Raw genomic sequence first — 72089 nt, forward strand, 5'->3', positions numbered from 1 at the left:
CTGAATATTATTTATTGGCTCCATGCCATCTCTATTTCTGAGTCTGAACTAATAAAAACTTCAGAAACGATCTAACAAGTGTTCTCTCGGCTCTATTCCAACCCAATTTCTAAAAGTTAACTAACAGGCATCCTAGAAGACTTTTAGCAAGTCCTCCATTGGCTCTGTCTGAGACCCATTCCTTGTTTTAGCAGAATGGAATAGAATAGAATAGAAAATATGAATAGAATAGAATAGAAAATATGGAATGGAATAGAATAGAATAGAATAGAACGGAATGGAATAGAAAATATGGAATGGAATAGAATGGAATAGAATAGAATAGAAATTATGGAATGGAATGGCATTAGGAATAGGATAGGACAGGACAGGCCAGAATTAGGAATAGGAATAGGAATAGAATAGAAAATATGGAATGGAATGGAATAGAATAGAATAGAAAATATGGAATGGAATGGAATAAAATAGAATAGAAAATATGGAATTGAATGGAGTAGAATAGAATAAAAACTATGAATAGAATAGAATAGAAAATATGGAATGGAAGGGAATGGAAGGGAATGGAACGGAATGGAATAGAATGGAATGGAATGGAACGGAACGGAACGGAACGGAACAGAATAGAATAGAAAATATGGAATGGAAGGGAAGGGAATAGAATAGAGTAGAATAGAATAGAAAATATGGAATGGAATGGAAGGGAATGGAATAGAGTAGAATAGAATAGAAAATATGGAATGGAATGGAAGGGAAGGGAAGGGAAGGGAAGGGAATAGAATAGAATAGAATAGAATAGAATAGAATAGAATAGAATAGAATAGTCCCGTGCCCCGTTCTAGGCCTCCTGCATCAACCTGGAAGGCAAAAATGGGTGAGGAGGGCGGTGCGCACACTGGGCAGCGGGGGGGTTGTGCGTGCATTGCATTATGGGTGTGACCATGTGCGCGCACTGATGCACATTTGCACTTTCAACATGTAATGGCAAAAATGTTAGCTATCACTGCTTTATACATTTCAGACAAATGGCTATCCAACATTTTCTTAAAAACTTCCAGTGTTGGAGCATTTACAACTTCTGGAGGCAGGTTGTTCCACTGATTAATTGTTCTAACTGTCAGGAAATTTCTCCTTAGTTCTAAGTTGCTTCTCTCCTTGATTAGTTTCCATCCACTGCTTCTTGTTCAGGTGCCTTGGAGAATAGCTTGACTCCCTCTTCTTTTTGGCAGCCCCTGAGATATTGGGACAATGCTATCATGTCTCTCCTAGTCCTTCTTTCTATTAAACTAGACATACCCAGTTCCTGCAACCGTTCTTCACATGTTTTAGACTCCAGTCCCCTAATCATCTTTGTTGCTCTTCTCTGCATTCTTTCTAGAGTCTCCACATCTTTTCTACATCGTGGCGACCAAAACTGTTTGCCGTATTCCAAGAGTGACCTTACCAAGGCATTGCTGTGCCAGACAGTCTTGTTTTCTATACTGAAAGGGGCCCCACTTGTCCACACTCCCTTTTCTTTTATCTTTGTTTGGCATGCCTTGCAAACACACATCTCCCTCCCTCCCTTCTGAGTTTATGCCATAATCTTGCTACCTGTAGTATGAATAACGCTCTTTTAATGAATGGGAACACTTTTGTTGCTTTCCCCAAAGGGAAGATTTCAACGGGGGCTCTTTGCTGTTCTCCCAAGGGTCGCAGAAAAACACAAACAAGGAAGGCTGACTGTTATCTTCCTTTCTTCACGAATCTCCTGGTTCACCGCCAACTTAGCCGGTATCTTTTCAGTGTAACTGCGCTGTTTCAAATAGCCACGACTGGAGACCATAAACATTGGTGCTTCATAAAGAAGAACATAGCAAAGGACATCATGATGGCATTCAAAGTTGGAAGTCCGTCAGCTTCTAGCTTTAGATCAATCCCTCGATCAGGGATGGCTAAACATTTTGTCCTCGGGTGCCCACACCCATAATGCAATGCGCACATGACACCCCCTGTGTCCCTCCCCCGTGCATGCCCCCCACCCCATTTTGGGTCTAGCAGGCCTCCCTGCAGCCTCCTAGGACCAGAAATTAACCACGGGGAGTTCACCCTCCCCCCCGCAGCCTGTTTTGGACCTATCGGTCCTCCCTGAAGCCCCCTGGGACAAAAAACAGGCCGGGGGGGGGTATGCACTCCCCCCACATGCATGTGTGACCCCCCCACCCCCGCACATGCATGCATGTCTCCCGTATGCACAGTAGAGACCCAAAAATCAGCTGGGAGGCTCATGCATGTGCAGTGCAGCTGAGCTGGGATAATGGCTCACATCGTCTATTCTATTCTATTGAAAGAGAGGGCTCCATGTGCCACCTATGGCATGCATGCCATAGGTTTGCCATCACTTCCCTAGATATTTCAGTCATCCCAAATATGGAGAAGTTTCCAAAAATGGGAATCACAAAAACCATGAAAGAAGACAATGTAAAGCAAACTACCAATATAGTTGAGTAGCAATTGACCTCTTCGTTCTATGCTTATCCTCCAGGTTTTGCCATCACTGGAGGTTTTCAAGATGGGACTGGACTGAGTCCTTGGTCAAGAATGGTATGGGGTTCACCTGCTTGAGCAGGGGGTTGGACTGGAAGACCTCCAAGGTCCCTTCCAACCCTATTATTCTACGTTTCCTGGTTGAACAGAGAGAAGCTCAACTGAACTTCATTGGATTTCTCCCGAATAAGACTAGAGATGATTGCACTGAATAATTGAAATTTTTGAATACCGATAGATGGCTAGACAGTTGATTCTGTAATGCTTGAGTATTACAATAGAAGAAGAGGGAGGACAAATTTACAAAAGAAATTTACCGAAAGATCCATAACGAATTTATTATATCTCCAGTTCGCCCTCTTGTGGTTACTGCAATTTCACTGACAGGAAAGAAGAGTGCTTATACGTTCTTAAAGGACACCTAAGGATGCTACACTTTATGTATCTTGTTCTTAAATATTAACTATATTTAGGCAGAAATAACAGAACGAGTTTCTATTTTGTGAATGTCTCAAAAGTGGTTTTCTAGCCTATTACTCAATAAAGATGGATGTGGTTCCTCATGTCCAGATTACAGATTCAGAGTTGGAAGAGACCTTGTAGGTCATCTAGTCCAACCCTCTGCCCAAGCAGGAGACCCTACCATTTCAGACAGATGGCAGTCCAGTCTCTTCTTGAAAGCCTCCAGGGATGAAGCTCACACAACTTCTGAAGGCAATCTCTGCTCCATGGGTTGATGGCTCTCACTGTCAGAAAATTCCTCCTTATTTCCAGGTTGAATCTCTCCTTGTTCAGTTTCCCAAAATAATTTTGTTCTCAAAAAGTTTCTGTGGCATCAGAGAGATGTCGCCAGGATGAATGGCATAGAACTTTAAAGTAATTACATGAGAGGCATACTATAGATGGCAACCAATGTAATAAAGAAAATATTTAAAGATTGGAAAGAAAGCCAGTGAGAAATTAATTGATAGGAAGAGAGGAGAGGCTTCTGTAGCACAAGGAGAACAAATCTGACATGTGAAAAGTTTGTCATTGGAAGCTTTTTTTTAAATGGCTAATACCCTAGAATACTTTTATCTTGTTCCAAAAAATTCTCATTTTTAAATTACTCATTTGTGAGTGAAAAAGCTCATGAATTTTTATAAAGCACTTAAAAAGAGCTGCCAGCTCACCTGGAATATGGAGTGAATCACTATTATTATTCTCCAGTTTCATTAATCTGGAACAGCTAATGCTAGTCAGGTTTTGTATTCATGTTTTGATCTTGATTAAAAAGGCTTTGAATCATAAAAATAGCATCAAATTATATATGAGGTGCTCAACAATGTTCCCCCCCCCCAACAGGACTACTCATAATTTGTTTCAAATTTTTGCAGCCAATATTTTTTCTAAATGTTCATGGCCATCCAATTTAAACACTGATGTAGTCATTAAGGCACCAAGCTAGAAACCAGGAGACTGTGAGTTCTAGTGCTGTTTTAGGCATGAAAGTTAGTTGAGGGACTCTGAGTCAATCACCAGGAGACTGTGAGTTCTAGTCTTGCTTTAGGCATGAAAGACAGCTGGGGAATTTTGAGTCAATCACCAGGAGACTGTGAATTCTAGTCCTGCCTTAGGCATGAATCCCCAGCTGGGGGATTTTGAGTCAATCATCAAGAGACTGAAACACCACATAGAGCAAACAAAGAGTACAGTCACCATGTGTTTTACTGCTCAACTATACTACTGTAACAGGAAACAGGAAACTGTACTCAGAACAAAAGAGCATAGAGTATGTATCATTACAAACCTGTAAATACTGCCATCTACTGGCTGAATACTATGTAGTTGTTGCATAGAAATACATTCCAACAATGAATTCCAACACTTAACAACTGCCTTGCTTGGCCATTGAAATGTTGGGCTCAAATGTGGTTGCAAGTGAAGGACTACCTATATGATACATTGGATACCTTGGCAGTACCTGTGATAATGGCCAATGACCCCTCTGGAAGGGAACACTGGATGACAAATCATTAAGCTAAGAAAGAGCAAAGCTCTTCTAGAAGTAGTTAAAGGTCTGCTGAGCAGCTGGAGCATCGCGGGTGGTAAGTATGTAGGCGCATGCTACGTGCATGTGCAAGCACGCTGCGTGCGTTCATGTGGTGGATGCCTAGCCCCGTTGCACCGTACCAGTTGCACCAGGATCCGGAACCCACCACTGGCATGTACACATAAATTTGGGCATAATCTCTGTTGCAGATTTTCAATGCAAGATTCTGCATCATTAAAAACATCTGAACCCAAAGAAAAATGTACAGCTAAAATTAAAAACAAAAGAAAACATCTGAACCTATCAGAGAAGAATTCAGACCATTCAAAATGTAGCTGTGAACTCAGAAAGCACGTTTATTTACTGATGTTAAGGTTGACAAGATACCACCAAAGACAACAGTTCACCTAAACGAGACGTGAATGTGAAAGACTCAGATTTAGAGACGAGAGCATTCTAAATCCACTGGACTGTTTTCAAAAATGGTTTTCTTCTTCCACCAGCATCCTTGAGTTTGGATTCCTCAACCCTACTTTGAATTCTACCTCTCCTTCTCCTTGGTCATTAAAGCAATGTGTCCTTGGCAGACTGAAAGAGCCATATGCACACCTTCTGACCTTCCCAGGGTGACCGAGAAAGCCTCCCAACCATTCCTAAATATTGAACATTTGGAGGCTCTCCCAATTCCCACTGAAGAGCAAAACCACGTTTCAGTCAAGAAGTTCCCAAGTCCCACCTTCAGGATCAAACTTGACATTCTTTTTCTTCAACTGTCTAGGTATCCATTCTTCTTGACCGGATCCTCATCTGTTGAAGGTCCACCACATCATACTTGTTCTTCAGACTTGCTCCGTTCTGGCCTCCTTAACGGCACCACCTGGAAGGATTTACAACATCCGGTGCAGATGTACTTCAAAAAACATAAGTAGGCGCTTCCGGAAATGATCACAGTGACAATAATGATCACCGTGGCACTAAAGGCTGGCGAGACCGTCCCTTCCAGGACCGAGTGAAATCCTCCGGTGGCTGAGAAAGTTGGTAATTCGGTGTTCTCTCCTAAGGACAAGAAAAACACAATTTTGTCAGTGTAGATATATTCATGAACTGGAATAGGGCTTAGTAACAAGGTTAGCCAATGGGAACTGAAACAGTTTGGAGCCTGGGCGTGGCTTAGCTCTTTAGCTCTGAGTCTGTGCTGAACTCTAAAGTAGCATGCTGCTCTGAATTAAAACTGTTCTCTCCTCTACCTGTGTTTGTACCTACTTACAATCTCTTCACTCTACTACATTGGAGGAACCAGCATGGGTATTGTATATATGCCTTATGCGTTATTACAGGTTTTTTCGGCGTACAAGATGCACCTTTCCTTCCCTAAAAGAGAGTGAAAATTTGGGTGTGTCTTATAGCTGAATGTAGCCCCACCCTCTCACTGGCCCCAACCGTTTGGCCTCTGCCTCCCAGCAATTTACCTCTTTGCAGCAAACAGGGGTTTGTGGAGGCTTCAATAAACTATAGCAATCCCTGCAGCCTGCAACAGCTGATGATCAGGAGAAACTGAAAGTGAAACTTGCTGTTTGCTCCAGGTGACAAATTGCTGGGAGGCAGATTTTTTTTTCTTATGCTAATCAGGCTGTTTGCTGCAAGAAGATAAGTCAACAACTATAAATGCCTATAGAATGTTTAAATTATTAGACTTATTTTAATAATAAAGGCTACTTTATTATCATTCTAGAAAACTTAACAAAATGAAGAAGGTTTTTAAAATAAACGCTTGATCTGAAGAGGCCCAGTGCTTTGGTTTTAAAAAGTGCTATTCTTTTAAATAGCAAATAATAACTATACTTCCAGAAGGCGCATCAATTTTAACAGCATCTGTACAAGTATAGTCTGAAATATAACACTACAAACAGTGTATATTGTCTGTACTGTTTGTTGCAAGGAGGCAAATTGCTGGGAGGCAGAGGCAGATATTTTTCCCTTTTTTTCCTCCCCAAAATCTAGGTGAGTCTTATACTTCAGAGCGTCTTATACTCTGAAAAATACGCTGTGTGTGTATATAAAGAAGTTTGGAATCCTGCTGAATTGTCTGATTGTACGTGCTGCAACAAACTCTGTATGAGAGAGGTGACATGATAGCAGGGTTCCAACAGCTGAGGGGCTGCCATAAAGAAGAGGGGGGGGTCAACCTATTCCCCAAAGCACAAAAAGGCAAGACAAGAAGCAATGGATGGAAACTAATCAACCAACCTAGAACTTTTAAAAATCGTCACAAATTTCCTGACAGTGAGAACAGATCCGCTTGGGACTCTTTGATTTATAGCAGCCCTTGTAGGACTTGCCATTTCTCATTGGCCCTCTGCATTCATATGTTAATGCAGTGTATTATTGCTATTATGTCTTTTATATCTATTCGTTTCTAATGTTCCAAATTATTAGAAACAATAAACCTCTGATCTTAAAGTAAGCATTTTTGCTTGGGTTGCTGCCTTTGTTTCCTATTGGAATTTTCCTATGACAAAAGGTATGCTTCATTTCGGAAGCAAATGTATCTGACGATCAGAGCTACAGTTTGCAAAAGCTTACACCTTTTAATAAAACCTCTTCGCTGAACAGCTGCTCCCGGACTCTTCCTGTTTTTTTTTTTGACCAGGACAAATCACTATGGTTATCTGGGCTTTAATAGGCTCCCTGCATGAAGCAGCAACTTCCATTACTTTCACATCTGGGGTTGCTTTTAAATAAGAAAAAAGGAAAAAAAACACCCAATTTGTCCTGAATTTTCGCAACTCCAGGGTGTTGCTAACCCCCGGACTGTTTTCAAATGCGGCCTCAGATCTGAATGGACCTTGGTCCTCACTGAGCTTGGTTGTTTTCTTGTTCCATGATCCAACTTGATACAGGGTGTCCTTATGACCACAATCGAGCCTAGCATTTCTGTTGGTAAGTGAGACATTTATTAACAGCAAGAGCACTTAGACAGATATATGCTCTGACTTAGGCTTTCCCAGCAGCACAAAGCCAAGTCCTCATCCCGATAAAATTCTTTTATTTAATGTACAGTGAATTCCTCTCCAGCAAAGTCTTTCCTCTCCCACAGTCTTTCAAAATACTTCACAATTACTGACCTTTATCAGGCCTGGAGAGTGGCCAGGCCGATATCTTTCAGATGCCGCAATACTTGGCAAGAATGCAGGAATGAACTCATTGTCTCCTGCAAACTCCACTCCCCTTTCGCTCCTCTTTTATTCCCTATGGGAGGGGCCACTCACCATCCACCTGTGGCCTTACTCCCAAGTCGACCTCTGTTCTTTAGCTGTTCCCTTCGTCTGGCAACTCTGCACATGCGCACACTGGGAACAGGCTCCAGCTGTTTGCCTCACTGATGTCTGACTCTGAAGGCAGCTGATAACTGTCAGACGGCCCTGGCCTCCTCTCTGCCTCTGACACAGAGCCCTCATCAGAGCCTTCCCCAGACTCCAGGAATGGTCTATGTTCCTCCCCAACCTCCTCACTGTCCGAATCTGCTGTCACTCCACTGGCCTCTGCCAGGCCACAACAGTGCTTTTACAGCCCTCTCTAAGCGGTCTACAGAGTCAGCTTATTAAATGAATCTGGCTTCCCCCGAAGTTTGCAAAAGGGGATCACATGAACCCCACCCCCCCAGGACACTTGCAACAGTCATAAATACGAGTCAGTTACCAAACATCTGAATTTTGTTCATCTGACCGTGGGGATATTGCAACGGTTGTTAGTGTGAAAAATGGTCATAAGTCTTTTTTTTTTCAGGGGTGTCACTAAATGAACTGTTGTAAGTCAAGGGGCTACCTGTAACATCACCCGTGTTGGTTGGTTGATATTACCTAATGTGGATAATGAAACGTCTGTAAGAAAACAACCAAGCTCAGTGTTGTGGCCCACCAGCAGCCAGCGGAGTTGACAGCAGAGTCAGACAGTGAGGAGGTTGGGGAGGAACATGGGCCAGTCCTGGAGGCTGGGGAAGGCTCTGATGAGGGCTCTGCATTGGAGGCAGAGTGGAGGCCAGGGCCGTCTGACAGTTATCAGTTGCCTTTGGAGTCAGAGATCAGTGGGGCAGAAGAACAGCTGAAGCCTGTTCCCGATGAGCTGTCAGGAGAAAGGAACACCTAAGGAACAAGGGTCAATTTGGGAGTAAGGCCACAGGTGGACAGTGAATGGCCCCTCCTATAGGGAATAAAAGAGGAGCAAAAGGGGAGTGGAGGTTGCAGGAGACAATTAGTTCATTCCTGCATTCTTGCCAAGTATTGCGGCATCTGAAAGGACGGACGAGGGCTCTGCGTTGGAGGCAGAGACAGGGCCAAGGCCGTCTGGCAGTAATCAGGTGCCTACGGAGTTAGACAGCAGTGAGGCAGAGGAACAGCTGGAGCCTGTCCCCAGTGTGCGTATGCGCAAAGCTGCCAGAAGACAAGAACTCGGGGTCGACACGGGAGTAAAGCCACAGGCGGATGATGATTGGCCCCTCTCATAGGAAATAAAAGAGGAGCGAAAAGGGAGTGGGGTTTTGCAGGAAACTGTTTGTTCATTTCAGGAGTGTGAAGATCTGTCCGTGAATCTCAGAGACTCTGTGCCCAGTCTTTCCTCGCACAGCACTGCGCTTGGAAAATATTTACATGGCAGCTTTCCAAGCTAGATAAGGTCTGTGGTTATAACTTCACCTTTGGAAGACTGCTTGCCAGGGCTTTGCTGAATGGGAATGAGAGGAATTCACATTTGTTTAATAAAAGGGGTTTTGTCAGGACCAGGAATCTTCTTTGTGCTTTTTGGGGAAGACTAAGTCAGAACATTCAGAGACCACCAAAAAACCCTCATTTCAGCCCTGAGCTACAAATATTCTCCTTTATTAGGCTCAGATCTTTCCACCAGTCAATTTCTTCTCCTGATCCCCCCTTCCATTCCTGCTGTGTGTCAGATTCCTCCCAGGAGTTCTTTCCAACTGTGCCTAGATTCACAAAGTATTTACTTTGTCTCCGGCACACAACACATCCACTTTTCTTTATATAGATTTTCACCAGAAGGCCACTGTGGCTGTTATCTCTGGTGTCCTAATTAGGTACGATATTTCTTGATGTCTTTGTAACCTTTTGCATGGAATTTGCAAATAGACAAAAAATACCAACAACAACCTAACTCTGATCTTGAGAACAGTGTCCTTTATTGACTAGCTGATAAGCCAGCATTGCCTGGGTATTTATTTATCCTAATCCTGTGTTAGACAGGAAAAGCTCTGATTTCAGTGTCAATTAAATTAGTTACAAATGTGCCCCCGGAAGCATCAAGAAAAGTGATACCACCTTGTTGTTTTGCTAGCTGATCCGTGATCATTGGGTATGCTTTTTTTCTGATCTTGATTTTGATGTGGCTTCTTGTCATTGATATTTGAACTACATTGTTCGATGTTGTAATTCTTTTCTGGTATGTAATCTGCGTGAAGTCCTTCGTGTCGGTCTTGTAGTGATGTAGGCAGGCCAAGTTGCAGTAATGTTTTATTGATCATGGCCATACATTTGTCCTCAAAAGGAATCATAGCCTTGTTGAAAATGTCTGGACCAAATGTAATTTCTAATGTTGGATTTTCCCCGTTACCAGAAGGTGGTCCTTGTGGAGGACTGTGAAGCTGTTACCATGGCAAGTCCACTGCGCTGTACAGTATAAGCCATTTTATGGGAGTATGGTAGAAGCCATTTGAAGGCACAACAGGCTGTATCTTAACAGAACACACACACACACAGAGAAAGAGAGTGAGAGAGAGAGAGAGAGAGAGAGAGAAAGAGAGAGAGAGCGCCATACAAACACACACACACACACACACACACATTCAAAAAGCAATCCATTGAATTTGTTTCTCAAAATTCACTTTTGTCCTTCATTTTTGGTCATTTCACTTTTACTGTGCAAATGATATATTTCTTAATGCACAGACTGGTGGCAGAAATACTTTTTAATACTTGCTTATTTCTCGTGGGGTTTTATGCTTTTTTAAAGATACTTTTATTAGAACCCTTTTTGTAAAGTTTTTCTGTGTTCTGTTCTTGGCTTTTTCTTGGCAAAACAAAGTAAGTTTTTTTAATCTTTATGGACCTCTTGAAGATTTGCTCTCCTTTTAAAGTTTGTCCTTTATTTTTTTTCCCCCAAGAAAACATGGTCATAATAATTTTGGAGCTTGAGACAAATTGGCTGCATCCATAGCATGTTAAGCCTCTTGTCTGTGCTCAAACCCAAGAGCAGGAAATTCGTTCAATCATCTCGCTGTAATTACTGGTAGTCCTTGGTTTACAACCGCAATTGAACTCAAAACCTCCATTGCTAAGCAAGACCGTTGTTAAGTGAGTTTTGCCCCATTTTACAATCTCGCTTGCCACACTTAAACAAATCACTGCAATTGTTAACTTAGTTAACAAAGTTGTTAAGTCAGTCTGGCTTCCCCACTGACTTTGCTTCACAGGGAGAAGAATTGGCCAGAAAACCAGAGATGGTATTCAGCCGGTTCGAACTGGTTCACCTGAACCGGTAGTGGAAATTGGGGATGGGCCAGCCCACCTAACCCAGGCTCTATGCCGTTCTATTTAGGCACATTTTCAAGCTGTGTGCCTGCATGCAAGCCGAGTGCGTGATCAAAGTGCATGTGCAGAAGGCCGAGCGCATGCATGGATGGGGCGCATGCGCTCACATTTATGAACCATTAGGGAAAGTAAGTGAATACAACCCCTGCAGAAAACAGTGATCCAATTGTTTCTATTCACTATGGTCCATATCTCAGAGGCAGTATATAGTATCTAACCTGCTGATATAGTACAAAGAGATAAGTAATAATTAAGATCACATGGATGGGTTTATCAAAAGCATTCCAATTGTCAAGCTGCTCTTTCCATCCTCAAGCACTCTGAAGAATAGAGAAATTGTACTGTCTGCTTTTTTCTAACAATGGTCTCTCCATGCTTCAGCCAAACTTTGTGGTGGACAAAGCACAACAAATGAGTCTTCACACTCAGGAGGGAAAGAATAGTAGAAACATTTTTTTTTAAAAAGGATAGAAGAGCTTAAGAGAGAGAGATAAAAGGTTGAAATAAAAGATGGAATTCTAGAAATATTAAGAGATGATAGATAATGAGAAAATATATTAATAAAATGGGAAAATACCACAATCCCAATAAGTGCAGATTAGTACAGTGGATGGTAATCTAAGATTAGGCAATGTAATTGTATTATTAACATTAATAGTGTGTTAAAATATATTGTACTCCCCTAACGGATCGAATATTGTTAATAATTGGTATTATTAGTAATCCCACACATTTGGGACATTGAAGCTGGGGTGGAATAATGAGGGATTTTTCATAATATTGAAGGACAATACTTAGGAAGGGATAACAAATATAGGGCACAAAGAAATGTTATTTAGGTTTAAATGAATAAATGGGGTAAAAGAAATACAATATGAGGTAAATATTGTCGAAGTTGGAAGATAAGGATTTCACAAAGCACTTGTATTATTATTGTTAATGCTGTCCAAAAAAGATTTGACCCAGTCAATGCAATGTCCACAAATTATGTATGTTTATTATTGGAAAAAAAAACTTTATGCAACTCCCCCCCCCCCCCCAACAGATGAGTCTTCTCTAACATCTGGAACCCTGGAATGCTTCATCTATTGGATTTTGGCCCGATTCTGAAGAAATAAGGATTCATATAGCAAGAATGCAGAGAAGAGCAACAAAGAGGATGAGGGGACTGGAGGCTAAAACCTATGAAGAACGGTTGCAGGAACTGGGTATGTCTAGTTTAATGAAAAGAAGGACTAGGGGAGACATGATAGCAGTCTTCCAATATCTCAGGGGTTGCCACAAAGAAGAGGGAGTCAAACTATTCTCCAAGGCACCTGAGGGTAGAACAAGAAGCAATGGGTGGAAACTAATCAAGGAGAGAAGCAACTTAGAACTGAGGAGAAATCTCCTGACAGTTAGAACAATTAATCAGTGGAACAGAAGTTGCCTCCAGAGGTTGTGAATGCCCCAACACTGGAAGTCTTTAAGAAGATGTTGGATAACCATTTGTCTGAAACGGTATAAGGTTTCCTGCCTAGACAGGGGGTTGGACTAAAAGATCTCCAAGGTCCCTTCCAAGTGTTATTGTATTCTATATTATATTCATGCTGACTCAGAATCCTGGAAATTGGAACCCACGTCACTTAGAAGGTTCTGGATCTGGAGAGCTGATTTATAAGCAAGGCCCTTTTAGACAGGTTGGAGGGCAATGCCCACAATTGTGGTGGGAGAGAAGCCAAGTTAGGAAACTCTAATATAACTCAGTAACAGAACTTGGGGGGCAGGGGGGTGTTATTTACCATGGCAACCAGTTGACACCCTTGGGAAGCTTCCGAGGTCTACACAGAGAATTTAGCTGCACATTTAAAAAAAAATCAGTAACTTTTTTTTTTTTAAAGACTAACACTTCATGTCACATTTTTTTCCAGTACGCAGCCCGTGTTAGATCAAGAGTAGCTTTCAGCTGATTAAATTAGAAACCCTTTTATGGTAGAAAAGCTTTTTATAGCTTCGTTTGTTCAATTTATTCCAGGTTTGGTGCCTTTTAATTTTCTTCTTTTCCTTTTGAAAGGTAGAAGTCAAAACCTTGATTGCTTCCAAAATGTGCTTTCTTAGTCAATTTCCTCTTCCTACTCTCTGCCTCCTGCTTCTTTCATCTTTTTCTATTATTGATTTCTAGAGAACTGTACCAAATTTTGTCTAGGCATCTCATTGCCCTGGGCTTTTATTTTATTACTTACTTATTTATTCTTTCCTCCCTGTGGGTTTTCATTGGCAGATGTGCCTTAAAACCAATGTTTACTTTAAGAGCAAGCCACAAAAAATACCGAACGCTAGTAAACGCAGAGAAATGTCACCCTAGAAATGTATATTTTGACAGTTTTTACCTCATCGGTTCTCCCCATCATCGATATGTTTTAAAACCACCTGTGCTCTATAACCTATCAGCCAGGTGCTTAATTATCGTTAGATCAGAGGTTGTTTCCTCCCCTTTTCTGTACATAAAAATAAACCTCTTTGTAAATTGAAGAAGTGTGCTTTGGTCAGTCACTGAACAGTGTCATAGCAAAAACAGGGCCTTTTCTGTGGTGGCCCCATCTTTTTACATTTTCTGGTAGATTTGGGTTTTTTTTAAAAAAAATCTGTCCATGTTGTCAGGGTTCCAAGACATCCATAGCAAACAGAACTACGAGGCAGGTAGATTCCTCAAAGAAGAGTTTTACTGGATATATCATATTGGCACAGGCTGGTGTTTTCACCTAATTAAAAGTAAACACTTTTTTTCCCTTCCCCAAACAATCACATGGTCCAATCGAGGTGCCGTCCAGTTGCCTGGTAACTTCACTCCTCCTTCCTCTGGCCAGGTGTGAGGATGTCCTTGGTTCCCAGGAGAAAGCATTTTGTTTCGGCTACAAAACCCCAGCTATCTCTATTCCCCCCCACCTCCCAATCCCTCAGCTGCAGTGTGGCAACACTCAAGCTTCAAAATGGCCATGATTAGGTCAGCTTCAGGGTTGACCCATGTAGCTGCTGGATATATGAAAGCGTTGGACCGTAAAAAAAGCAAGCAAATGGACTCATTTGAGCTATGATGCTAGAGAAGACTCTTGAGTATTCCTTGGATAGCAAAGCAAGCACTGGAGCGCATAACAGCACGACACTAGAAAGCAAAATCACAAAACCGCATCTCACTTACTTTGGCCGTATCTCATGGGGGAATTCACTGGAGAAAGCAATTATGTTTGGAAGAGTTAACAGTAAAAAGAAACCAGGCCACCAAAGAACACAGTGGATGGACACTATCAGAAGTGGTATTCAGACGGTTTGGACTGATTCGACTGAACCGTACGTAGCGGAAATCGTGGGTGGGCCAGCCTACCTACCCCGGTTCTATGCCATCGTATTTAGCCACTTCTTTGAGGCCGGGCGCGTGCACAGAATGTGCACACATGAGCCAAGTGCATGTGCGAAAGTCTGGTGGTTCATTTTTCATCCATTATCCTCTTTCATGTTTTTGTGATTCCCATTTTGGAAACTTCACCATATTTAGAATGACTGGAATATCTAGGGATTATTCCAAAGCTAGAAACTGATAGGCTGCCAATTTTGGATTTCAACATTATGGCCACTGCTATGCTGTTATTTACGAAGAATGGATGTTTATTGTCTCCAATAAAACAGCATAATTATATTATGGAAAGACATCAGCTAGTTGGCAATGAACCAGAAGAGGATTCAGGAATGGGGGGGGGGGGGGGAATAACAGACCAACTTGCTTGTTTGTGTATTTCTGCAACAATTGGCAGAACAGCAAAGAACTCCCGCTGGAATCCTACCATTTAAAAAAACAACACATTCATTAAATGAGCACAATTCATATTGTGCTGATCTCAAAACAACCAAACTTCCCAAGGTGATTTTTCGAGTTACATTTCAGCTACAAGTCCAAAATGTGGAATTAACAAGGCCATCTGTAGGCCATCAAGTTCGATAAATATTATCTCAAGGCCATGATCTTACTAAACAGATAATAATTGTGTAATTTGGTGGATATGTGTTTGCTTAGTATCTTGGCAGTTTATTTTATTTTTCGAGAATTATTGCTTTTACAATTTTTATTGTGTTTTTATTAGGTTCAAAAAACAGTCGGAGGGAGGGAGGGAGGGAGGGAGGAAGGGTCATCTAATACAGGGATATCCAACCTTGGCAACTTTAACACTTGTAGGTTTCAATTCCCAGAATTCCCCAGTCAGCAGAGCAGCATAACTGGCTGGGGGATTCTGGGAGTTGAAGTCTGCATGTCTTAAAGTTCCCAAGGTTGGACAGCCTGATTTAAAACATTAATACTGTCTTTGCCTCCTAATTAATAGCAAGCTTGAAGATTAAAAAAGATTGAAAAATGCAATAAGCCCGAACATTTGGTTCGAGTATTGGATTTTCTGCTACCCTGTCCTTTCAGAGAGTCACATATCCCCAGGAACAATAGAAAACAGTCAAGTAGATTCACGTTAGTACAGGCAAAGTGACAATTTCATTCTAAAAGGCTGAAAAAGTTAGAGAACAATGGCTCAACCGTGACAGGCATGGAACTGTGATTGTGATGGAGACCTGGATGAATAAAAAGATATTTCAAAGTGGTCGTCCCAAAGGCAACTGGACTTTCTTGTTTTTTTCTCTTTTGAAGACATTTCGCTTCTCATCCAAGAAGCTTCTTCAGTTTTCACTGGATGGTGAGGAATGGAAGGATTATATTCCTTGCAGACAGCTGGTCATTTGCACCCTTTTAGAGAGTCGTTGAGGCCACTTGGAGGTTTATCTGTGTCCTCAGGGTCACCACACCCATTTGCACTACTCAAGTGACCCTGAGGACATAGACAAACCTCCAAGTGGCCCAGAGGCGGGTTCCTGCTGGTTCTAACCGGTTCGGTAGAAGAGGTTTGTCAAATCTACCGTACCGGTTAGAAGAGGTTCCACTGGTGGACCCGGAAGTAAGTTCCGGAACGCCTGCCCCAGCCCTGTCGTTCGCTCACCCCACCCGTTCCGTCGCAGCTCGCTCGCTCCCCAGCCCGTCCGCACTAAACTAGCGCAGCCCACCGCTCACTGATTGGCTGGAGTCCAGCCAATCAGTGAGCGGGCTGGAGTCGACCCATCTGCCTCTAACACCCATTTAAAAGCGCAGCGCCAATGGCCAACATTCCTCTTTTGAAAACAGTCTTTCTTGTTCCCGAGCAGCTGTCGCATCGCAGGAGGTTGGACTAGAAGACCTCAAGGGTCCCTTCCAACTCCTATTCTATTCTATTTTATTCTATTCTAAATAATGCAGGGCACAAAGCCAACTGGGTGGTTTGGGGCCAATATTTCTCAGCTTCTTAATTTTCTTTTTAAATAAAAGCCAATCACCTTAGTATATGGTTGATTGGTTATAGTACAGTATGTGCCATCAAGCCAATGTCATGTCTTAGTAACTACACTGATTTTCTCCATGGTGATCTGTCACTAAGCTGGTCTCGCTGCTCTTCCCATGATGCACCCATCACCATTGTAATGTGACCCCCCTCCCTCCCTCCCTCTCTCTTTACCTTTCCTGGTATTAGAACTTAACACATAACAGAATAACAGAGTTGGAAGGGACCTTGGAGGTCTTCTAGTCCAACCCTCTGTTCAAACGGGAAATCCTATACCATTTCAGACAAATGACTATCCGGTCTCTTTTTAAAAGCCTCCAGTAATGCAGCACCCACAACTTCTCAAGGCAAGCTGTTCCATAGAGATTTTTTCCCTTAGTTCTAGGTTGATTCCCTCCTTAGTTTCTAATCCACGTGAGGGTCTTTCTATCTTGCCTCATGATGCTGAGTGTGTATCTTTCCGTGGCTCTTTGCGCCCTCGCCACTATGAAATTTATCACATGACGATGTTTTTATATGGCCAAGGGTATCCAGGAAGTCTAAAAACCAGCTAACTATCAGGAAAAATAATGTATCAAGCTAATCTAACTTTAAAGTTCCTTTTTTTCAGTAATATCAAATTTTTCCACCGCTGCCATACAGGCCCTCCTCAACTTACAACAGTTCCTTTAGTGAGCGTTCAAAGTTACAATGGCACTGAAAAATGTGACTTATGACCGTTTCTCACAGTTACGACCTTTGCAGAATCCCCACGATCATGTGATCAAAATTCAGAAGCTTGGCAACTGTCTCGTATTTATGACGGTTGCTGTGTTCCAAGGACTCCCTCCTCTTTCTCTTTCTCTACCTCCCTCCATAATTCCCCCTCCCTCTCCCTGTTCTTCTCTCTCTCTCTCTTTCCCTTCCTCCCTCCCTCTCTTTCTTTCTCTCTTTTCCTCCCTCCCTCTCTTTTCCTGTCCTTTTCTCTCTTCCTCCCTCCTCCTCTATTTCCCCAGCCGGGCGGTTGATCCATTGACCTAAAAGAATTTTTCCCTTAGTTCTAGGTTGATTCCCTCCTTAGTTTCCATCCATTGCTTCTTGTCTTGCTTTCTGGTCCTTTTGAAAATAGATCAACTCCCTCTTCTTTGTGGCAGCCCCTCAAATAATTAGAATATTGCAAGCGAAGGAGGCAATTTGTTCAGAAGCTGTTGAAATGAAGGGGAAGTGCACTAGATGTTAAAAATACCTGTTCCTTTTCAGAAATCCAAATAAATAAACTTCTCCCTGCTACAAAAGCATTCGGGCTAAAATTAGTGAAGCTCCTAATGAAAGCCACACTTCTGTTATCTGCCTAAAGCAGAAGAAGCGAATGCTCTTTTACGTCTGTAGAGATTCTCAGTCATTCAGGTCATGGTTGTCCCAAAGGTGTTTTTTTTTTCAGGAGGCAACTGGACTTTCTGATTTTTTCTTTTTCTTTTGAAGATGTGTCGCTTCTCATCCAAGAAGCTTCTTCAGCTTTTTCAGGATGGTGGGGAATGGAAGGATTTATATTCCTTGCAGACAGCTGGCCATTTGCATCCTTTTTAGAACAGGGGTTAGCAACCTGCAGCTCCGGAGCCGCTTGTGGCTCTTTCATCCCTCTGCTGCGGTTCCCTGTCGCTGGCTGGCTTGGCTCCACAATTGATAGGGCTTTCGGTTAGGATAGGTAGAGGAAAAAGGACGCCGCGCTAGGAGGAGACTCTATGGTGGGGAAACCAGACAGCCAGTCAGCTCCAGAATTGAACAGGGGGCTTCTGGTTAGGACCTTTGTGGCTCTGAGTGTTTAAGGTTGCCGACTCCTGTTTTAGAGGGTCATTGAAGCACTTGGAGGTTTGTCTGTGTCCTGAAGGTCACCTGAGTGGGGGGGTCCTAGTTCCTGTAGTCTGCCATTTTTCTCGCTGGAAAAATTCTGTTTCCGGAGCAACTCCAATTCCTTTCAATTAGACATAACATCGCCGTGATGCCTTGGTATTTGGTATTTGTACTGCGATCATTACAAGGCACTAATTACCTTGGTCTTTTGGAAGACAACCTTTCTATAGCATGGTCCATTCCAGGAAATTCTTGACTCCATGTATATTTTATTACTTTTTTTAAAAAAAAGATGATAATTCTAGGCTTATGCACATTTGGAACTTATGAAAGGTCTGGAAAATGTTATCAGAAGAAATATGAATTGTGCAAAAGAGCCTCCCCCCCACACACACTGCAATGTACCTTAACTCTTTGTATTTGTTTAGATTCGCGTTGTCACTGGTGAATAAAGCATGCTTGTGATGCAGCTGTTGTGCTTCTTCACTTTGGGTGTCTTCTACTAACTGTGTTTCTTGCTTCTTGCTTCTTGCTTCTTCTCCTTCTCCTTCTTCTTTCCTCCTCCTCCTCCTCCTCCTCCTCCTCCTCCTCCTCCTCCTCCTCCTCCTCCTCCTCCTGCCGTATCCATCATTCGATGTTGGCGATCCTATTTTTATCAACAGCCACACAAAAAAGTGCTGCTGAGTTTTGTCCATATCAGTCCGTTAAGTTTTAAAGCCATGATGTTCTTCTTCTGCCTGGACCTCGTTTGCCTTCAATCTTTCCTTGGAGGATTAAGCGAAGGATGCTGTATTTTTCCGGGTGTCGCATCACATGTCCGAAATATTCTCACTTCCGCTTTTTAATAGTTTGATTATTTTCTTTGGCTTTCCCAGGCTATCCACCTCCTCATTTCTGATTTTTTCTTGCAGTGTTTCTTGCACAGTCACCAGAATTAGTTCTTAACAGAATATCAGAGTTGGAAGGGACCTTGGAAGTCATTTAGTCCAGCCCCCTGCTCAAGCAGAAGACCCCATACCATTCCAGACAAGTGGGTGTCCAGGCTTTTCTTAAAAGTCTCCAGTGACAAAACATCCACAACATCTGAAGGCAAGTCATTCCAATGGTTAATTGTTCTAACTCTCAGGAAATTTTCCCTTAGTTCTAGGTTGCTTCTCTGCTTGATTAGTTTCCATCCATTGCTTCTTGTCCTACCCTCAGGTGCTTTGGAGAATAGCTTGATACCCTCTTCTTTGTGGCAGCCCCTGAGACATCACAAAACTGCTATCATGTCACCACTAGTTCTTCTTGTCATTAAACTACCTTACATTAACTAACTACATTAAGACATATCCAATTCCAGCAACTGTTCTTCATATGTTTTAGCCTCAAGTCCCCTAATCATCTTTGTTGCTCTTCTCTGCACTTTTTCTAGAGTCTCCCCATCTTTTCTACATCGTGGCGACCAAAACTGAATGCAGTATTCCAAGTGTGGCCTTTCCAAGGCCTTATAAAGTGGTATTAACACTTCACGTGATCTTGATTCTATCCCTCTGTTTATGCAGCCTAGAACTCTGTTGACTTTTTTGGCAGCTGCTGCAGACAGCTGGCTCATATTAAAATCATCAACAAGTGAATTGCCGGAGTCATTTTGCAAAGTGTGATGGGAGGGGGAATATAAATTTAATAAATAAATATAAATAAATGAATAAATAGATAAAACTCTTCTTTGTGGCAGCCCCTCACATAGTGGAACATTGTTTTCATGTCACCCCTGTCCTTTTTTTCATTAAACTAGATCAGTGGTAGTCAACCTGGTCAACCTGGTAGGGGTTTGCTGTAACTCTGCTTTGTAAATTTTATAAAGTAAGGTTACTTCCCTCCTTTATAAATCACCATTACTGTGGAACCGGTGGGCGGTTATTTTTTTTTACTACTAACAGAGATACAAAAGTGGGCGGTAGGTATAAAAAGGTTGACTACTCCTGAACTAGTTATACTCCATTCTTCTAAAATTCTAGAATAATTTCTGCAATTCTGCTAGACGTTTTCAAAAAACAAGCAGCATTTTTTGACTCAAAGGTCTTTGTCTGATAAGTTGAAAACACAGTATTGCGCTTAAGCCTGCTATGGAAATTTTTGCTGCACACAGAAACTATAATCCTTCTGGATGGTTGAAAGATCTCTTGAGGCTCTTGATCATACTGGCCTGTGTTTTTTGTGGGAGGTTTTTTTACAGGAAAAACAAACCATCCAAAGAAAGTCAAACACTTCTAAGAAGCCAATATTAATCAATGTTCCTTTAAAAAAATGTTCCGGCAAGCTCTCAAAAAAGCTTTCAAAGAGTGAATTCCATGAAAACGTAAGCAGTAAGGGGGGAAGGAGAAATGAAGCAAAATACGATCAAACCGTAGCAGAAAATAAAATAAATGACAACGGTAAAAATAAGCAAGGTGAAATGCTCAAAGAAATTCAAAGCTTTAAATTTGAATGCTTTAAAGAAATAACCTTCTTTATAGATTAATAAGATAATTCCATAGTGCAGTGTTTCTCAACCTTGGTCCCTTTTAGATGGGTGGACTTCAACTCCCAGAATTCCCAGGCCAGCTATTTGGGTCAAGCAATGACCTCGCGACAATGAAACGGTCATAAATATGAGCCAGTTGTCAAATGCCCAAATTTTGATCATGTGACCGTGGAAATGCTGCAATGATCATGTGACAAATAGTCATAAGCTACTTTTTCAGTGCCGACTTCAAACAATAATAAACAATTGTAAGTCAAGGACTACTTGGAATCATTTCCAAAATTGTGTAGTAAAAGTCTCAATATTCCAAATTCCCTGTACTCTTAATTCAAGTATAACACTCTTACATCCAAGTTTTATTTAACATTTTGTTTTTTATGTACACGTTGACATATTTTTATTTTAACATTCTGAAACTTACGGTTAATTTTTTCTTTTGTTCATGAATGAAAATAAAATTACCGGGTGGCTTTTTAAACTTGTTGTTCTGAAGGTCTCTAATAGTTTTAATATACATTATATTGCCAAAAGTATGCGCTCACTTGCCTTTACTCGCATATGAATTTACTTTAAGTGACATCCCGTTCCTAATCCATAGGGTTCAATATGACGTTGGTCCACCCTTTGCAGCTGTAACAGCTTCAACTCTTCTGGGAAGGCTGTCCACAAGGTTCAGGAGTGTGTTTATGGGGATTTTTGACCATTCCTCCAGAAGCGCATTTGTGAGGTCACACACTGATGTTGGACGAGTTTACGTGGCCTACCACTTCATGGCTGAGTTGCTGTCATTCCCAAACACTTCCACATTCTTATAATACAGCTGACAGTTGAGTGTGGAATATTTAGGAATATTCCACAGTAGATTTGTGGAACCTCTTCTAAATAGAGGTTAGAACTGGCAGGAATCCACTCCTGGTTTTACACCAGAACCATGTGCTCGATGGTTCTGCTCCATTAAACCATCTTTCCAATCAGCCTCCATTTTTCCACGTTTTTCTCCCCACTTGGAACTGAACCAGATCAGAGGTGGTATTCACTTACCGTATTTTTTGGAGTATAAGACACAACGGAGTATAAGACGCAGCAAGGTTTTGAAGAGGAAAAATTAAAAAAAAAGTTTTTGCACTCTGCAAACCTCCCCAAAATGGACCTGTTTTTCGCAAAAACAGCCCCCCCCCCTTTTTTAAAACGGCATGAATAGCCTTTAGAAGGCTTGTAGAGTGCTCCTGGGAGGGGGGGGCAAAAATGAGCAAAAAACGGCCCCTTTTTCACGAAAATGCGCCTTTTTTATTAAAAAAAGGCATGGATAGCCTTTAGGAAGCTTATAGGGTGCTGCTGGGGCTGGGAGGGGAAACAGGCCATTTTCCACTCATTTCTGCCCTCCCCAGCCCCCAGGAACTCTCTGAAAGCCTTGTAAAAGCTATGCATGGCCATTTTGGTGAAGGGGCGGAGTTTCAGGAGGCAAAAAATGCTGCATTAAATGTATAAGACGCACCCATATTTTCAGCCTCTTTTTTGAGGGAAAAAGGTGCATCTTATACTCTGAAAAATACGGTGCTTTCCCTACCGATTCGCAAATGTTCGGAAGAACCGGTCCGAACCGGCTGAATACCACCTCTGAACCAGATGGATATTTCTTCCAACAATAAGTAAATACAAATATGTCGTCCCCCCCCCCCCAACCTTGCTGTTGAAATTTCTTCTAACTAGCGATGCCAGGAATGGAGCTTCAGCTTTTCCCTTCTCTACCAAATGGAACTATAATTCTTTTACTTATCAATTTATCAAATCCGCATCACATACTGTTCACAACACGCTCCAAAACCCTGTGCAAGATAATGGCATTATTGCCTACTGAGAGTCGTTCTTCCGAAAAAGCCTCTGAGTTGAATAAAGGGAAACAGAAAAATAAGCCGGTCCATGCATGAGCGGATTTTTCCAAAAATTGGCCACCCAATTGGCACTGATCCCTCAAATGTTGCAAGTTCAAACATTTAGCAAAACACCGGAAGCTGCAGGTTTTCACCCAAGCTTCTTAGGTAAACTCAAATCTAATCTAAGAAATGGCTGTGCTTTAAAAGCTTAACTCAAAACAAAAAAAACAAAAAACAGGTGGGAGGGGGAAAAACACAAGAAAAATATAAATAACCACAAAGAAAATAGCTTTGGCAAGCTAAAAATTTAACAATCTATGTTTGATAACAACAACAGGGGGAAAAATGATGCTATGAGGAGCCAAGCATATTAGCAATACCACTTAGACTTTTATACCGCTTCACGGTGCTTTTACAGCCCTCTCTAAGCAGTTTACAATAAGCAGTCAACCTATTTCCTCTCCAAAAATCTGGTTCTCATTTTACCCACCTCGGAAGGATGGAAGGCTGAGTCAACCTTGAGCTGGTGAGATTTAAACTGCCGAACTGCAGCTAGCAGTCAGCTGAAGTAGCCTGCAGTGCTGCACTCTTAACTACTGCACCACCTCGGCTCTATATTATCTGTAGATTAGAAAATTGATAATAGGATAAACTCAGTGATAACGAAATCTTATGACAAGAACAGAAAATCAATCTCTTGTTCAACTCAACCAATCTTGTACAGGCCATCATCATCATCATCATTTTAGCCCTTGCCTACCCACTGCAGGATGAAGGCCTCTTCTGCACTTGAGAGATAAAAGAGATAGCTAGCTCTATTCATAAGCAAATTCCCTGCAGCAAGGTCTGAACAAAGGTAGGGTTAGCCCTCAGCCACAAAGGTGGTATTCAGCAGATTCTGACCTGTTCTGGAGAACCAGTAGCAGAAATTTTGAGTAGTTTGGAGAACCCGTAAATACCACCTCTGACTGACCCCGCCCCCATCTAGTCTCCACCTCCCGAGTCCCAGATGATCTGGAGGAAATGGGGATTTTGCAGGAACTTTCCTCTGGAGTGGGGAGAGAATGGAGATTTTACAGCATCCTTCCCCTGCCATGCCCACTAAGCCACGCCCACCAAACCATGCCATGCCCACCAAGCCACGCCGACAGAACTGGTAATAAAAAAATTTGAATCCCACCACTGCTCAGGAATTGCCCAACAAGCCCCTTCATTGCATCAGCCAAGCTTCAACCAAATGTAGCTCAGACAAACTCCTAGATTTGTACGACACCATGGGAGTCTGACAACAGCCAATAGAATACACGCCCTTGCACAGGAACAGGAGGTTCAAGTGCAAAGCCCAAGAGAAGGTTTAAATACCACCCCTCTCAACTCCATAAGTTCAGCTGCACCAGATAACTGTGTGCTTGGTGGTTCAGCTTCATCATTAAACCCTCTTTCCAATCAGCCTCCATGTTTCCAGTCTCTTCCTCCTGGCTTGGAACTAAACCAGATGGATCCGTGCATAATGTGTTCCCAGTGTGCACATGTCAGGGGTGGGTTCCTGCCAGTTCTAACCTCTTCTATAGAAGAGGTTCCACAAATCTACCGCGCCGTTTAGAACTGGTTCCAGCTCCCTCCCACCGCCCATCCGGACATCATCAAGATGAAGAGCGAAAGGAGGAATTCTGGGGGTTGAAGTCCACAAGTCTTAAAGCTGTCAAGTTTGAACACCCCTGAGGTTTTTTTTCTAAAGGGTTAGGAGTGCAAGGGTCTTGTAACTTGACAGCTTTAAGACTTGCGTGCTTCAAATGCCAGAGTTTCTGAGCCAACATTTTGGTTGCTAAGCAAGAGCGTTGTTAAGTGAGTTTCACCACATTTTACAAGTTGGCCATGCCTACCCGGTCACATGGATGGCAAGCCACTCCCACAAAGCAGGCCACACCTACAGAAGAGGTTCTAAAAAAATTTGAAACCCACCACTGGTGCATGCAAAGAGTTGCCAGGTGAAGGGAACCGCTAAAGAACAGCGGTTGACTTGGGAGTAAGGCCAGATGATGAATGGCCCCTCCCAGAGGAAAGAAAAGGGGAGCGAAAGGAGAGGGGAGACAATTAGTTCACTAATTGGTTAGTGACTCTCAGAGATTTTGCAGATATCGGCCTTTTGCAGCTCTCCAAGCCAGATAAGGTCTGTGACTGTAAATCCTCCCTTGAAAAACTTTGCCGGCTGTGAATGAGCAGAATTCACAGTCAATAAATAAAAGGGTTTTTTGTCGGGACCAGGAGTTTGCTTCATGCTCTTGGGAAGCCTCGGTCAGAACACTCTCTACCCCATCGAGAGTTGCTAAAGTGAGTATTTTAAACCCTGAGGTTCCAATCCAAGATCTTTCTCTGAAAGATGGACCAAAAGCAATTTACCTATTTCTTCAGTAAATAAATAAAAATGCCATGGAAACACAAACACTGTGGATCTGGAAATTCTCCTCAGCTGGCCTTTTCTCTGTCCCTTTTCAAAAGAAAGACCTACACAGTCCACTTGCAAAAAGTGAATAAAGGAAATTAACAATTTAGCATTCTGAATACCCAGAAACATCTTAGTATTGTGGTTTTTCTTCACAGAAGACATAATGACTCCAGATTAAGGAGAAAATATTGAAGCGGTTTATTATGCTAGCAACCAGACGTGTGAAAGGTTAAATCACTGTGTTATAAAGGCCTAAAAAGCAGCATTTTATTTATGCTTAAAATAAATATCTTATTTTAAGCAGCAGAAAAGTTGGAAGAACGGAGACGCAGCTAACAGTCGATAGAAGGAAAAGAAGAAAAGGAGATAAACATTGAACTGGGGGGGAAAGGAATAGAATAGAATAGAATAGAATAGAATAGAATAGAATAGAATAGAATAGAATAGAATAGAATAGAGAATGGAATGGGATAGGATGGGATGGGATGGGATGGGATGGAATAGAATAGAATAGAGAATGGAATGGAATGGAATGGAATGGAATGGAATAGAATAGAATAGAATAGAATAGAATAGAATAGAATAGAATAGAATAGAATAGAATAGAATAGAATAGAATAGGAAATAATAGGAAATAATAGAAAATAATAGAATAGGAAATAATAGAATAGAATAGAATAGAATAGAATGGGATGGGATGGGATGGGATGGGATGGGATGGGATGGGATGGAATGGAATAGAATAGAATAGAGCAGAGAAAAACACTTTATTCAATGCTGCTGTAACTTCAAAAGGTCAATAAATGAACTGTTATAAATCAAGGACCTTTCTGATCGACAAGCTCAGCATCTTTGCCACTGAGCCACCATGTCCCCTGAAGTCTGATTAATAAATGCCAAAAGCAATTTGAACAGATTGTTTCTTATGAACATCTAGACCGTAAACATTCCTGGAGGATATCTCAGCAGAAGGTGGGATATCAGGTTTTAAACAGAGAAGGTACTGGAAGCTTTGTCGGGCATGGATTGTTAAGGAAACATTTAATTTCCATCTTTTTAATATGGAGAGCCATCCAAGCATCCCTGCAAACCCTTCAGTCTGGAGATTAATGCTTATTCTAAAGCATGCATAATAAAGACAATGCTACTCATTAATAACAGCATTACGTAAGATCTTTCCTGGATAGTTTATTATTGTCTTTAAGGCTGTTGATATAAAACCAATCCCTTAAACTTACGTAAAAACGTTTGGTGATTAATAAATAAACAAACCTGAATACTGCATTCAGTTCTGGTCGCCACGATGTAGAAAAGATGTGGAGACTCTAGAAAGAGTGCAGAGAAGAGCAACAAAGATGATTAGGGGACTGGAGGCTAAAACATATAAAGAAAGGTTGCAGGAACTGGGTATGTCAAGTTTAATGAAAAGAAGGACTAGGGGAGACATGATAGCAGTCTTCCAATATCTCAGGCGATGCCACAAAGAAGAGGGGGTCAAGCTATTCTCCAAGGCACCTGAGGGCAGGACAAGAAGCAATGGGTGGAAACTAATCAAGGAGAGAAGCAACTTAGAACTAAGGAGAAATTTCCTGACAGTGAGAACAACTAACCAGTGGAACAACCTGCCTTCAGAAGTTGTATATGCTCCAACACTGGAAGTTTTTAAGAAGATGTTTGATATCCATTTGTCTGAAGTGGTATAGGATTTCCTGCCTAAGCAGGGGATGAGACTAGAAGACCTCCAAGATCCCTTCCAACTCTGTTATTCTATTTTAAACCTACTAACTGGTGCTCCACCTGCCCCAAAAAGCAGTCCTCAATGGAAGCCCCTGTGTCAAGATGAATCCAGCAGTGGGATGGACATGCTAGCCATCCAAAAAGCTGCCCCAAAAGCCAACACAGCAGGGATGAAATCAACTTACCTTTGATACCGGTTTGCACATGCGCAGAACATCGAAAATGGGATGTGATGGCGTCCAGGTGGGTGGGTGGAGCCCAGAAGTTGTGAATGCTTCAACACTGGAAGTTTTTAAGAAGAAATAGGATAACCATTTGTCTGAAATTGTAAGGTTTCCTGCCTAAGAAGGGGGTTGGACTAGAAGACTTCCAAGGTCCCTTCCAACTTCTCTAAATAATCCAGGGCACAAAGCCAACTGGGTGATTTTGGGCCAATATTGCAGAACAGCTCCAGGAGTTTGTGTTATAGCAGATTTAATGAAGAGAAGGATTAGGGGTGACATGATAGCAGTCTCCTAACATTTGAGGGGCTGCCCCAAAGAAGATGGAATCAAGCTATTCCCCAAAGCACCCAAAGGCAGGACAAGAAGCAACGGGTGGAAACTAATAAAGAAGAGAAGCAACCTAGAAATAAGGAGAATTTTTCTGACTATGAGAACAATTAATTAGTTGAATGGCTTGCCTCCAGAAGTAGTAGTAATAATAATAATAACAACAATAATAACAATAACAATTAATAATAATAATAACAACAACAACAACAACAACAACAACAACAACAACAACTCCGCCGTTGCCAGTCCCAAACTCCGCTGTTGCCGGTCTCAAACTCCGCTGTTGCCAGTCCCAAGCCCGGATGAGAAAGGAGGAGGGTTGGGGTCAGGTTGGCAACCTGGCCCCATAAAAACTTGCCAACCCATACAACATGGTGAAAGAAACGAATAAAAATTCTATACCGCATTGGTCGTAACGCGGGTTAACAAGGCCCACGGCGGATGTTGAGGTCCCTGGGCATCCGTCGACAAGTGGGCTACAAGTGGACCAGCCAACAAAACGACAAAAATATAGTGCAGATGAAAATCGTGCCATAATGGCCTGTTATTATAACTCAGAGCCAAAAAAAAGAGGCTATTTAAAGCGAATGTATGATTTATGGAAACAACAATATCCAGATTCAAATGTTAGTGAACAATGACTAGCAGATCAAAGGCGATTTATTATTCGGAATAAAGTGTTTAGCGAAGTTGAACTTGAGGAAATTCAGGCAAATTGCAAAAAAAAAAAAACCATCACAAGAGGAAATAACTGATACTCAAGACACAACTAAAGAAATCGTAGTAGAACTCCCAGATGAAGCTGCCGGAGAGGAAATAACAACACTACCGCCAGAACCAATTACCATTGAACCAACTGATGAACCAACTCAAAAACAAAAAGAACAGAAGGACAAGATCATGGAGCATTTTCTGGCTAGTGAGGAAAGGCAACGTTTACCATCATTAAAAACTATTCCATCTTGGAAACGAATCAGTTAATGTACAGTGCAGCTGTAATAGTCACTAATGAACTAGGCATTAAAATCAAAGCACCTAATCACACAATGGAAAAAGCATCAGAGCCAAAGTGGAAAATCCGATTAGAACAAAAAGTTAAAAAATTAAGTGCAGATGCTAGCAACTTAAAGAACATGCATGAGCAACGACTTAAAAACAGCAAAATAATAGATCAGCTAATCAGAAGATATAGATTGGCTACAAGAAACATCAATGAAGCTATAGAGATTGTAAAACAGCAGATAACAGCAACAGCTAGAAAAATTGAGAGATATGAGGCACGAATCATCCAATACAAACAAAATCAACAATTTTGATCCAACCAATGGCGTTTTTATCAAAGTCTTAATGTGAATGGTGACACCAAAAGTGAAAAACCAGAAAAGCAGGCCACAGCTGAATTCTGGAAAGAATTGTGGGAAAATGCAAAGGACTACAATAAGGAAGCAAAGTGGATACATGACTTTGAGGAAAGCATTGGTAACAAACAAATGCAAGTATTAGAAATAACAACTGAGATGGTCAAAAATCGAATAAAAAAAGTAAAGAACTGGACATCACCTGGAAATGACCAATTACATGGTTTCTGGCTCAAATATCTGACCAGTTTACATGCAATATTGGCCAGGCAACTGAATGAAATTTTACAAAATGGTCAAATTGATGAATGGTTGACAACTGGAAAAACATACTTGATTCAGAAAGATGCAACTAAAGGAACAATACCTGAAAATTACAGACCAATAACATGCTTGCCAACAACCTTCAAATTACTCACAGGCATTATTGCAGATAACATTATGGATTATTTGGAAACAAACAACATCTTGCCAGTAGAGCAAAAAGGCAACAAAAGAAGGAGTAGGGGCACAAAAGATCAGCTCCTAATTGATAAAATGATATTAGAAAATTGTAAGAAAAGAAAAACGAACTTGAATATGGTCTGGATTGATTATAAAAAAGCATTCGACTCATTGCCACATAGTTGGATCATAAAATGCTTAGAAACAACTGGCATTAGTAAAAATATTACATCTTTCACTGAAAAGGCGATGAAACAATGGAGAACTGAGTTGGCAGTAGGGAATGAGAACTACGGAATGGTTAATATCAAGTGAGGAATTTTCCAGGGTGATTCACTTTCACCTCTTCTCTTCATCATCGTGATGATCCCACTATCAGTAATCTTTAAAAAAATGAAATTAGGCTACCAAACAGCCAAAGAAGCTGAAAAAATTTTGCATTTATTATATATGGATGATTTGAAACTCTATGGAAAGTCAGAAATAGAAATCCAATCACTGACAAACACAGTTCGAGTATTCAGCACCAATATTTCAATGCAGTTTGGCATGGAAAAATGTGCCACTGTATCCATAAAAAGGGGCAAAATTACTGCATGTGAGGGAATTGAAATGCTCAATGGCCAACTAATTAAATGCAACGAAAATGAAGCCTACAAATACTTAGGCATTCTGCAGTTGGATAACATCAAACATGGAGAAGTAAAAACTATTATCAGGAGAGAGTACACCAACAGAGTTAGGAAATTTTTGAAATCTAAATTAAATGGTGGAAATACAATCAAGGCCATAAATACGTGGGCAATACTAGTTATAAGATACACAGTTAGTATAGTTAACTGACACAAGCTGATTTGGACATTTTGGACCGAAAAACCAGGAAACTAATGACAATTTTAAATTTTAAATTTTGTAATTTAACTGAGGGTGTTTTAAATAGCTATTTTAATTGTATTTTTATATATATTTTATGAGTGTTACCTCCTCCAGGTACATGTATGTATATGTGTTTATTTGTATTTGTATGTGTATTGTATATGTATATTGTATGTGTTCTATTGTACGCTGCCCCGAGTCCGTTTGGAGAGGGTGCGGCTAACAAATTAAATTTCATTTCATTTCATTTCAATGCACTACAGTTTACATCCACGCGGTGACACTGATAGACTATACCTGCCCCGAAAATCAGGTGGCAGAGGATTATTACAAGTGAAGCAAATAGTTGAAGAAGAAAAACATGCACTGGTTGATTATTTAAAAGAAAGTCAAGAACATCTATTAATCGAAGTAAAGAACAAAAATCTACTGAAGGCCCAACAGATGAAACAAGAAAAGATGTGATAAAATCAAGAATGGAGAGTTGGCAGAACAAAGCCTTGCATGGTCAATTTCTGGAAAAAATAAAAGATAAAGTGGACAGTGAAAAAACTTGGTTATGGTTAACAGCAGGTACATTAAAGAAAGAAACAGAGTCACTAATCCTGGCTGCGCAAGAACAAGCTATCCGAACAAATGCCATTAAGGCCAAAATCGAAAAATCCTCTGATGATGCCAAATGCAGACTCTGCAAAGAAGTTGATGAAACTGTTGACCACATACTCAGCTGCTGTAAAAAAATCATGCAGACTGATTATAAATTGCGGCACAATTCAGTAGCACAAATGATCCACTGGAATTTGTGCAAAAATTATAATATTAAAACAACAACAAACTGGTGGGAACATAAGCCTGAAAAAGTCACCGAAAATCAGATGGTCAAGATCCTATGGGATTTTCGTATACAAACGGACAAAATACTGGCGCATAACACGCCAGACATCACACTGGTTGAGAAAAATAAGGTTACAATCATAGACATCGCAATACCAGGTGATAGCAGAGTTGAGGAGAAGGAACATGAAAAAGTCGCGAAATACCAGGACTTAAAAATTGAAATCCAACGATTATGGCACAAACCAGCAGTGGTAATTCCAGTGGTAATCGGCACACTGGGTGCTATTCCAAAAGCACTGGAATTACATTTAAAACAGTTAAAACTTGACAAAATCACCATCAGTCAAATGCAAAAAGCTGCACTGCTTGGATCTGCACATATATTACGAAAATACGTTACGACATCTTAGGCCCCTGGGTGGGGCCCGACTAGTAATCAATGCCAAATCTGGGGAAACAACTGGCCACTGTGATACAATCGTATAATAATAATAATAATAATTTAATAATACAATAAAACAACATACAAGCTCCTTACTGGTATCATTGCAAACCAAGTTTACGGATACTTGGAAAGAAATGACTTGCTTCCCGTAGAACAGAAAGGATGCTGCAAAAATTCAAGAGGAACAAAGGACCAACTGCTGATTGACAAGCTAATCCTAAAGAATTCAAAGAAAAGATGAACCAAGCGGTTCATGGCTTGGATAGACTATAAGAAAGCGTTTGATTCAGTTCCCCACAGCTGGATCAAGAAATGCCTGAAAATCTTTGGCATCAGCAGCAACATACAAAAATTCATGGAAACTTCAATAAACCTCTGGAAAACGAAGCTTATGGCTAATGGAGAAGAACTGGGTGAAGCTGAAATTAAACGAGGCGTTTTCCAGGGTGATTCCCTTTCACCCCTACTTTTTATACTCTCAATGCTACCACTGACAACCATTTTGAAGAAGATGAACTGTGGATACGAACTTGCAAAGAAAGGATTGAAAATGTCACACTTGGTGTACATGGATGATTTGAAGCTGTTTGATAAAACAAAAGCTGAATTGAATTTATTAATTGAAAGCATAAAGGAATTTAGCCAAGACATTGGTATGAAGTTTGGAATTGACAAATGTGCAACAATGGCAACCAAGGCAGGCAAGGTCCTAGAAGATGATGGAATACAACTTAAGAATGAAGAAATGATAAAGGCAGTAAAACCAGAAGAAGGCTACAAGTACTTAGGGATTTTAGAAGCCTCTGACTTAATGCATAATAAAGTCAAGGAATTAACCTCAGCCAAGTACATTCGACGAGTTTGCAAGATATTAAAGTCCAAACTGAGTGGAGGAAATATCATAAAAACCATAAATACCTGGGCTATACCTGTAGTTCGATACTCTGCAGGAATAATTGACTGGACCCAGATGGAGTTGGACAATTTGGACAAACAAACAAGGAAGCTTATGACAATGAATCATGCTTTGCACCCTAAAAGTGATGTTGACTGATTGTATCTACCAAGAGCAGAAGGTGGTCGAGGACTCCTACAAGTAAAGCAGACTGTGGAAGAAGAAAGACACAGCTTGAATGATTACATCCAGAAAAGTGAAGAACCAATGATTAAGGAAGTAAATAAAGGAGGCCTTTTGAAGACAACTAAGTTAAAAGCTGAATATAAGAAAGAAGTAATTGAGAAGCAAGCTGAAAATTGGAAAAGCAAAACTATGCATGGCCAATACTTGAAAAGTATTGAAGGCAAAGCTGACCAAAAACTAACTTGGAACTGGTTAAGATTTTCGGAGTTGTATTGTATAGTAAGATCAGGAGTACTGAAAAAAGAAACAGAAGAGTTTATTTTGGCAGCTCAAGAATAAGCCTTAGCCACAAACTGTGTGAAGGCAAAAATTCAACACATTACCACCAACAGCAAATGTCGCCTCTGTAATGAGAAAGATGAGACAGTCGACCACTTGATCAGCGGGTGCAGCAAAATTTCACAAACTGACTACCTACAACGCCATGACCGCTTTGCTAACATTATTCACTGGAAATTGTGCCAAAAGTTTGGATTTGAGTACAGCAAAAGCCACTGGGACCATCAGGTTGAGAAGGTTTTAGAGAAGGAGAAAGTCAAGATCTTGTGGGACTTCAGAATCCAGACTGACAGGCACTTGGCCTACAACACACCTGACATAACAATAATGGAAAAGAAAAAAGTATGGTTCATTGATATTGCAATACCTGGTGATGCACGAACTGAAGATAAACAGCAAGAAAAAAATCACAAAATACCGGGACTTGCAAATTGAAGCTGAGCGACTGTGGAAAAAGAAATCATGTGTTGTCCCAATTGTAATTGGAGCCCTTGGAGCAATACCTAAAGGGCTACCTCGCTATTTGGAAATTCTAAATTTACCTGACTTGAACATTCTGATTCTACAAAAAACCACCCTACTTGGAACAACTTATATCCTCTAACGTTACCTTAACACAGTGTTTCTCAAACTTGGCGACTTTAAGTCCTGTGGACTTCAACTCCCAGAATTCCCCAGCCAGCTATGCTGGCTGGGGGATTCTGGGAGTTGAAGTCCACAGGACTTAAAGTCGCCAAGTTTGAGAAACACTGCCTTAACAGTTCCTAGGTCCTTGGTTAGGACTCGAGCTGTTGAGCTACCAACCAGCCCAAAATGCTGTGAATCTCACCAAAGATTAACCACGCTATAACAATAATAATAATGGACATGATAGCAGTAGTCCAATATCTCAGGGACTGTCACAAATTCAAAGGGGTCAATCTATTCCCCAAAGCACCCCAAAACAGGACAAGAAGCAGTGAATGAAACTAATCAAGGAGAGATCCAACCTAGAATTGAAGAGTGATTGCAGGAATTGAGCATGTATAGTTTAATGGAAAAAAAAGGATTAGAGGGTGACATGATATCAGTCTTGCAATATCTAAAGGGCTGCCCCAAAGAACAGGAGGGGGAGGGAAATCTACTCTCCAAAATATCTGAAGGAACAAGAAGCAGCTAATCCAGGAGAGAAGCAACCTAGAACTAAGGAGAAACTTCCAGGTGGTAAGAACAACTAATCAGTGGAACAACTTGCCTCCAGAAGTTGTGAATGCTCCAACACTGGAAGTTTTAAAGAAGATGTTGGATATCCATTTGTCTGAAGTGGTGTAGGGGTTCCTGCCTAAGCAGGGGGTTGGACTAGAAGACCTCCAAGGTCCCTTCCAACTCTGTTATTCTATTCTATTCTATTCTATTCTATTCTATTCTAGTCTAGTCCAGTCCAGTCCAGTCCAGTCCAGACTATTCTCCATTCTATTCTGTGGATGCCCATTTGTCTGAAATGATATAAGATCTCCTGCTTGAGCAGGGGAGGGGATGGACTGGAGGACCTCCGGAGTCCCCTTCCAACTCTCTTATTCTGTCCTGTTATAGCGTTTAGATTTATACGCCGCTGCACAGCCCTCTCTAAGATGTTTACACTGTCTGCCTCTTGCCTTAAAGATAATCCAGACTCAGATCTCCTGCCACGGGCAGCGAGGGGTTGGGGATTGGACTAGATGACCTCCAAGGTCCCTTTCTAACTCCGTTATTCCACGCCGAGCCTTCCCCACCGTTACTTACCGCGCAACGCAGCCGGGGTTATTGCAAGCAGAAGCAACACCAGCCAAGCTGGAGCGCCTTCCCGGCGGCCCGGCTCCATCGGCAATGGGTCTCCGCTCTTCCAAAGAAGGGACCCGGGGAAGCAGAGACGGACGGGCCACGCAGCTGACTGGTATTTGCACCCGGCAGGCGGAGGCGCGGCTCAAGCTTCAGCGAGCCTGGAGGTGGAGAAGGGCGAGCAACGAGCCGAAAACGGTGCAGAGCCGTCGCCTCGCTCGCTCTACCTGTGAAAGACCCGCCTGTCCCCCTTCTAGCCAACGGGTGTTAAAAGGAAGGAAGGGGGGTCTTGTTGTTGGCACCGCCTCCTCATTTCTCCCCCCCTTGAGGAAGAGAGAATGGGCTCCCGTGCACGCCCACTGCGAGGAGAGCTCCGGCGGTGCCCCTTTGTTAACTTCACCCGCACGGGCTTGCTGGCTTCCACGCAAAGCACACGGACCTTGGCGGTGTTGTACTGTATATAAAAGCAGGATACTCTCTCTCTCTCTCTCTCTCTCTCTCTCTCTCCCTCTCCCTCCAGACCTTGGAAATTAAAATATGATAGAAAGATAGATAGAAAGATAGAAAGATAGAAAGATAGATGATAGATAGATAGATAGATAGATAGATAGATAGATAGATGATAGATAGATGATAGAGAAAGAAAGGAAGATAGAAAGATAGAAAGATAGAAAGATAGATAGAAAGAAAGAAAGAAAGAAAGAAAGATTGATTAATTCTCTCTCTCTCTCTCTCTCTCTCTCTCTCTCTCTCTCTCAAATCTGTGTCTATATCTATAATCTATTTATCTATCCATCCATCCTATCTACTCACTCTCTCGCTCGCTATCTATAATCTGTCTGTGTCTGTCCATCCTTCCACCCATCCATCCATCCATTCATCCATCCATCCATCCATCTATATCTATCTACCTATCCATCCTATCTACTCTCTCTCTCTAGCTATCTATAATTTGTCTGTCTGTCTGTCTGTCTGTCTGTCTATCTATCTATCTATCTATCTATCTATCTATCTATCTATCTATCATCTATTCATATCTCTCTCCCTCCCTTGGAGATCATATATATGTATACACACACACACACACACACACACACATACATATATATATATGCATACATATACATATACATATACATATACATATACATATACATATACATATACATATACATATACATACATACACATATACATATACATACATACACATGTACATGTACATGTACATATACATATACATACAGATATACATATACATACACATATATATATACATATACATATACACTCTCACTCAAGGCAAATACCGGCCTTGAAAAACCCAAATCAGATAAAAATGGAAGAGTAAAGACAATACACTTTTTTAAAAAATCAAGGCTTCTTTCCGACGTGTGTCACTCACATCAATTGAAGCAGCTGGGGGAGAGGGGAGTGAGGGGGGGAGTGATGGCTTGATGCAGTTTTGCTGAATTATGGAAGAACGGAGTCCAAAAGCCTGTTTGGGGAGGGGGACTCCAGTAAACCTGGAGGAGGGGTGAAAGATACAGTAGAAAACCCACCAGATTTGCAGTTTGCCCCTTGCTTCCCTGTCCATTAAAAAAAAAGGGTATAGGCTAATTCATGAAAAATCTCTGGCTCTGTGGTCACTTTACTCATGGATTCCCTGTACACGTGACATGTCAGTAGTTTTTGAACAGGAATCTGTCCCCCAAAGCTAAAATCCGAATTGATTTGAAAATCGTGAGATAGTCTGCTTTCCAGTCCTGGGAGAGTTGGCTCAAAAGATGAGGCTTTCAAGAGCATCAGATTGTAATTTTTGAGGCCGGCTTGGTGCTTTTACCGTGCATTTCTTGCAGATGTTTCATCAGGCAACACAGTCAGTGCGGTTGATGTTAACCAAGCTTCGGTCATGAAACGCCTGGAAGAAAACCACACCAAACTCCGAGAGCACCAAGGACCCCTCATCATGTCAACCCCCGAGCCACAAATCAATTCTACAAAGATACAACTAGTCTTGACTTACAACCATAAGTGAGCCTAAAATTGCTAAGCGAGACAGTTATTAAAGGAGCTTGGTCCCATCTCACAACAACAGCGGGCACAGTTGTTAAGTGAATCACTGCAGTTGTTATGCTTGTCACGCGATTTGGGCCTTCTCCAAAAAGCGGGGTCTTCGCATAATTGTCTCAAAGGTGCCTCTTCTTTGGGCAGCCCACCCCCCAAAAATGTGTTTGCTATATACCGAAAGAGCAACAACTTCAACGTCTATATCCGTGATCGCGAACCTATGACACGCGTACCAGAGGTGGCATGCGGAGCCCACTCTGTGGGCACGCAAGCCATTGCCCAGCTCAGCTCCACCACGCATGTGCACGCGCCTCTTGCCGGCCAGCTGATTTTGGGGTCTTTGTTGTCCATGCATGGGGGGGGGAGCACGCCCCGTTTTTTGTTCTAGGAGGCTTCAGGGACGCCTGCTAGGCCCAAAATGGGTCACGAGAGGAGAGGGTCACATACATGCACAGATGGAGCATGGGGGGAGTCGCACACATGCGTTGGGAGGTGGAAGGAGCACAGGGGATCATGCGTACTTGCGCAGAGGGTTGGGACATAGTGCATTGTGAGGTCTGCTTCCAAAAAATAGCGGACAAGCGGGGGGGGGGGTTAAGTAGTAAAAAAAAATTTTTTTTTACAATTAAATTATATATTTTCTTACAAACATTTTAACACGTATTAAAATAATCACTTCAAAACTTTACTTAAAATTCAAAACATCAAATATATTATAATAATATGTAAAATATTAAATTACATTTTACTTTGCTGTCGTGCGTATTTTATATGCTTTTATTAAATGTCTTGTGAAGCAATTGAGTATGATTAATAATTTTTTCGGAGAATCGAGTTCAGTGGATATTCGATCTTTGTCTCATTCTAACTTATGAAAAAAAAAAAAAGACAAAACGCGATTCTCCTATCCTTATTCTCTTAGACTGTACAGCTTTAGATTACGTACCATTTCATCATAAAGCTTTTGAATAAAAAAAAATGTCCACTATTTTGTGGAAAAAAAATAGTGAACATAATGTGAAAAAAGCGGACTGTCCGCTCAAATAGTGGACACCTGGCAACCTTAACAAGCGCTGTTGTGTACACGCGCATGATTTTGGCACATGAGGACAAAAATGTTAGCCATCACTGGTCTGTGTAACCAGTGTGTTGTCCAGTTACAGTTAGTTTGAGCAATCATCATCATCATATTCATCATATTCATTAATAGTAATCATATAATAACAGTGCTTTCTCATCATAATGTTAATACTTCTTAATTATTGATACCAAATTAATATTAATAATAAACATATAATAATAAGCCATCATAGTAAAATTAACCCCTTATAGTTTTAAAAGTTCTACCTTCTGTTTCTATTAGTTAACCATTGATAAAACAAATCCCATATTTCAAAATATTCAGCATCTTCCTTCTCTTTAATTTCAAGCATTAATCTAGCCATTTCTGCACGTTCTAGTATTTTTTAATTATTATCTTCTCTTCTTAAGATAATTTTTTAAATTATTATCTTACCTCCACACTTTTTCAATGTTGTGCATATATAATTCTAGCTGCTCTTAACACATGTAATATTAAATACATAGTCCCTTTCTTATATTTTTCTGGTAGGATACCCAACAGAAATATTTCTGGTTTTAAGAACTATTTCTTTTGGGAATCATAAATGATAAACATAACAAGGGGGTAATCTACTTAATAATACACATTATTACGGCAGCAAGAATGGTCTTTGCCCAAAACTGGAAAAACAGGGAAATTCCACAAGAAGAGGAAGTAATTAGAAAAATTCTGATTTGTGCTGAAACGGATAAATTGACGTGGGAATTGAAGAACAAAGATGGATCAAAATATTATAAGATCTGGGATAAATTTTATCAATGGTTGGAACAAAAAAGGAAAGACCCAAAATAAGCAATGATTAAGAGTTATAGAATTAAGATTTAGAATTATGTTTGAAATCATAACAGTGAATATGTATAAGACAAGAACAAAGCAGGAAAATACGATACCCTTATATTTGTAAATACCGAATAAGACCAATTGTAAATAAGCATGGTGTGAAACATGAAAATATTAGAATATCGTGCAAAAGTTCATTTATTTCAGTAATGCAACTTAAAAGGTGAAACTAATATATGAGATAGACTCATTGCATGCAAAGCAAGATAGTTCAAATTGTGATTTGTCATAATTGTGATGATTATGGCTAAAATAAGCCCTCCCCAAAAATATTGCAATACAGCAGCAGCCATGAGGTGACCACGTTCGCCGCCTCCTGCACCTCAAAAATAATAAGACCTCCCCGAAAATAAGGCCAAGTGCTTATTTCGGAGGTAAAAAGAAAATAAGACCCTGTTTTATTTTCGGGGAAACATGCTAGTCATTTCTCTTAGTTAAAGAGCTTTCTACCTGTTGCGGTAATGTCTGGTAATTTTTCTTTATTGTACCTTTTGTGTTTTTTGCCCATGTCCATTAGTGTACTGAGAATTGTCGCTTAGCCGAGGTAGGACAACATACCTAAATTGCAACTGTCAGTTAAGGGCAAAAGAGGAGACATTTCGACGCTTGCGTGATGTAGTGTTGTGTCAGTCCTTCAAAACCTAAAAATAGGGCTTTATCAGGAAGGCAGTCAAATTGAGGAGGGCAGCTTTGCTCGGTGGGTCATTGTGTTAGACTAAATGGATCAGCTTTGAAGGATTGCAAGACTGTTGCTTTTAATGATTTTCATGATGGTTTTTAGAGGATTTCCACTACGTCCGGTAGGTTGGGTAGCAATTTTGTCTTCTAAGAGACTCCATTCTGTCTAAAACTCTTAATTTTCTCTCTCCACCTTAATCCAATTATCCTCTAATAATCAGAGGGTCATTAGGTGGAAGAACCTTATTTGACAAGTCTCGGGATTTAACAGTTAGTGGTAAAATGAGTTAATGCGTTTAATGTATTTAGAAATTAATGCCCGGCTTTTTATTAACGTCATCTTACCTGCTGCAGGTACTGTTTTTTTTTTATGTATACTTTAATCATTGAGCTCCATAGCACAAGAGAGCCAACACAGTAACACAGGACCGTACACAACACACACACACACAAGCAGAGTTACCTCATGGTGAGATGGGCAGCAAACAAACACAAGTTAATGCTCACTACTCAATTCTTCCCCACTGCTACTACACGAATTGCTCCCCCACTTACTACTCCTTGTAAGTCCTACTGCTTGAGAACAGTATTTTTTTCTATCTGCTTTAGGCTGTTTTGGCTGCTTTATTTTCACAAACAAAGCATTGCTTCCTTCTTCCCTCCTCCCTCCCACCCTCCCTTCCATCTTTCCTTCCTTCCTTTCTCTATCCTGTTCCACCTCCTCCTTTCTTCTTTCCTTCCTCCCTTCCTGTTCCACCTCTCTTCTCTTTCTCTTTCTTTCTCTTTCTCTACCTCCCTCTTTCTTTCTTTCTTTCTTTCTTTCTTTCTTTTTTTCGTTCTTCTTTCATTGCCTCTCTGTTGCACCTGTTCATCTCACATTTCCTTCCTTCCTTTTTTCTGGCCTCCCTCCCTCTTCTTTCTTTTCTTTCTTTTCTTTTCTGTCTTTTCTTTCTTTCCCCCTCCCCTCCATGTTTGCCTATCTCTCTTTTATAGCCCCCAGTTGCTGTGCTAGCTGATGGGGGGAGTCTTAAAAGGATAGATCACCAGCAGAACAGGTGCTGGCCACCTGTAGGCAGCCTGTTCTCCCACCGCCCCATCCCACATACAGACAGCTGGCCTCTCTGCCTTTGCTTGGTTAATGCTGCAAAGTTGACCAACCATATCATACAATTACAACTCAACATCTTCCTCCAATTACAGCTAAATGTCTTCTGTCAAGGTAAATTCCCCTCTGAGCTGATTATGGTAGATGATCTTCACTAAATTCCAATTTCCTGTTTCACAGTCAGGTCTAAACTCTATTGACTCAAGGAGAGATCACAGTGGGAGGAAGGAGCTTCTTCAAGATATAAAAATACATTGAGAAATTCAACCCTCTTCTAAGTTGTGGCTTACCATCGCAGAGAGCTTGCGGTGGAGGCTAAAATATTCAGCACAATCTATATTTTAGATAGACAGACAGCAAGACATGGATGGATGGATGGATGGATGGATGGATGGATGGATGGATGGATGGATAGATAGATAGATAGATAGATAGATAGATAGATAGATGATAGATGGATGGATGGATGACAGATAGATAGATAGATAGATAGATAGATAGATAGATAGATAGATAGACTGACAGATAGACAGACATAGAGATAGATAGATAGACAGACAGACAGACAGACACACACACACACACACACAGACAGATAGATAGAAATAGACAGAGATAGATAGATAAATAGATAGATATAAATAGATAGAGATGATAGATAGATAGATAGATAGATAGATAGATAGATAGATGATAGATAGATAGATAGATAGATAGACTGACAGATAGACAGACATAGAGATAGATAGATAGACAGACAGACAGACAGACACACACACAGAGAGAGAGAGAGACAGATAGATAGAAATAGACAGAGATAGATAGATAAATAGATAGATATAAATAGATAGAGATGATAGATAGATAGATAGATAGATAGATAGATAGATAGATGATAGATAGATAGATAGATAGATAGATAGATAGATAGATAGACTGACAGATAGACAGACATAGAGATAGATAGATAGAAATAGACAGAGATAGATAGATAAATAGATAGATATAAATAGATAGAGATGATAGATAGATAGATGATAGATAGATAGATAGATAGATAGATAGATAGATAGATAGATAGATTAGATAGATAGATAGATAGATAGATAGATAGATAGATTAGATAGATAGATAGATAGATAGATAGATAGATAGATAGATAGAGACAGACAGAGAGAGATAGACAGACAGACAGACAGATAGACAGACAGACAGATAGGGAGATAGATATAGACAGACAGACAGAGATATAGAGAGAGGGGGAAGGGGAGGGGGAGGGAGGGAGGGGATATTTTGTTCCAAAGCAATAGAAGCCATGGTCCATATCTGAAGTGGTATTCGAAAATATAAAGACAAAAATTCAAATATGTCTAATATTAAAGAACACAAATAGATCCCACATCTTTTGGTAATTCAGCCGTGTGTGTGTGTGTGTGTGTGTGTGTGTGTGTGTGTGTGTGTAATAAACTCCCTCAATTTATGTTATACAAATTGAGACAGACTTCGCACATCTTTCTGTAATTCAGCCATGCATACATAATATGTACTTTCCCCATCTATCTTTCACAAACCGAGATAGATTTCGCATCTTTTTGTAATTGAGCCATGCAGATGTAATCTACTCTTTCAGTCTATCTTATACAACCTGTAATTTTTTGTCACCTTTCCAGCATTCAATTCAGTGACTGGATCAACTATTTTTCCCCTCTGCTCCTCCCTTCCAGCTAAACCAGCCAATTCATAAGGTTTATTTTCTTCTTTATTATACTCACTTCCTCTCCCCCCTTCCCTCCTTCCCTCCCTCCCCCACTCTCTCTCACACATACGCCTATGAGCAGAACTTCCATCATCCCCTTGTTGAAAAGTTGGGCCCCTACATATGTTGAAATACAATTCCAGAAAGGGACTTTGGACACAAGCAGAGGTCTAACTTATTAAAGCAGCTATGTCAGTTCCTGGACCACATGCCCTTTACAGAGGCTATCTTGGGGAAAGTTGAGTTTACTTTATTGTCCTTGCACCTCGTGCGCCGAAATTAAATGCCACCTTCAGTGTATATCATACATAAGAAAACTATAAAAATAGAACAAAAACACACATCCTCCCCATTCTATACAATTGAATTGAAAACCCTTGATACTGCATTAATATTGCACTATACTGTAGAATTCAATAGAGTTACTGCTCTTGGATGGAAGCTGTTTTTCAGCCTATTTGTCCTTGTTTTCATTATCCTGTACCGTCTGCCAGATGGTAATAGTTTTAAAAAAAGGGGTGCCCAGGATGAGATGGATCTTTAAGGATGTTTTGAACTTTCTTAAGGCAGTGCAGGGAGGGCAACCAATGACCCTCTGGGCAATGACATTGGCCCTCTGGAGTGCTGTCCTATCTGCCACTGTGCAATTGGCAAACCATACACAGATGCAGTAAGTTAAAATACTCTCTATAGTGAGCTTGCTTTAAAGAGTTGCAGACACAAGCTACATGCATAGTCCCGTGTGCTTATGTAGCGACATGACTGGGCCCACCTAATCTGTACTTGTGCCTCTGTTTTTTCTCGTTTCGCTTCCTTAACTGCTTCCAGTTTATTTATTATTGCTGGAAATTGTCTCTTACTTTATGGGGGTGTTGTGGCCCACCAGTGGAGCTGGCAACAGAGTTGGCCAGTGAAAAGGTAGGAGAGGGATATGGGCCAGTCCTGGAGATTGGGGAAGGGTCAGAAGAGGGGGGCTGCATCAGAGGCAGAGATGGCGCCAAGGCCGTCTGGCAGTTCTCAGCTGCCTTCGAAGCTAGACAGCAGTGAGGCAGAGGAACAGCTGGAGCCTGTTCCCAGTATGCGCATGCGCAGAGCTGCCAGAAGGAAAGAACAGCTAAGAAATCAGGGTTGACTTGGGAGTAAAGCCACAGTTGGACGGTGAATGGTCCCTCCCCTAGGAAATAAAAGAGGCGCGAAAGAGGAATGGGCTTTTGCAGGAAACAATTTGTTCGTTCGTTCGTTTCAGGAGTGTGAAGATCTGTCCATGAATCTCAGAGACTCTGTGCCAAGTCTTTCCTCGCACAGCACTGCACTGCACTTGGAAAATATTTACATGGCAGCTTTCCAAGCTAGATAAGGTCTGTGGTCATAAATTCACCTTTGAAAGACTGTTTACCAGGCCTTTGCTGAAAGTGAATGAGAGGAATTCACATTCGGTTAATAAAAAGGATTTTGTGGGACCAGGAATCTGCTTCATGCTTTTTGGGGAAGCCTAGGTCAGAACAGCGGAGAAGAGCAGAAGAAGATATTCAGAGACGTGAAGGGTAACACCAATACTTTATGAATCCTTTGGAGCTCATACTAGAGAACAGGCTGAGACCGGTTAGCAGAGCTGGAATTAGCTTCAATACATGTAGACATGATTGCTCTATAGTTAAATCAACAATGATAAAAGAGATTTTGGTAGCTTCAGGCTTTTGCTTTTATCAGTACAAGAAACAGCACAGGAGTTTGATGTGCAGTATTTTAGATCAGTTTCAACATTGATTTCTTAGTCTTCGAAATGTGAATAGTTAGGAAAAGTAAAGTTTGCAGTTCTCTTGCTTTTTTTTTTAGCTTCAAATGTCTTTCCTTGCTGGTGAAATCTGCCTCATAACTACTATAATATGGAAACCAATAGACTATAGATGCTAATTAACTATAGATGCTACTAACTAAGTGTAATCCTAAATACTGTATTTTTCGGAGTATAAGACGCACTGGAGTATAAGACGCATCAAGATTTTGAAGAGGTAAATTTAAAAAAAACGTTTTTGCACTCTGCAGGCCTCCCAAACCCTCTGCATGCCTCATTTTTTGTGAAAAATGGGGCATGCAGAAAGTTTGAGAGGGCTGCAAAGTGCTCCCAGGGACAGGGGGTCCCCAAAATGAGAAAAAAACGGTCCATTTATTTGCAAAAACAGCCCTGGTTTTTGTCAAAAACAGGGCGTGCATAGCCTTTAGGAGGCTTGTAGAATGCTCCTTGGAGCTGGGGGGAGGGACCAAAAACGAGCCAAAATGTTGCATTTTTTGCTCGTTTTTGCCCCCCCCCCAGCCCCCAGGGGCGCTCTGTAGCCCCGCACAGCCTCTGCATATGCATTTTTGTGAAGGGGGCAGGGTTTAAGGAGGCAAAAAATGATGTATTCAGTGTATAAGACACACCCAGATTGTCACCCTCTTTTTTGGGGGGGGAAAGTTGCGTTTTATACTCTGAAAAATACGGTAAGTATAGATGCTACTAACTATGTAATTCTGGGAAAAACAGGTCTAGCTCACTTTTTTCAGTGCCATTGTAACTAAACGAACGTAAGTTGAGGACTGCGGATATTTTAGCTCAGCGTTGACGGGTGTCAAACTTGCCGGGTCACGTTGCCGTCAAATAACATAGCACGACGTTTTTCCCCTTCGCGGATCTGGGGTGGTCATGGTCTGCATGTGACACCTCCAGCCCAAGGGCCACCAGCTTGAAACCCCCCACCACCCCGCTTTAGACCTTTAAGGCAGGTCTTATTTAATTCCTTTAGGTCTCTTCTTACGAGGGGTATCTTGTCATCCATTTGCCTGATAAGGATGGAATGAGCCCAACCGTTTGCAAAGCACCGGAGGGCAGAACAAGAAACAACGGATGGAAACTCACCAAGGAGAGAAGCAGCCTAGAAGTAAGGAGGGTTTTCTTGACTGGGAGAACAATTAACCAGAAGAACAGCTTGCCTTCAGAAGTTGTGAGTGTTCCATCACTGGAGGTTTCCAAGAAGGGATTGGATGGCCATTTGTCCAGAATGGCATAGAGTCAACTTGTTGTGGCTTGCCGGTGGCCAGTGGAGCTGGCAGCAGAATCGGACAGTGAGGAGGTTGGGGAGGAACCTGGGCCAGTCCTGGGGGGCTGAGGAAAGCTCAGACGAGGGCTCTGCGTCGGAGGCAGAGAGGGAGCTAGACAGCAGTGAGGCAGAGGAACAGCTGGAGCCTGTTCCCAGTGCGCGCATGCACAGAGCTGCCAGAAGACAAGAACAACTAAGAAAGCGGGGTCGACTTAGGAGTAAAGCCACGCCTTGGAGATGATTGGCTCCTCCCAGAGGAAACAAAAGAGGAAGGAACGGGGAGTGGGCTTTTGCAGGAAACAATTCATTTCATTCGGTCTGGAAAGTTCTGTTTGTGCTTATAAGAGACTCTGTGCCAAGTTTTGCTTTGGAAACTAGTTATCTGGCAGCAGCACTCTAAACAAGATAAGGTGCGTGTGGATAAACATTCCTCTGAAAGACTGTTTGCTGACTATGAATGAAAGGAATTCACGGCTGTGTAAATAAAAGGTGTTTTGCCAGGACCAAGACTCAGGTCTTTAATCTGTGGTGTTCCACAGGGTTCCAGCTTGCTTCCAAATATCTGCTAAAGACCAATGTGGTCTCCACCTTCAGTCGATCCTGAAGAGCCAGCTGCCATTCGCCAGGACTCTTGGTCCGCAGGAGGTATTTGATTCCCTCCAAGCCACCATTGCAGCATAAAAGCCATACTGGATAGCACCCCTCAATAATGCCCCCAAATACGGCATCCTTCACTTAACCCTCCAGGGAAAAATTGAAGGCAAACGAGGTCCAGGTAGAGGAAGAACATCATGGCTTCAAAATCTAAGGGACTGGTTTGGACAAAACACTTTTCAGCACTTTTTTGTGTGGCTGTTAATAAAAACAGGATCTCCAACATGATCGCCAACGTCCGACGATGGATGTGGCACAAGAAGAAGGAGATCCGCTAAACAAGACAATCGGGAATTTTAGAGTAGGATGTCACCCATATGTTGGTAAACATCCTTCTCTGATGGCGATTCTCAGTGATCTGGTTTGTGATTGTTTCAAAGATGCTTTTACAAAATGCAACTGGACTTTCTAGTTGTTGTTTTCCTTGAAAATGTTTCACTTCTCATCCAAGAATTCAGACAGATTAACAGAGTTGGAAGGGAGCTTATAGGTCATCTAGTCCAACCCCCCACTCAAGCAGGAGACCATACACCATTTCTGACAAATGGCAGTCCAATCTCTTCTTGAAAGTCTCAAGTGATGAAGCCCCCCACAATTTCCAAAGGCAAATTCTGTTCCATTGGTTGATTGTTCTCACTGTCAGAAAGTTCCTCCTTATTTCTAGGTTGAATCTCTCCTTGGTCAGTTTCCATCCATTATTCCATGTCTGACCTTCAGGTGCTTTGGAAAATAGCTTGACCCCCTCCTCTCTGTGGCAGCCCCTCAAATATTGGAAGACTGCTACCATGTCCCTCCTGGTCCTTCTCTTCACTAGACTAGCCATGCCCAGTTCCTGTAACTGTTCTTCATATGTTTTAGCCTCCAGTCCCCTCATCATCCTGGTTGCTCTTCTCTGCACTTTTTCTAGAGTCTCAACATCTTTTTTATAGTGTGGTGACCAAAACTGGATGCAGTACTCTATGTGCGGTCTTACTATTTATAGTGGTATTAGTACCTCACTTGATTGTAACCCTCTGTTAATGCAACTTGGGATTGCATTGGCTTTTTTGGCTGCCGCTGGGCACTGCTGGCTCATATTTAGCTGGTCGTCCACTAAGACTCCAAGATCCCTCTCACAGCCACTGCTATTAAGCCTGGTTTCTCCCAGTTCATATGCGTACTCTTGGTTTTTCTTACCTAAATGTAGGACTTTACTTTTCACTGAATTTCATTTTGTTAGATAGGGCCCAGTGTTCAAGTCTGTCAAGATCCATCAAACTGGCTCTATGGTTGTTTATGGGTGTGGTCAAAATGGTAGCCATGATGGTCTGACCAAAACTCTGCTTGTTGTTTATCTGCAACACACATAAAATAGGCAGGGTCTTGATTGCACCTATTGTGGCCACTATCTTAAGTTTCTTTTTTCTTTTAAGCTAACTTTAAGTCCATTTTCATTTCCACCTGTTGCTCTCATCCCTGGATGAGTGAAGTGGTAGCTACGGTATAAAAGCAACTAACAGAGAAAAGAACGGAATTTGGTATCTGCTTTAAATCTGCACTTCAAAAGACGTGTCCAGTAATATTATCAGAGGCAGGAAGGAAGGAAGAGCAAAGGACAATTATAATCAGAAGAAAAAATTAGCACCATTGTTTCCAGATTTACCCCTTCCGAGAAAATGGGTTAATGCCCATCTATGAAACTTCTCAAGAGGTGAATCAGTACTGGGAGAAATCAATCCTCTTTGATTCATTTGAAATGAGCTTGTCTTCCCTTGATGAACTATTTTTCTTTAATCCTAAGATATTATCAGGCTCCTAACTTTTTCTTTTTAGCTCTTATTACGATGAAGTGTTTTCAAGTCCAGTGATGTATTATCTCCTCCTTTCCCTTACAGGCTGCTCTTCTTCTGTTGAACCTCTTCTTCACTTGGTCCCAATTAACGGCATGGCATCTGGTGCGCAGATGGAGACGTTTTGGGCACTGATGTTCTGTCTCTGGTAAACATCTGGGAGTGCGTAATTCCAGGGATGGTGAACCTTTTTCACCTCTTGCGTGCCCACCCCCATAATTTAATGCTCCCCCTGCCCTGTGCATATGCACAAGATACACAAACACACCCTCAGCCCTGCACATGGGCACACAGCTTTCTTGGAGCCTGGGGAGGGCGAAAATAGACTCCCCACCCCTCCCAGAGGCCCTCTGGAGGACAGAAATGGCCCATTTTCCAACTTCCAGTGTGCACAGTAGGTCCATTTTTCACCCTCCCCAGGCCTCAGAGACTTTCTAGGAGCCTGGGGAGGGCAAAAAACGGCCTAACATGCAAACAGGAAGTTAGGGAATGGACTTCCGGGTTGTCCGTTGGGACGTTTTTCTTCCTCCAGAGGGCCAAAAAACAGCCAAAAATCAAGGCCAAAAATCAGCTGGCAGGGCAAAGCCTTGGTTCGCCATTACGGCACTATCTTATATCTGTTTCAAACGCCCCTTTTTGCATTTGCATCAAAACCCAGAAAAAACATACCCTGGGTTTTTTTAAAAAATCATTTCGCCATTCTAGTAAGGGCTGCTGGGGATTGTAGTTCACTATCTCAAAACAACTCCAAAGGAATCATAGAGTTGGAGAGATGGCACCAGAGGTGAGTTGCTACCGGTTCGCACCAGTTCGGGCGAACCGCTAGTGGAAATTGCAATCCGAGATGGAATTATTGCGCTGTTATTGTTTCTCTGCGTTCAGCTTCAAGCATGCCATTCACGCCTCTCTTCTCCATTCTCTGCCAGCAACGGAGGGCTCAATCCTTGGTCCGGCGGTGGCATGGCAAAGAACGTCACAGACACTCTCGTGGCCATCGGGACCCTGGAAGGAGCTCATCATCTGGATCTGCATGCGAACCACCCTTCTGACCCCATTGCCGTCCTGCAGGCTCGCCTCTTGGAGGTCCACTACATGAAGTTGTGGTTACAGAAGCACAAGAAGGTTAAAAAATGCCCAAAGTAACTGGATAATAGTGGGGGGGGGGGGGTTGTGTGGCAATGGTTATCCTTTGGTGATCGTCTCCTTTCTGGATTGTTTCTTCTTCATCTTGCTGTGCTTTCTTTAGCTTCTCCCAATTCTCAATCAAGAGATCTGTTTGAGACGAGCTGGAAACAGCTTTGGTTACTGATGTCCAGAAGTGGGTTGCTACCACTTCTCACCGGTTCGGACAAACCAGTAGTGGAAATTGCAACTGGGTCACCGAACTGATAGGGATGACAGGCTGGCCACGCCCCAGAATCAGTTCCCTGGTCGCCGTGGCATGGATTTTTTTTTTTGCATTTTTAATGTTCTGCACATGCGCAGACCTAGTTACAGGCAACTGCGCACACGACAAGCAAAGCAAACATAAGCGGGCAAAGCACGCGCCCACCAAACTGGCAGTAACACCGGCAGCAACCCACCCTTGGATGGCACCTGTAAGCCATGCAATGCAAAGGGGCATTTTTCCGTCTTTTGTGAAGGATGGGAAAATGCCTGTAATGGAAGGTGGGAATGATCTTGGGAGATAGGAGGAAGAGCCACAGACTAAACAATCTATAACAAAAAGTATCACTTGCAGCAAAGTACAGTACTTTGCTGAGGACAATAGAGTACATAAGAAGAGGAGAGGTGAGGATGGGAGGAAAGGGGAGGGGAGAGGAGAAGAGAAGAGAAGAAGGGAGGGGAGAATGGAGGAGAGGAGGGGAGGAAATGGAAGCATGGAGGATGGGAGGAGAGGAAAAGGCAGAGGAGGGGAAAGGAGGGGAGGGGAGAGGGTGCATGGAGGAGGGGAAGAAATGAAAGGGCAGAGGATGAGATGGGGTGAGAGGAGAGGGAAGGGGAGAGGGGCGTGGAAAAGAGGAGGGGAGGCAAGTACAAAGGAAGGGAGGGGTGAGAGGAGAGGAGCAAGGGAAGGGCAGGAGGGGAGAGGAGCAAAGGGGAGAGGGGGCATGGAGGAAGGGAGGAGAAGGGAAGGGAAAAGAAGGGGAGATGGGAAGGTAAGGTAAGAGAAGAGAAGGGAGGGAAGGGCAGAGGAGGGAAAAGGAAGGAAGGGGAGAGGGGGATGGAGGAGGGAGGAACTGGAAGAGCAGAGAAGGGGGTATGGAGGAGGGGAGGGCAGAGGGGACAGAGGAGGGGAGTGAAGGGTAGACGAGGGGGAAGGGAGGAAAAGGGAAGGGAAAGGAAGGGGAGAGGAGAAGGGAAGGGGAGGGGAGAGGAGAGGAGAGGAGAGGAGAGGAGAGAAGAGAAGAGAAGAGAAGAGAAGAGAAGAGAAAACAATGCTTTATTGGGTTGTACCCCTGGCCCATCTACTTCAACAGTTTATTTTCCCAGCGGTCAACCAACTATGCCAGGAAGTCCACCAGTTGCACAGCAGATGGCTTCAAGAGGACATCCCAAGACCATCAAGACTCACTGATCTTCCATGAATTGGCCCAATCCTTTTTTTTTTTTTTTGAACCCTACCAAGCTGGTAGCTATCGCCGCATTTCATGGTGACCAACTGCAAAGTTTATGTACATGTTGTGTAAAAAACTATATCTTTTTTTTTTTCTTTTGCCCGTCTTGATTCTTTCAGGTTTCAATTTTGGTGGGTTTTAGCACTATGGCTAGTGGGGGAAGCTTTGTCCTTTAATACTTTGTCGCCCCTTAGCATCACTGCCCTGAGGCCAGACAAATAACAGGGCTGGTTTTGATCTAAGCCAGTTTCAGAAGCAGCATTCCTGGGGCTGAATCCAAAGCAGTTCAAACAGATTTGAAAAGCAAGCTACTTCAAATGGCCTTTTCTTTGTTATGATCCCAGCATCTTTTGAGAATGATATAGTATTGGGATGTTATTAAAGGTTTAACTCTACTGACCCCATATGGTCATTTTTAATCCTTTGGTGGTTATATTGTATTTGTTTCTCTTTAATAATTGTTTATAGAAGGGTGTGATGGCTCAGGCGTTAAAGGCACTGAGCTTGTCAGCTGGAAAGCTGACAGTCTGGGTATGAGACCCGAGCACCCTGTGATGGGGTGAGTTCCTGTCACTTGCTCCAGGTCCTGCCCACCTAGCAGTTCAAGAGCATGCAAATCTTCATGATCATCCTCCTCCATTAACATAATCCATTTAGGCGTGGAGCGTGGGCGCTAAGTATTTACTGGCCAGATGCCCTTCCTGTTGCCAATGCAGAGTTGTTTTTTTTCATTAGATATATTCTCAGTGTGCTCAGAGAGAGAAATATCTGCCTTTACCTAGGATCAAGCCTCCTGATTGTGAGGGGAGAGCTCCACCTCTAGGACACTGCACCACTCTTCGAAAACATGCAAATATGAGTAGATAAATAGGTACCACTTCGGCGGGAAAATGTTACAGCATTCCATGTGCCTTGGTGTGTAGTCGTGACCGCGGACAACGCAAGCTCCCTCAGCTAAGAAACAGAGATGAGCAACGCCCCCTAGAGGACACAACTGGCCAAGGGAAACCTTTAGCTTTTTAATAATGGCTTAACACTGTGTTTCTGAATCATTGGTAGTACTGATTTTGAATCCAATTTATATATAAAGGAATTGTATAGGTCCGTGATGGCGAACCTATGGCACGCGTGCCACAGGCGGCACGCGGAGCCATTTCTGAGGGCACGCGAGGCATTGCCCTGTCAGCTCCAGTGCGCATGCACCCGCTGGCCAGCTGATTTTCGATAGTTTTTTTAAATCTCCGGAGGATTCCCTGAAGCCTCCAAAGGGCGAAAAACAGCCCAATGCAAAGAGAGCTGCCGGAACGGGGAAAGACAAGCGGCAAGGAAAGAGGCTTCTCTCACTCCTGCTGGCTGTTCTGTTCCCCCCTCCCCCCTGCTACTAAAAAGGATCCTGCCCGATCGCTGAGAGAGCTGCCAGCACGGGGGAGACAAGCGGCAAGGAAAGAGGCTTCTTTCCCCCGTGCTGCCTGCTGTGTTCCCCCCTCCCCCCTGCTACTAAAAAGGATCCTGCCCGATCGCTGAGAGAGCTGCCAGCACGGGGGAGACAAGCGGCAAGGAAAGAGGCTTCTTTCCCCCGTGCTGCCTGCTGTGTTCCCCCCTGCTAGTAAGGAAAGAAGAAAAGAGGCTTCTTTCATTCAACGTGGCTGCTGTTGCCCTTTTCTCCATTTCAGTGCTAGGGCATCGAGGTTGCCCCACCCACCATCGCCCAGGTCCTCGCTTCTCCCAAACATTTCTTTGCCTACCTGATTTCCAGCTCCATCGCGTTTCTTGCCATCGTGTGCAGAGAAACAAAGTTTGTGGGACTAAAAAAAACTTCAATCAATTACAACTTGGGGAGGGGGAAGAGATCTCGCAAAGTTGGAATTGATTGATTGAAAGGAGTTTTTTTTAGTCCCACAAACTTTGTTTTCCTGTCCAAAACGGCAAGAAACACGATGGAAAAATGCTACGGAGGGGAAATTAAATAGGCAAAGAAATGCTTGGGAGAAGCGAGGACCTGGGCGATGGGGGTTGGGGCAGGCTCCATGGAGTGGTGCTGAAATGGAGAAAAGGGCAACAGAGGAGCTACCTTGAGGGGGGAAAAGCTGCTTTTCCTTATTTCCTTGCTACTTGTCTTTCCCTCATGCAGATTGGTCTCTTCCTCATTTCCCTTTGGATTGCAGGGACCAGGCAGGATCCTCTGTGCTAGCACGGGGGAGGGGGGGGAACAGAGCAGCCACCTTGAGGGGGAAAAGCTGCTTTTTCTTCTTTTCTTGCTGCTTTTCTTTTCCCTGTGCCAGCAGCTCCCTTCCTCATTTGTCTATTGACTGTAGTGCCCAGGATCCTCTTTAATAGAAGGGGAGAATTTAGCAACTGGACTCACACCTGCCATTGTAAAAAGGGCCCAATCTTTACACAGGAGAATGATAAGGGAAGGTTTTTTGACACAGGAGCACACTTGAGCATCCCCCCACCCCCACCCCAATCTCTGCCCGTTAGTGGCAGAGCAACTTCTCCCCTCACTGGGTGTTAGCCAAGGGGAAGCAGCCAGAGCAGGGAGTGGCGAGGAAGCCTTGTGCAAAAATGCACGGTCCACACAGGTGAGTGGGGACATTACGTTATGTGGGTCGGCACTCGAGTTCGTGTGATAGCGCGCACGTATGTGCTTTTGGCACCCGAGGCGAAAAAGGTTCGCCATCACTGGTATAGGTTGTTGCCCTTGCAGACTGGCTAGAAATAAGCCACCCAAGTTTCATGTTACGTTGCACATTTTCCAGAAAGCGTGCAACATTTCTGTGTTAAAATGTCTGCTTATTGAGGAAAGCAATAATTACCCTATGACCTGATACAATTATTTTGCCACCTACGAACCACTGTAGCTTGTCAATTATGCTTATGGGTAAGTTCAGACTTTCTAAACGTGCCACCTGCCGACACCATTCTGCACATCTTGGGTGCCTTTGTCACTCTCTACTCGCATTTACAATTTTATGTATTGTTGACGTTTTGGTAAATGGTTAAGTCCTTCCCAGCCAGTAATTTGTGTGGCTGTGGTTGTTTTTCTTCTTAACATTTGTCCTACATGAGTACAGGACAGGGCAGGACAAGATAGGACAGGGAAGGGAAGAGTAGGGTGAGAGGAGAGGGGAGGAGGAAAGGAGGGGAGGGGAGAGTGTGGGTAGAGTAGGAGGAAGGGAGGGGAGGGGAAGGAGAGAAGGGCAACGGAGAGGGGAGGGGAGGGGAGAGTGTGGGTAGAGTAGAAGGAAGGGGGGAGGGGAAGGAGAGAAGGAGAGAGGGGAGTGGAGTGGAGAGGGGAGGACCAGTCATTCTTTCTCAGCCTAACGTGTTATTGTGGGAAAAATCGGAAGATGAAGGCGTGCTGGATATGTACCATGGAGTTTACTTGTCTGAAACGTGCTCTAGGAAAAAAATCTTCTGAAATGTTGAGGTATATAAGTTGTTAAATATTTTTTCTAACTGAAACCCTGATGTTGTGTTGAGCCAAGCACTTCAAAGACCTATGTACTCCCCTCCTCAGATAAGCCAATCCTCAATTTCTTAAATGAAACACCATGAAATAACATGAAGCTAGAAATTTGAAGGTCTCGACTGTTGAGACCGTATTGTCTAGTATTGCAAGAGGTGGTAGAATGGGAGGGTTTCTCCTAAAGTCTACCACCGTTTTGAGTGTGTTCAGTTCCAGATTATTCCGGTCGCACCACAAAGCTAGTGGTTCAACCTCCTGTATGTATGCAGTTTCATTGTTGTCTCGAATGAGACCAATCCCTGCTGCATCATCTGCAAACTTCAGTAGTTTAACAGATGGATCGTTTGAGATGCAGTCATTGGTATAGAGAGAGAAGTGGGAGAGCCCACAGGCCTGGGGGGGCTCCTGTGCTAATTGTACAGGTGTAATTTGGTGTGATCTGGTGTGATTTTGCCTAGCTTCACCTGCTGCTTCCTGTCTGTTAGGAAGCTTGTGATCCACTTACAAGTGTGCTCAAGTACCACTAGCTGATTTAGTTTAGTTAGAAGAATGTCCGGTATGATGCTATTGAATGCTGAACTGAAGTCTACAGAGGAACATTGCGTAGGTCTTTGGAGATTCAAGATGTTGTAGATGTGTATATATATATTATATTGTTGTGTTGTTATGTTATGTTACATTACGTTATTATTTTATTTTATTATTTTATTGTAATATATTATAATATTATTATTGTATTGTATTGTATTACATTGTATTATATTATATTATATTATATTATATTATATTATATTGCATTGCATTGCATTGCATTGCATTACTATATTATATTATATTTATTATATTATATTATATTTATTATATTATATTTATTATATTTTTTATTTATTATATTTTTTATATTTTTTATATTATATTCCAAGTAAAGCTGCCTTTTATAGTGTACACTGATAAACTTTATGCTTTAAATTCGGAAATAAGTATAAGATTCTTGGGCAATTTGCATAAAAATCTTTAAAAAAGCACGCGCTATGCTAGGGGAAGGAGTACATGAACATTTTTCTATTTTCCAAGAGTCGTTAAAAAAGATGAAACAGTTATGTTGGGGGGAAAAATAGATTCCATCCCACATACCTGTAATCTATATACTAGCCAGAAAGTAACAAACAGATTTCACTCCTCTTAATTACCAGGTTGGAAATTATAAGTTTACTCTTCTAAAAATCAGATATATGAATGCTAGTTGAGAGCTACAGAAGTAAAACCCAATCTGCCAAGCCAAAATAAGGCAGGTAATTTTGGGTTGCAGCCTCTGAAACATCAAATAACTTCTCCAATTTTGGTATCCTCAAGAAGTATGGTTTCCATATTACAGATTTCTCGGTAATGGCCTTTGGGATAGTGACTTCGGACTATTAATGTCTACAGTAGTGGCCAAAATTGTGGAAAACTTTTGGGAAAAGTGTACTGTATTTTTGAGGTTTGATGGCTAATAACTCCCCTTTTATGGGGGTGAAAGTAGTACACAGTGGCTCAATGGCTAAGACGCTGAGCTTGTCAATCAGAAAGTTTGGCAGTTCGGCAGTTTGAATCCCTACCACTATGTAACGGAGTGAGCTCCCGTTACTTGTCCCAGCTTCTGCCAACCTAGCAATTCGAATGCACGTAAAAAATGCAAGTAGAAAAATAGGAACCACCTTTGGTGGGAAGGGAACAGCGTTCCGTGCGCCTTCGGCATTTAATCATGCCGGCCAAATGACCATGGAGACGTCTTCGGACAGCGCTTGCTCTTCAGCTTTGAAACAGAGATGAGCAGTGCCCCCTAGAGTCAGGAACAACTAGCACATATGTGCAAGGGGAACCTTTACCTTTACCTTACCATAAAATTATATATCCTTTGTCCAGGTAACCTGGGTCTTAGCCTAGATTAGTCTTTTCCACCTTTGTTTGAGAGATAAAATTTCCTTTTTTCGTGGAATTCTAGATTTTGGGCCAAATTCCTGCAGTCTGTGCCAAACAGTCCTTGCACTCAACTTCACATTGCAGTAGCAAACCACATGAATATAATTTTCAGAGCCGGTGATGGATGGCTGTGGCGATTTTGGAAAAGCTCCTTGTTAACCAGTGAACCTTCTGTGAGTAATTGACTGGGCCATCAGAACAGAGAAGCCATTAAGGAACACATTACTTGCCAATAATGAATACCTCACGCAGTCACAAATTTGCAGCATTTACTGCTGGCTTACAGATTTTCTTTTTTAAAAAATGCAGTTGCTTTGTTCTGGGCTCAGCTTCCAAGTTCATTCGAGCGTTTGAGAATGAGAGTTCAACGACAGGACGGAAAGTCCGCAAGGAGAATATCTCGACGTGATTTTATATATAGCTTAACGCTATTCATGGCAGTTAGGTCTCACTGTCCAAGACTGTTGAAAGACATCAAGTGTTCCCAGTCACATATTCAGAGACTAACAGAGTTGGAAAGGACCTTGGAGGTCTTCTAGTCCAACCCCCTGTTCAAGCAGGAGACTCTATACCATTTCAGACAAATGGCTGGGCAATCTCTTCTTGAAAACCTCCAGTGATGGAGCTCCCACAGCTTCTGGACATAAACTATTCAACTAATTAATTATTCTCACAGTCAGATAAATTCTCCTATATTTATGAAATCCCTAAGGTCACATGACCAAAATCCAGATACTTGGCAACTGGTTCATATCTATAGCAAAAGCCCTTAGACTTATATACCACTTCACGGTGCTTTTACAGCCCTTTCTAAGCGGTTTACAGAGTCAGCCTCTTGCCCCCAACAATCTGGGTCCTCATTTTACCCACCTCGGAAAGATGGAAGGCTGAGTCAACCTTGAGCCTTGGTGAGATTTGAACTGCCAAATTGCAGGCAACCGGCAGTCAGCAGAAGTAGCCTGCAGTACTGCACTCCAATCACTGCACCACCGTGCCTCTGCCTTCCATCCAGTTTGAGAATTTAGCAGTAGCAATAGCACTTAGATTTATACACTGCTTGTTACAGCCCTTTCTAAGCGGTTTACAGAGTCATCCTCTTGCCCCCCAACAATCTGGGTCCTCATTTTACCCTCCTCGGAAGGATGGAAGGCTGAATCGACCTTGAGCCTTGGTGAGATTTGAACTGCCAAATTGCAGGCAGCCGGCAGGCAGCAGAAGTAGCCTGCAGTACTGCACTCTCACCATTGCGCCACCGCGGCTCTATGACGGATGCAATGTCCCGGGGTCATGTGACCTTTTATGGGCTTTTGACAAGCAAAGTCAATGGGAAAGCCAGATTGACTTTATAACCGTGAGACTAACTTAGCAATTGAAGTGATTCCCTTAACAACTGCAGCAAGACAGGTCGTAAAATGGGGGCAAAACTCACCGAACAACTGCTTAGCAACAGAGATATTGGGCTTAATTGTGGTCGTAAGTAGAAGGCTACCAGTATCTTTTACTGATTGTACTGATAAAGTTGAAGTCCAGCCTTAGTGTGTGATGCTCCTGTATGAGCTCCTCAAAAGACAATTGTAGCTGAATGCCTGCTTCCAAGATTCTCTTAAAACTAGAACTTTCCTTCAAATGAATCAGTACATCCAAATAGAATAGAATAAGAGAGTGGGAAGGGACCTTGGAGGTCTTCTAGTCCAACCCCCTGCTTAGGCAGCAAACCCTACACCACTTCAAACAAATGGTTACCCAACCTCTTCTTAAAAACTTCCAGTGTTGGAGAATTCACAACTTCTGGAGGCAAGATGTCCCACTGATTAATTGTTCTCACTATCAGGAAAGGTCTCCTTATTTCTAGGTTGCTTCTCTCCTTGATTAATTTCCACCCATTGCTTGTCCTGCCTTCAAATGCTTTGGAGAATAGGTTGACTCCCTCTTCTTTGTGGCAGCCCCTGAGATATCAGAAAACTGCTATCAGGTCTCCCCTAGTCCTTCTTTTCATTAAACTAGACATACTCAGTTCCTGCAAAATAAAGCAAAATGCAGATGCTTTTTTCTTCTTCTACTGAATTAAGCTCCGTGTAGTTGCTTTTCTTATATACCGAATGTCGTGAATGCATCATGTTTTCTAAAAGCTTTTTTTTTTAATGTTTCAGTGAGGATTTTGTAGCTACATGGTTAACATTGATTGTCCCCAATCTGATTCCTTCAGGCCAGTTGAGGCTACAGTTCTCAGAATCCTGAGTCATATCTGGTTGACGTCTAAAGAATTGCAAGCCTAACCATTTGAAGCTATCACATTGGGTGGAAAAATAGATTAAATTATAGTTTTCATGTAGCTGCGTGAATATGGATCTCCTTCAATCCATAAGCAGAAGATGAGAAGATGTGGCTTCCATTTTCAGAAAAGAAGATTCTAATTATATCTGCAGTTGGCAAAAGGACAAAACAAAAAAACCAACTTTCACACCCAATTAATTCTAGCTGGTGTGTTGTTTTGGGGTTTTTGGGTCTGTTCTTTGTCTGGCTACAATAAGAAGCTGTACTTAGTTGAAAATTTTGCCCTCAGTTCTAGGTGGCAAAATATCTTAGGTTATCCCTAGCTATTGCCTATATTCAGTTACTTCTATTATATTTATTTGTTTCTATCCCACTTTTATTATTTTTATAAATAATGCAAGGCCGCAAATATCCAACACACTTCCAATTTCCCCCACAACCACAACCCTGTGAGGTGGGTTGTTAAGTTAAGAAAGTTATGATGATTAGGCTGGGGAATTCTAGAAGTTGAAGTCCACAAGTCTTAAAGTTCCCAAGTTTGGACACCCCTGCTATTGGTCAAAGCGTCTGACAGCTCCCTATAAAAGGGCTGCTGTCAGATTCAACCTTCACTGGATTGTTCTCACTTGTTGTACTTAATAAAGAGCTGTTGTTACTGTTAAGCCTGTGTGTGCCTATCCATTACCCAATCTAACAGTCGTGGCCGTGGTGGGCGTGGCCTCGTCGGCCTCCTGCACCACGGTGAAGGGGTGAGGGTGTTTTGCCTTCCCCAGGCTCCAGAGGTGTTCCAGGAGGCCCGTTTTCCCCCTCCCCGAGCCTCCATGCGGGCCCTGCACTTACCTTGCATCCAAAATGGGCCATGTGGAGACTCCTGGAAGAGGAGGGGGAGAGGAGGGGCAGGCGGGGCCAGCCAGGGGTGGGATTTGTAGGTGTGTCTTGCAAAACTCAGACAATGTGACAACATGAATTGTGGAAAGTTAAAACCCACCCTTCTGCTAGAAAACTGAAATATCCTGGGATATATTAAGAAGGCAGACTATTATATTTCCCAGGATGTGAAAAGGGAGAAAGATGATTTTAAAGACAAAGTAGCTCCCTGCAGCTTCCTGCCCCCCACCCCCACCTTTGTCAATGAGCCATTAAAGCCTGAGCTAGTCTACTCCACATAGCAAAGGTAGGATTAGCCTTCCACAGAAACTCACCACAAGGCACTTGGGAAAATTACATCAGCCAGCAAGACAACCAAACTTGGACTCAAAGCACAGTCTACAGAGGTGCCCCTGCATGGCTCCATGGGAGTCTCACAACCAATCAGAATACAAGATCAGGATCAAAGGCCAGAGAAGGCATAAAACCAGGGACTTTCAGCAACTCTGCCCTTTTTTTTTTTTCTTCTTCACCCAACATCTTGAAGCATATGATCCCCCTTTTCTGTTCAGGAGCTCAAACCAGGTGATCCTGTCCACCATTAAACCATCTTTCCAATCAGCCTCCATGTTTCCGGTGTCTTTTTCCCCACTTGGAACTGAACCCAGAAGGACATTTCTCCCAACAGAATAAAGCACAATCATCAGGCTAACCTTGTTGTGGGAATATAAACCAAGCGGCGAAGGGAGCTGCCCTCAAAGACCCTCCTTTTTTTTCTTCGGCTGATCAATAAGAACTGTTCTCTTTCTCATCCGGAGTCACTTCTCTTCATCAGTTTTGTACACTTCGCCTGTGTTCCTGCCGAAAGAGCATGAAAACAATGCTTATAATTACGATCCCATTAAAGCTAACATGATTGCATAGTCAATAATTAACATTAGATTCGAAATAGCTGACATTTGGCTGGTCGAACGGCTTTTATGCACTCAATCAATCTGGCTTTTTAGAAGAGGCTGCAAGCTTGCCTTTTGCCTAATCAGTAGCTATGAGGCCGTGGGCCAAAATTTCTTGTCACCAACCCCAATTTTTTTTTCTTTGAAAGGTGCTAATGGACTGAACAAACCAGAATGCTGTGACTCCTAGCTCACCTTGGTTAAAAGTGGTTCAGTAAAGGCGTAGACTTTCCCAAAAATGAGTTCTACAATCCTTTGCAATAGCACAGTGGGGTTTTTTTAGAAGAAAACCTTGTTTTATTAAATATTTTTATTCAACATTTTCCAAACATTAAAATCGCAATTACATTTTTACAGCTTTCTGTTATCGGTATTTCTTTTTTCTAATGTCAGGTTCTCCATTCTACAACATATTGTCTTATACATATTTCTCTTTGTTTCATAATTTCTCATTTTTACAATGCACACACGCACACAATATTTGCATCTCTATTACTTTCTGAATATATGCCATCTCCTTTTATTATATTTTCTATGTATTCATTATGCGTTGATTTTACATCTCTTTTCCAGGCAATTATACCACCTATTCCGTATCTTGTAGTACCCTGTTTCCTCTCTATCTCTTGGAAGAAAAACTTTTAAACTGCATTGCAGAGAGTTGGGAGGTTGCAAATATTCTGGCAACCCGGCCATAACAAACATTTATTTAAGGCTCCTTTTTGTCTACAAACAAAAGGTAACTCAATAATGCTTCAGGATTTGATTATACCCGAATGCTGCGATATAGTGACAGACCTACCAAGTTCTCTTCAATTTATATGTTAAGGGGTCTCCAGGGTTTAGTTTTTTACAGATGTTTAGAACGATAAAGTATTCAGATGCTGAGAAGTGCTTGGGTTTCTGTCTGTGGATTTTTTTTTAATGCCGGAGGTTTCTTAATCAATTATAAGTCTACAGGTAACTTCTGTCCATCCATTTCAGATGACATGCTCTACATCAGGTGTGGGAATGAGGTCGCCATGATATATGTGCAGATCAGTTTTCCTGATTGGAACACATATATGGAATTTGGGACTGAAATAAATTGAGTATTGAACGCGGGTTGAGCCGGATGCCCACTGGGAGGGCCCAATTTAGAAAGCTGTGCTTGCAAAGGCAATAGCAATGCATAGATCTTAACAGGGACTTTCCAGACTGAGGAAGTTACCAGCAGCCTAGGAAACACGTGGTAAAGCCGTTAAGATACCCATATTGAAAACACCGCTTAAGCAGGTAGAGCTAAATATAACCATATTAGGCTAAATGCTTTATATGTAACCAATGATATATCAGAATGCTTTTGTTTCCTTATACGCTGTTAATAAAAGAGGGGGTCAGAACACGCTCTGGGCTCACTCACATCTAGAGGAAATGCTTGTGTGTCGTCTTCATTATGAGTAGCCCACCCTTTGCGGGTTAGCAAATCCCGCAATCAGGATCACCAAGGCAACTTAAAGCCTTGTGGAATATTATTTTAAATAATCTTTGGTGTTGTGGATTTCAACTCCCAGAATTCCTCAGCCAGCCATGCTGGGAGTTGAATCCACAAGTCTTAAAGTTGTCAAGTTTGGTCACACACACAAACATCGTTGTAGACCATGTCATCTCTAAAGGATGGACAGAAGTTAGGTAGGCTCATTCTTTTAAAGAATCTTTGCTGTTGTGGACTTCAACTCCCAGAATTCTCCAGGCAGCACGTCCAACTGGGGAATTCTGGCAGTTGAACTCCACAAATCTTAAAAGTTGCCCAATTTGGAGACCCCTGCCAAATATACAAAATCCAACTATTCCAACCCAGAAGCCAGAAATAACTAAGCCTGAATACCAAAATATCGGAAAGGACCAGCACTGGGAGATGATCCCCAGAACCAATCAATCCCTTAGGTCTAGGAAAATCTTTCTTGAACTCTTAGAGTAGCCTCTTAGCTCTTTTCCAACCAGCAAATAGTAGTATTAAAAGACATAAATTGTTGTGAGCTACAACTGATTTCATGAGATGTAATTTTTGTCACCGTAAATAAGCACAGCTCTTCTTCTTCAGATGCATTATATTCAGGGGTGGGATGCAACCGGTTTAACAACCGGTTCGGTGAGCACACTTATGCATGCTTTACACACACATGCGCCTAATGTGTGCTTTGCGCATGCAGTGTTCAAAAGCCGCCCATTTTAAGCTTAAAAACTTACCTTCTATATCAGCACCAGTGAATGAAACAGCTGACCCATGACAATCTGCTGTGCCGCGTGAATCAGCTGAGCTAAAAACCAGGGAAATATACGATAGGAAAGGGCAGGGGCCAACTGCTCACTGGAACTACTGATTCGCCCGAACCAATCTGAACCGGCTGAATCCCACCCCTGGTTATATTGCAAATTTTGTCGCCTTTTTCACTACTTCTTATATTTCCATCCTCTAGGACAGTGTTTTTCAACCTTGGCAACTTGAAGATGTCTGGACTTCAACTCCCAGAATTCCCCAGCCAGCATTTGCTGGCTGGGGAATTCTGGGAGTTGAAGTCCAGACATCTTCAAGTTGCCAAGGTTGAAAAACACTGCTCTAGGAGGGCACTATGTTTTTTAATGAAGGCCTCTGCCTCCACAACTGTGTTAATTCTAATTCTGTTTCCCTCCCAGAAGATCAGCATTCCTTCTGGCAATAACCATCTAAACCAAATTCCCTTATTATATAATTTCTTTGATAAGGAGGAATACTTCCTCCTCTTATCTCTTATTTTTTTCGGAATTTGCTTAAGAATGGCAATTTCTTTATCTTTATATTTTAGTGGTGTCCCCCCCCTGAGCCCCTAGAATCTCATCCCTCGTGGTCTTTCTAAGAAATTTAACATGTACTTCCCTTGGAACATTATGTGTTCTGGCATATGCTGAATTAATCCTATAAACCAGATCCAGATCCCACCACAACTGTTCTTTATCTCTTTTAATATATTCTGCTAAAATTGTACTGACCATTCTGTTGCCAAAGTTGCATTTTCTGCATCCTTCATCATCTCCAAGATTATCTGTGTTGGCTTAATTTCTAAGGCTCAGTTTAATTAGCAAAACTTCATTGGATCAGCTTTAGTATCCATCACAAAATTCTCATATCTTGTCAGGTTTTCCTTCTGGGTGCCTGATCATTCTGAGATGCAACCATAAGGGACAACCACCATACTCTGTGTCTACTCTCAGGAAGACCTCTGATTCAATCTTCTTCTATTTGGGGTACCAAACAAAGCTTTTTAAAATGTTCTTCGCTTATATCTTTCTTTAGCAGATTCCTCTTCAGATGTAAAATCTTATAATCCGCAGCCATATTCTTGGTCCTTTCTTATGAGGTGCTTATTAGTACTCTAGTAACAAAATATTGGATTACATTAATTTTCATTATTGTTGTTCTGGTGAAGGGTGGTTTTTATACCCAGATTCACAGGTTCCATATTGAGAAAATTTTGGATAGAACAATCTTATCCAGATTTTGAAGCACTCTAACTAGTGGTGGGATTCAAAACTGTTTACTACCGGTTCCTTGGGCTTGGCTTGGTGGGCATGGTGTGGCTTGGTGGGCATGGCTTGGTGGCAGGGGAAGGATACTGCAAAATCCCCATTCCCTCCTGATCAGCTGGGACTCAGGAGGCAGAGAATAGATGGGGGAGGGGCCAGTCAGAGGTGGTATTTACCGGTTCTCCGAACTACTCAAAATTTCCGCTACCGGTTCTCCAGAACTGTTCGGAACCTGCTGAATACCACCTCTGACTCTAACCGTAGAATCCCAAAGATGCATTTCAAAATGCAACTGGACTTCTTTGTTTTTCCTTGAAGACATTTCGCTTCTCATCCAGGAAGTTTCTTCAGTTCTGATTCCAAGGTGAAGGAGGGAAGGATTTATGTTATACAGTATATTTTGCAAAGAATAGAAATCTTTCCATTTCCCACCAATTCAGTCAGAACTGAAGAAGCTTCTGTTGTAGCCCGTCAGTGGCCAGCAGAGCTGGCAGCAGATTCAGACAGTGAGGAGGTTGGGGAGGAATATGGACCAGTCCTGGAGTATGGGGAAGGCTCTGATGAGGGCTCTGCGTCGGAGGCAGAGATGGGGTCAAGGCTGTCTAGCAGTTCTCAGCTGCCTTTGGAGCTAGAGAGCAGTGAGGCAGAGGAACAAGCTGAATCTGTTCCCAGTGTGTGCATGCGCAGAGCTTCCAGAAGAAAAGAACAGCTAAGAAATTAGGGTCGACTTGGGAGTAAAACCACAGGTGGACGGTGAATGGCCACTCCCATAGGAAATAAAAGAGGAGCGAAAGGGGAGTGGGCTTTTGCAGGAAACAATTCGTTCGTTTGTTCATTCGTTTGTTTCAGGAGTGTGAAGATCTGTCCATGAATCTCAGAGACTCTGTGCCCAGTCTTTCCTCGCACAGCACTGTGTTTGGAAAATATTTACATGGCAGCTTTCCAAGCTAGATAAGGTCTGTGGCCATAAATTCACCTTTGAGAGACTGTTTACCAGGCTTTTGCTGAAAGTGAATGAGAGGAATTCACATTCGTTTAATAAAAGTGGTTTTGTAGGGACCAGGAATCTGCTTCGTGCTTTTTGGGGAAGACTAAGTCAGAACAGCTTCTTGGATGAGAAGCAAAACACGTTCAAGCAAAACAAAGAAAGTCCAGTTGCCTTTTGAAAAAGCAGCTTTGGGACAACCATGACCTGGATAACTGAGAATCTCCATAAACACCTAACCATGCAGGACTCCTAAATGTCCATTTGTCCTGTTGTCTCTGGCCAATCATCTGGATGTAAAACATGTTGCAGAGATGCTACCATCTTTTCTTTCTTCCCTTTGTCCCTTTTTTTGGGGGGGGGAGCAAATTTCCCTCCCATTGTCTCTGAAAAAAATGATGTAACAATTCCCATGAAAGTCAGTTATTTTGAGATACGAAAGGAATTGGTGGTCATTATTCTTGGAATTGGATCTGGCTTCAAACTTCAGGGGGGGGGAAATGTCATGAATAATGAAATCATAGGAATAATGTCATCAATAAGGAAACTGTGCTTGTTTCTTTACTTCCCAATGAAGCCAACGCGTTGATGTCTGATATTGTACAGATCATTTCATTCATGTTTCATTAGTCATTTTATTCATCTTTATTGCAGCATCCATAATACTACTACTAATAATAATAAGTGTTTTGGTACTTATGGATCTCATGGGCTATCCAAAAAAAAAAAAAGAGCCACGTTTAGCGGCTTGGATAGGGAGGTTGAACGGAATCTGCTCCAAGGGTTAAATCCTTCCTGTTGGATAATGGAAGCTCAGATAACCGTTCTGTTTCCAAAAATTCTTCTTTCCAGGAAATCATAGTCTTAGGTCAGATCCAATAGAGAATGTTGTTAAGCATAAGTTCTTGGCTCAGCATTCAACCTCTGCAGAAAATACCAATTCTGCAAAGCAAGTATCTGAAAATAATTAGTCTCCTGTTGATTTCATGTGAGTTTTTTAGGGGAAAAAAAAAACAGAATGGCCCTTCCTTCCTTCCTTCCTTCCTTCCTTCTGTTGGAAGAAGGATCCATCTGGTTCAGTTTCAAGCCGGGAGAAAGACACTGGAAACAAGGAGGCTGATTGGAAAGAGGGTTTAATGATGAAGCAGAACCACCAGCCACGTGTCATTCTGGGTAGCTGACCACATGGAGTTGAGAGTGAAGGATTTTTATACCTTCTCTTGGGCACTTGAGCTTCCTGTTCCTGTGCAAGGACATGTGTTCTATTGGCTGTTGTCAGACTCCCACGGGGCCATGTAGAAATCCTAGGAGTTTGTCTGAGCTAAACTAGGTTGAAGTTTGGCTGATGCAATGAAGGGGCTTGTTGGGCAATTCCTATTGTGGCTGAGGGCTAATCCTACCTTTGTTGGATCTTGGGTGAGTGTGTGCTTATGAATAGAGCTATCTATCTCCTTATTTCTCAAGTGCTGACATCTGCTGGGGGGTATTAAGGAAGGTGGGGGCTGCTTTCCAAGAACACGTTTCTCCAATTCTCATCGAGGGAAATATAATATTTTGCCTTTTTAAATATTTCCTAAAACATTTCATTCTTCTAGGACCGTGATGGCGAACCTATGGCACGCGTGCCACAAGTGGCACGCAGAGCCATTTGTCAGGGCACGCGAGGCGCTGCCCTGTCAACTGGCCAGCGCGCATGCGCGCGCTGGCCAGCTGAGTTCACCTTTTTAAAAGCTATTTTTCGCCTTCCCCAGGCTCCAGAGGCTTTATAGGAGCCTGGGGAGGGCGAAAAGAGCCTCCCCCGCCCCCCCGGAGGCTTCAGGGACCATCCCTGAAGTCTTCGGAACGCTTAAAACCACCCTCCAAGCAAACCGGAAGTGACTTCTGGTTTGCTCGGAGGGTGGTTTTAAGCGCTCCGAAGGCTTCAGGGAAGCCTCCAGACAGTCCCTGAAGCCTCCGGAGGGCCTCCGGGGTGTTGGGGGAGGCTCTTTTCGCCCTCCCCAGGCTCCTATAAAGCCTCTGGAGCCTGGGGAGGGCGAAAAAAACATGTAAAAATGGGGGGGGTCGCACGTTGTGCGCGCATGCGCACTGGGGGGGTCGCGTGTTGCATTATGGGTGCGGCACACCCGCACTCGACCCCCCTGTGCTCCCCCCACTTGTGGCACGCGAGCCAAAAAAGGTTCGCCATCACTGTTCTAGGAGATGGTTGGGTGCTAACTTTCTACCTCCTTCCTGCCTGCCTGCCTTCTTTCCTTCCTGTCTGCCTGCCTGCCCGCCTGCCCGCCTCCCTCCATTCCTGCCTGCCTGCCTGCTTTCCTTCTTTCCTTCCTGCCTGCCTGCCTCCCTCCCTTCCTGCCTGCCTCCCTCCATTCCTGCCTGCCTGCCTGCTTTCCTTCTTTCCTTCCTGTCTGCCTGCCTGCCCGCCTCCCTCCCCTCCTGCCTGCCTCCCTCCATTCCTGCCTGCCTGCCCATCCACCCACCAGCCCACCCGCCTTTCTTCCTGCCTGCCTACCCACCTTAGAGTCAGACTCTAAATGGATGGAAACTAATCAAGGAAAGAAGCAACCTAGAACTAAGGAGAAATTTCCTGACAGAACAATTTATCAGTGGAACGGCTTGCCTCCAGAAATTGTGGGTGCTCCAAGACTGAACGTTGTTTTTAAAATGAGATACTCCTTACTTTCGGAAAGAAAATCCCACGGCCCTTGAAAGTTTTGCCCTTCTGTCTTTAAAGTTATCTGTTTAAAACTTCACCCTTGTGTCTGTTGTCCATCACTGCCATCTGGTGGACAAGTGTGAGACATTGTGTTGAGACAAGCTTGCTGGATAGATTGGAAAAACCAAAGGCAGGTGTAGAATTTACAGAATAACAGAGTTGGAAGGGACCTTGGAGGACTTCTAGTCCATCCCCCTGCTCAAGCAGGAGAACCTATGCTATTTCAGATAAGTGGCTGTCTAGACTCTTCTCCATCCAGTGATGGAGTGCCGATGATTTCTTGAGGCAAGCTGTTCCACTGGTTAATTGTCCTCATTGTTAGGAAGTTTCTCCTTAATTCCAGGTTGCTTCTCTCTTTGATTAGTTTCCAACCATTGTTTCTCGTCCTGCCTTCTGGTGCTTTGGAAAATAATTTGACCCCCCTCTTCTTTGTGGCAGCCCCTCAAATACTAGAATTCTGCTCTCGTGTTACCCCTAATTCTTCTTTCCTTCAGACTAGCCAGATCCAAATCCTGCAGCCATTCTTCATATGTTTCAGTCTCCGGGCCTTTAATCATCTTAGTTGCTCTTCTTTGAACTTTTTCCAAGGTCTCAACATCTTTTTTGTAGTATGATGACCAAAATTGTTTGCAGTCTTCCAGGTGTGAAAAAGAGGGAGTCAAACTATTCTCCAAGGCACCTGAGGGCAGAACAAGAAGCAATGGGTGGAAACTAATCAAGGAGAGAAGCAACTTAGAACTGAGGAGAAACTTCCTGACAGTTAGAACAATTAATCAGTGGAACAGAATTTGCCTCCAGAAGTTGTGAATGCCCCAACACTGAAAGTCTTTAAGAAGATGTTGGATAGCCATTTGTCTGAAACGGTATAGGGTTTCCTGCCTAGGCAGGGGGTTGGACTAGAAGACCTCCAAGGTCCCTTCCAACTCTACCATTGTATTGTATTGTGTGGTCTTATTATTCTCTCAGTCAGGAAATGTCTCCTTATTTTGTTTAGGTTGGATGTCTCCTTGATTAGTTTCCATCCACTTCTTCTTGTCCTGCTTTCAAGTGCTTTGGAGAATAGGTTGACCTCCCCCTCACTCCTCTTTGTGGCAGCCCCTTAACTATTGGAAGATTGCTTTGGGATAGGACTCACATCAGCGTCCTCCCAGGCAGCTTACTTGGCCAGGACATGACCAACATTTTGATGGGGCCGCCATTTTGATTTCTCACAACCCCTCTGACTCAAGAAGATAGCAGGAGACCCAACAGAAAATATTCTGGCTTGAAATTAAATGATGGAAGTCTGGAGTGTCCAGGAAACAGTTCTATTTGCCACTTTGTGGTTCAACCATAACTCAGGGTTAATGTTGTGTAGGGCTTTATTGGAGCCCTGGAACCAGGGGTGAAACCCAGCAGGTTCTGACAGATTCTGGAAACCAGTAGTGGAAATTTTGAGTAGTTCGGAGAACCGGCAAATGCCACTTCTGGCTGGCGCCAGGAGTGGGGTGGGAATGGAGATTTTGCAGTATCCTTCCCCTGCCATGCCCACCAAGACACACCCACCAAGACACGCCCACAGAACTGGTAGTAAAAAAAATTGAATTTCACCACTGCCTGGAACCCAGCAATATTTTGCGTCTCATTCCTATTTTCTTTTGATCCACAGTAGATCAATGGTTCTCAGCTCACGACACCTGGGCAGGGTGTGATGTTATCATAGAAAGTCTGTGAAGGCTTAAAGAAAGAAGACTAAATCATAGGATGAACGGTTGCAGGAACTGGGCATGGCTAGTCTAGTGAAGAGAAGGACCAGGGGAGACACGATAGGAGAGTCCCAATATTTGAGGGGCTGCCACAGAGAAGAGGGGGATCAAGCTATTCTCCAAAGCATCTGAAGGTCAGACAAGGAACAATGGATGGAAACTGAGCAAGGAGAGATTCAAATTAGAAATAAGGAGGAACTTTCTGACAGTGAGAACAATCAACCAAAGGAACAGAAGTTGCCTTCGAAAGTTGTGGGAGCTTCATCACTTCAGACTTTCAAGAAGAGATTGGACTGCCATTTGTCAGAAATGGTGTACGGTATCCTGCTTGAGCAGGGGGTTGGACTAGATGACCTAAAAGGTCCCTTCCAACTCTGTTAATCTGTTCAAATGTTATGAATTAAATCTGGAGTTAACTCCTGGGGGTCTGTGGCCGTGGTGGGTTCCTACCGATTCGGACCGTTTTGGCCAAATCGGTAGTGGTTTGGTGGCCTGGGTCACTGGAACCGGTTCTCCGGGTGCCACCATCTTTTCGGTTCTGCACATGCACAGAACAATGTTATTGTACTGCGCATGCGTGCAGGGCACACCCACGAGCAAAGTAGTAGTAGTGGCTGCCGGAACCCACCCGTGGTCTGTGGCCATGGTCCTTGAGATGATTTTTAAAGTGATGATGGATGCCTGAATTTTCCACTAGATGTCACTAATTCATCAGAAAAGCAGAAAATTAAGTATTTGGGAGCAAAGATTTGGATCCCTGATTTTACATTACAGTAGTAAACCAAAGATTAGGGTGAATCATTAGAAGGGACCTTTGAGGCCTTCTAGTCCAATCATCTGTACAAGGCAGGAGATCGTATACCATCCCAGGCAAACCTCCAGCAATGGAGCGAACTCACGACTCTGGGAGGCAAGGCGTTGGTCTGTCTACAGGTAGTCCTCGACTTACAACAGTCCATTTAGTGACCGAAAATCACAACGGCACTGAAAAAAGTGACTTATGACCATTTTTCATATTTATGACCGTTACAGCAACCCCACAGTCACGTAATTTACATTTGGATGGTTGACAATGGACTCGTATTTATGACGGTTGTAGCGTCCTGGAGTCATGTGATCTCCTTTTGCGGCTTTCCGACAAAGGAAACTCAATGAGGAAACCAGATTCACTTAACAACCGTGTTACTAATTTTAAGTACTGCAGTGATTCGCTTAGCAAATGTGCCGAGAAAAGTTGTAAAATTCACTTAATAAATTTCTCACTTACCAACGTAAATTTTGAGCTCCATTGTGGTTCTAAGTTGAGGACTACCTGTAATGGAAGGCAGCTATCCTGTCACCCCTAAACCTTCTCTTCATTAGACTAGAAATACCTAGCTCCTTTAACTACTCAAGATGTATCCTTAAAACATCAGCAGAAGCCAGCAAAAGGCTTAAGAGCCACGGTGGCGCAGTGGTTAGAGCACAGTACAGAGGTGGGATTTACTTACCTGCCCTACTGGTTTGCAAATGTGAGCACGCTCCATACATGGCCCCATGGGAGTCTGACAAGGCAATAGAACACATGCCCTTGCATAGGAACAGGAAGCTCAAGTGCAAAGCCCAAGAGAAGGTATAAAACCCCCTCACTCTTAACTCTATATGGTCAGCTGCTCCAGAACCCATGTAGTTCTGCTTCATTAAACTCTCTTTCCAATCAGTCTCCATGTTTCCAGTGTCTTCCTCCCGGCTTGGAACTGAACCAGGTGGATATTTCGTCTAACACTGTCTTGCCTTTTGGTGTATGGAACCAAAAGTCAAGACAAGAAACAGTGAATGGAAACCAAGAACATGCAAGGATTTAAGCACCGCAGAACTTGCACATTTGTATATAACCCAGAGCCCCTCTCTGATGAAGATGGGTGATTAAGACGTGTGAAACATACATAATGCCAGTGGAGCTGGCAGCAGATTCGGACAGTGGGGAGGTCGGGGAGGAACATGGGACAGTCCTGGAGTCTGGGGAAGGCTCTGATGAGGGCTCTGTGTTGGAGGCAGAGATGGGGCCAGGGCCGTATGCCAGTTATCAGCTGCCTTCAGAGTCAGACATCAGTGGGGCAGAAGAACAGCTGGAGCCTGTTCCCAGTGTGCGCATGCGCAGAGTTGCCAGACGAAGGGAACAGCTAAAGAACAGGGGTCGACTTGGGAGTAAGGCCACAGGTGGACAGTGAATGGCCCCTCCCAGAGGGAATAAAAGAGGAGCGAAAGGGGAGTGGACTTTGCAGGAGAAAATTAGTTTGCTTAATTGGTGACACTCCAAGACTCCTTGCCAAGTTTTGCAGATATCGGTCTGTCAGCTCTCCAAGCCAAATAAGGTCTGTGACCGTAAATCCTCCTTTGAAAGACTTTGCCGGCTGTGAATGTGCAGAATTCACTGTAAATTAATAAAAGGGATTTTTGCTGGGACAAGGAGTTTGTTTCATGCTCTTGGGAAGCCTGGGTCACAACACATAACTAACTTAACTAGCTAACTAACCAACCCAGCAAACAAACAAACAAATCATTTTTCCTTGGGGAATAATTGCACGATCGCTTCATCAGCGTGCATTAAAATAAACCGCCTGCACTTTCTGATTTAGGGACATTCCAAGACAGATTTTCAATTAAATTTCAGGAAGGGACATGTCACTTCCTCAGGGAAATGGGAGTAGACTTCAGGAAATTAGCTAATGGTTAATGTAAATAGAAAAGGCTTCGGATCCACATAACAGGCTCCACATTAAAGCCGGATTCCCGAATTGCCCTTGTGTTGAAAAGTCAAACGGTACAAACTGTTTGTTTGCGTGAAATTCACCGTGGCCTGGTGAACTTTTATGCATCGGTGTTTTAAGGAGTCTGGATTCTTAAGTACTGTTTTGGCTAGCGGTCAAAAATTTGCCCTCGGGAACGATATGATTTCAGCCGAGAGGGGACGAGTCTGCAAACTGGAATTCCTATTGGGGGGGGGAAACCGGTTTGCAATCCGAAGATTTGGGGTTATCTCTAGCACGGCCAGAGGAATGAGAAGAGGGACGTGAGTCATGGAAGAAGCAGTTTGAGGGCAGGGGAAACAAAATTGAGATCCACAACTGTCCTCTCCACAAAGCTTGTCCCCAGGTTTCTTAATGCAGCTGTTACATACAGAGGC

The 72089-nt window shown here is 42.6% G+C and overlaps 1 protein-coding gene across 1 annotated transcript; it reads right to left on the reverse strand.

Moving 5' to 3' along the window:
- Positions 1–4898: 4898 nt before the first annotated feature.
- On the reverse strand, positions 4899–34870 carry LOC309390722 (uncharacterized protein). The gene is made up of 2 exons (XM_081950361.1): positions 34627–34870; positions 4899–5611 (listed from the first exon to the last, which is right to left on the reverse strand). Exons 1-2 carry the CDS (start codon positions 34703–34705, stop codon positions 5382–5384), a joined length of 309 nt encoding a protein of 102 aa, XP_081806487.1. The 5' UTR covers positions 34706–34870; the 3' UTR covers positions 4899–5381.
- Positions 34871–72089: the final 37219 nt, after the last annotated feature.

The sequence above is a fragment of the Natrix helvetica genome (genome assembly GCF_964273705.1).
Source record: "Natrix helvetica genome assembly, chromosome: 4".
Classification (NCBI taxonomy): Eukaryota; Metazoa; Chordata; class Lepidosauria; order Squamata; family Natricidae; genus Natrix; species Natrix helvetica.

Coding starts and splice junctions, on each gene's coding strand:
- LOC309390722 (XM_081950361.1), bottom strand. CDS start 34,705: ATGGAGCCGGGCCGCCGGGAAGGCGCTCCAGCTTGGCTGGTGTTGCTT. Junction 5,612..34,626: donor AACCCCGGCTGCGTTGCGCG/GTAAGTAACGGT, acceptor TCTTGTCCTTAG/GAGAGAACACCGAATTACCA.